A 72,089-nucleotide genomic window follows, 5' to 3' on the forward strand; every position below is an offset into this window, starting at 1 on the left:
TTTCTTTTGTTTTAGATGTGGAATTGATAACTTTCTGGGAATAATGGGAAGATTTAGCCAAAATAATAGATTTTTTATAGGATTTGAGTAGATCAGTATACGTGGACTTTAACGAAGGGTCGTAGTTACGCCTCCATCGGCGCTCAGCCTGTCTAAGTGAGAGTTTATCAGCCTTCAGTTGGTCAGTGAACCAGCGCTGAGCGTCGTGTGGGCGTTTAGCTTTAATGGTTTTAACAGGAGCAACCACGTCGCTGGCAAAAGCCAGCCACTGGTCCAGAGCGACTGCTTGAGAGTTCAAGTCAGAATGAACAGGAGGAAGAGTGGAAGCGAGAGTCGAGTGAAAAAGGGAAATGTCGGCATGCTTCCAATTGCGTGCCGAGAAATTAGAGACTAAAGGAGGGCGGACAGGTACTAAAAGTTTTAAAGAGAAGGAAATAAAGGATTGATCGGCCCAGGTGCAAGGATAAACCAAAGGAGGGGAGATGTCCAGGTTGGTGGTCCAAACCTGGTCCAAAGTGTGGCCCTTGTTGTGAGTAGCAACAGAGATATGTTGTGAAAAATTGAGGCCAAGTAAAAAACCAGAAAATTCAAGTGAAGAGGAGGATTCAGATGGATCTAGTGGCCAATAATTGAAGTCACCAATGATCAGAACCCTGGCGGAATTAATGGCTATTTGCGAAATAAATTCGCCAAACAAAGATGGAAAGGAAGGCGAAGGAGCAGGAGGACGGTAAACTGAAACACAAATAAGAGAGTGAATGGGTGATGAGAGTTTCAATGTAAGAATGTCAGAGTTCAGTATGGGGGTAGTAGCCAGAGAAGTAAGTAGTAGATTGGAGCGGATGATGGCAGCAACTCCACCGCCCGGTCTGTCAGAGATCCTATCCGAATGCAGAATATAGTAGCAAGAGGGTATAGCAGCCAGGATATCGGGGTAGGAATCCGCATGGAGCCAGGTTTCTACAAGGAGCAAGATGTCAATATTGCCACACTTTAGAAGTTGGAATACATCAAGTTGATGTTTTGGGAGAGAACGAGTATTAAGATAGACTACTGAGATAGAGCGGGTACCGGAGGAACAGACCTTAGTAGGTGTGGGAACAACAGAATTGAGAGCGAAGATGGCAGGGGGGAGGGCCCTGGGGATATCAGAGGGGAGGGAGGACAGAATGCCGTATTTCTGAGCAATAGCAGCTATATGAGGAGCAAGGGGGGTGCAGGAGTGTAGGGAGCGAAGTTCATGAGAGGAATAAGTAGTACGACCGGCAGCATGCGTGGCCCCGGGCCTCGATCGGCCGCGGACGGGCGCAGACGGGCTTGACTTGTGCGCGACTTCGGCGCGAAGTCGGCGCTCCCGCTGCGTTCGTCCGCTGCACTTCCGCCAAGCCACCATTTATACAGGGTGGCGTGAACCACTAGACCGCTAACCTGCAGATGAAGACTCAGGGCGGAAGTGGTGTAAATCAAAAGGTGGCGCTCATGAGAATGACCCTCCGCACAAACGGCACAATGCCGGGGCGGAACGGGGTCTGGAGCGGAACAGTCAGGTAAGCAGGTTGCTGTGCACCAAACAATACACAAACACTTAGCACAGATTATAAAATGAAATTTTTTAAAATACAGCTATTAATCAGCTGGCACAATAGTTACAAAGCGTAATTCAAGCGATAGCGCTATCACACCCACGCAGCCTAGCTCGCCGTGTTAGTCTGACCAGGGCAGCCGTTTTCGCGCTAGAAGTAGGAGGGGAGACAGCAGCCACTAGACCGCTAACCTGCAGATGAAGACTCAGGGCGGAAGTGGTGTAAATCAAAAGGTGGCGCTCATGAGAACGACCCTCCGCACAAACGGCACAATGCCGGGGCGGAACGGGGTCTGGAGCGGAACAGTCATGTAAGCAGGTTGCTGTGCACCAAACAATACACAAACACTTAGCACAGATTATAAAATGAAAATTTTTAAAATACAGCTATTAATCAGCTGGCACAATAGTTAAAAAGCATAATTCAAGCGATAGCGCTATCACACCCACGCAGCCTAGCTCGCCGCGTTAGGGTCATCAAACATTGGCTTATTAATTATGCTCCAGAACTTGGAGCTGTGACCCAGGGTTGATGGGTCAAGCAAAGACTCCCAGACATGTGCTTTTATGTCCTTTTTCCGGGATGCCATAGTTGATTTGTATTCAGATCGCAAGATTTTGATATGTGCGGAATCCCTTGTTTTTTTCTTGAGGGCCATTTTCAGGTTCCGGCTAGCTGCCGAACAAGCGTGGTCAAACCATCTTGGCTGGTAAGCAGTTGGGCCCTTTACTGGTACAGATAGTAGTTGGCCGATTCTTTGCACCACGACGGCAAAAGCAGATAAGATGGTTTCAGGTGGTGTGGACTCAGAGACACAAAGATTGAGTTCCTGGTTGCAACTCATTTTAACAGACTTATACAAAGTGTCACTATTTATCATGGACCATTTCAAGCGGCGATTTCCATTGATCAACTTTAAAGCACCCATGTCTTTATGATTTTTCCGTAAATCAAAAAGTCCCACTCCTAGTTCTATTGAGATTGGATTGTGGTCACTAAAGATGCTTTCATGTATTTTGAAGTTTAAGGCTAAATTTGTCAGATCAACAGAGAGAAGAATGTGGTCTATGAAGGAGCCATGCTCAGAACCTTTATAAGTTGGTACTTCAAAGATAAAGGAATCATCTTTCAGGGACATAGCGACACTCAAGTTCAGATCATCAATTAGATTTTTGACATGAGTACCTCGCAGACAGTGAGCAAAATGAAGGCCTGACCTGTTTTCGCACCCCAAGGAGCCCATAGTTGTCACGGCAGGATTTCCACAGATGTGCGCGTTGAAATCACCAGTGATTATTATATTCCGTGGCAGTTTTGCTATTTCACCTTGCAGATAGTTGTGGAGCTTGACGATGTTACACTCTCCTAGTGGTGTTACTGAATTATAAAAATTGACCAAGGTTAGTGCCTTTCTGCCCTTCCTAAGCTCCATAACCTGAATGTTCCTGTTTTCCAGTTGTTTATTTTTAGCCTGACAGATGAGGGAGAGGCTGATGAATGTTGCCAAGCCCCCCTTTGATCTGCCGCTGGGCGATGGGATTGCTGGCACGAAGAAACTCTGGTACCCCTCAATGAAAACATTATTATCTACGAGCCATGTTTCCTGAAAACACAGTATAGCAAAGTTCCTTATGAATTTCACCCACGTGTGGTCCTTTACTTTCGCAACCAGTCCTGCTATGTTCCACGACAAGATTTTTGTAGTATTAAGTACGTCATGGTCAGACAGTGACTCTTGGGTCGTACTAGTGAGCAGATGCAAGTCTTGATTAGGTCAGCTTATTACAACTGCTAATTGATTTCCAGTGCTAGGTAGCAAGATAGGAGCTATAGTGGGAGGAGCGCTGCATAATTCATGAGTAGAGAGAATAGGTGTCGCTTGTAGGGAGAGATTCTCAGGGGGAGTTATTAAAGGCTCTATTGTACTAATGTAGTGTAGTAGTGTTGTGTAGTGTAGTGTTTTAGGGTTTAGGGTAGTGTTGTAGTGTTAGTGTAGTGTTTTAGGGTTTAGGGTAGTGTAGTGTTTAGGGAAGTGAAGTAGTGTGTGTGTAGTGTAGTGTTTTAGGGTAGTGTTTGTGTTGTGTAGTGTTTTAGGGTTTACGGTAGTGTAGTGGTTAAGGGTTTAGTGTATTATAGTAGTATTTGTGTAGTGTTTTAGTGTAGTAGTATTTGTGTAGTGTTTTAGGGTTTAGGGTAGTGTTGTAGTGTTTGTGTAGTGTAGTGTTTTAGTTTAAGGGTAGTATAGTGTTTTAGGTTTTAGTGTAGTTTAGTAGTGTTTGTGTAATATAGTGTTTTAGTGTTTAGTGTAGTGTTCTAGTGTTTTACGGTTTAGAGTAGTGTAGGGGTGGGAGTAGTGTGGGTAGTGTTGTAGTGTAGTAGTGTTTTAGGGTTTAGGGTAGTATAGAGGTGGGAGTACTGTTGGTATAGTAGTGTGGTAGTGTTTTCGGTTAGGGGTAGTGCAGGGGTGGGAGTAGTGTGTTGTGTAGGTGTAGGGATGTCACTTACCTTGCAAACTTTTACTATGAGTATTGCTTTACCACGCATGCCTTTGCTTTGTAATGGCATGCATGGTAATGGCATACTCGTGGTAAAAGGATGCGATGTAATGGCATGCAATGTCATTGACATTGCGTAGTAATACCCGCGTTGTAATGGCAAGCGTGGTATTACTATGCGATGTAATGACATACATCCCTTACCGTCATAAGGAAATTCATCCACATTTTCCACACCTGAAAGCTCTGAACTGGCTGCCTCTTGAGGCAAGAATACGGCTTAAACAAGCGTGCATTACACGCAAGGCTTTATACTCAAACTTCCCTGCATATCTTGCACAGAAACTTGTGGTCTCCGGAGGAATCAGAAACTCTTCAAAAAGGATGCCAAAACCTTCCTTATGGGGAAATTCCTCATTTAAATTCCGCCTTCAAACATTACTGAGTCGCCGATCTATTTCGGATTATTGCCTCCCCTCTGATTACCCAGTCACCCCACCAAGAAACCTGTGATCTTATCTTGAGTAATTTTAATTGTAAACTGTACATATGTGTCCTTCTATCCACTATGTAACCAGCAATGGGGTCTTGTCTGGAGTAATTGTAAATGTATACTGTACATACATGTCTTTATATCCCTTATGTATCCATCACCCTCCCTCCTTATCGATTGTTTACTTTGTGATTCCAAGACTTTTGTACAATTCTATGATTCCTGTAACGCCCTCTGATACCCTAACGGGTCAAGTTTGTGCTCTATAAAATACAACAACAAAAAATCATGCAGGGGCCGAGTCACAGAACTAATCTGAGATAAAATCCTACTCTTACTACTTTTGGTATTCACAGAAAGCATTTAGAAGTAGTAAAGTTTGGACTGCTAACTTTGCTACTACTAAACTGAGATAAAGTCCTAACTTTATGACTTTCGGTATTCACAAAAGGCATTTAGTAGTAGTAAAGTTAGGAGTCCTACCTTTACTACTACTAAATGCCTTCTGTGAATACCAAAAGTAGTAAGTTTAGGATTTTATCTCAGATTAGTTATGTGAATCTGCCCGCCGACTTTCAGACGCTGGCAAGCGCACCCACCCAGCCCCAATACACTAGATCCTTTCTGGGAGCAGGTCACTCCTCACTATGACAGGATGCCTATTGGTCCACCTTCCTCTGCTCGAGCTTGGCTCAGCAGCAGGAGAGCGGAAATGTGGCTCTGGTCAGCAGCTACCATTTTGTGCTGTTTGATTCAAGAAGGCTGGTACCAGGAATACTATGAGCCTAATGGAGGGCTCTTCCAGTGCTTGGAATCATACCTCCCACATCCTTTATGGTGTGGGGGTATGATTCCAACATGTTTGATTACAAACATGGTAGGATTTGTTGTAGCCGTTTTCAAGATGTCATCACGTAATTACGCGGTGCCCCTCTATATAGTACATGGCTGCTTCACTGACAACCCGGGAGAATGGACTCCGTAGGCTGCAGGGGTGTCATGCTCATGCAGGGGCACCCTCTCACTTAAAACCAGGCACCTTGAACTCAGTATTGAAATGCCTGCTAGAGGGGTGACTTATAGATTTTAAGTGCAGCGACCCTTAGATATAGTAAAGCTATATCTTTAGTAAGTAGTGCATGCACCAACGTACACAGGTGGCATTGGCAGGCCTGTAGTTCCATCTTGCATGGTCTCTCATGGGTGGCAAAATGGATGCTTCAGCCCATGGGAGACCTCTGGGGTACCTATGCCCTGGGTACATGGGTACCATACACCAGGGACTGATAAGGGTACCCCAGTATCCAATCTGGGATTGTACCTAGATAGTAACACACCAGTTCAGGGAGAAAGCAGTTAGACTGGGGTCCTGATTAGCAGTATCCCAGTCAGACTAGTAAAAACAGTGTCACATCAAGCAAAAAGTGGGGGTAACCATAAGAAGCAGATACTATTTTCCTACACTTGGGTTTTTGCCTTTCCCCTCATAGCAAGTCAATCCTTGGCAGGAGTTCTAATTTACAGCTGTTCTGGCTATGCCGATATGTTTCAGTCCTTCTTGGATGAATGTCTTTACAAAATATCTCCTAAAATATTCACATTTTTCCAACTTGGGAGACTTGAACATTCATTCGGATAAGGTTGACAATCGTCTCCTTCCTGTCAACAAGTCTACTTAGAACTTGAAGCAGTTTGTGGCCCAATCCACTCGATTAGCAGGTCACTTGCTTGACTCTATCTATTTGAACTGTTGCATTGACATTCCCAATGTTTGGAATAACACCTGGTTAGATAATACAGCAGTATACTTTAGATGGAGATTACAGCGGGGTCCCAAGTGCTGAAGGCTTAATCCTTCTTTACCCCACCGAAGTTGGGCTAATTCCAACATGGAGAAGATTACTCCCATTCTCAACAAAACTGCTCCATCTTTGTCTGGAGCTCTTTTGTAATGAGCCCCAATGTCCCCCAATATAGGCCTAGGTAATTGCACAACCTTTAACCTACATTTGTCCTACCTTGCCCTACATAACTGTTCTGGCGTTGACCATTTACCTAGTTATATGCCGAAAAAATGTTGTGTGTTTTTTTTCGAAAACGAGCCTAATCTATTATGGATGAGGATTCTTAGTATAATATCTTAATCCCCTGCCTAGAACTTGCACAGCAGGATTACCATCTTCTGTATAATAACTCTGTGCAAAAGTCACTGCTATCGTCATCCTTGAACAATAGATTCACAGTACCATTACACATCTAGGTAGAACCCCTGAGGGTACTTTTCGGGTATAAAAGAAACACACCTTCACTGGGCAACCAGAGATGAAGTTTCCACGCTGACACAAGATGCTGATGTCCCTGAATGCAGAAACTCCAGCACGCAGTAGTCTGATATCCCTTGCGGGGAGTCAAACTGGAGACAAGACGGGGTCCAGAACTCATGGTGCCCCCTTACTAGCAGTCATAACAGAAGCATTGAAACAAATACAGAATGAGTACGAGGCAGAAGCTGCCCTGGTTATGGGGTGAAATTGATAGGCACTTTTGCCCAGGTATCAACAATTCTGTTAGCTAACATAAAAGGGGAATTAAAAAAAAAAACAGTTGATGGACAGAATGCAGAACAATGCCATACATTCACCCGAGTACAGAGATGGGAACAGTCCAGCCCGAACTGCCAAGCCAGGTCCTCCCTGGACTGGAAACAAGCACTCTAGGACAGGTTTCGGGCTTTCAGCCCTCATCAGCCAGGATAGCTTGAGTCCAGTGGTATGGAGAGCACAGGACTCACGTCTGAGCATACCTGTCCCACTCTGGGTAGCAAATGCAGAAACAACAGTTGATAGACAGAATGCAGAACAATGTCATACATTCACCCCAGTACAGAGATCTGGGCCTAAATCCATAAATTTTTTGATCACCATGCAATTCCCGTTAGAACTAAGCCATAAGCAAATCAGTTTTGACCCTGTGCCCCATGGGAACAGTCCAGCCCGAACTTCTATGCCAGGTCCTCCCTGGTCTGGAAACAAGTATCCTAGGACCAGTTTTGAGCTTTCAGCCCTCATCACCCAGGATAGCTTGATTCCAGTGGCATGGAGAGCACGGGACTCACGTCTGAGCATACCCATCCCACTCGGGGTAACAAATGCAAAAACAACAGTTGATGGACAGAATGCAGGACAATGTCATACATTCACCCCAGTACAGAGATCTGGGCCTAAATCCATCGTGTTTTTGCTCACCATGCCATTCCAGTTTGAACTCAGCCATATGCAAATCAGACTTTCACCCTGGGCCCCATGCAAACAGTCCAGCCAGAACTACCAAGCCTGGTCGTCCCTGGACTGGAAACAAGCATCCTAGGACCGGTTTCGGGCTTTCAGCCCTCATCAGCCAGGATAGCTTGATTCCAGTCGCATGGAGAGCACGGGACTCACGTCTGAGCATACCCGTCCCACTAGGGATGACATATGCAAAAACAACAGTTGATGGACAGAATGCAGAACAATGTCATACATTCAGCCCAGTACAGAGATCTGGGCCTAAATCCATCGTTCTTTTGCTAACAATGCCATTCCAGTTTGAACTCAGCCACATGCAAATCAGTCTTGACCCTGTGCCCCGTGGGAAAAATCCAGCCCGAACTGCCAAGCCAGGTCCTCCCTGGACTGGAAACAAGCATCCTAGGACCTGTTTCGGGCTTTCAGCCCTCATCAGCCAGGATAGCTTGATTCCAGTGGCATGGAGAGCGCGGGATTTATGTCTAAGCATACCCGTCCCACTCGGGGTGACAAATGCAAAAACAACAGTTGATGGACATTATGCAGAAAAATGTCATACATTTACCCCAGTACAGAGATCTGGGCCTAAATCCATCTTTTTGTTGCTCACCATGCCATTCCAGTTTGAACTCAGCCACATGCAAATCAGTCTTGACCCTGTGCCCCATGGGAACAGTCCAGCCCGAACCTCCAGGCCAGGTCCTCCCTGGACTGGAAACAAGCATCCTAGGGCCGGTTTCGGTCTTACAGCCCTCATTAGCCAGGATAGCTTGATTCCAGTGGCATGGAGAGCACGGGACTCACGTCTAAGCATACCCGTCCCACTTGGGGTGACAAATGCAAAAACAACAGTTGATGTACAGAGTGCAGTACAATGTCATACATTCACCCCAGTAAAGAGATCTGGGCATAAATCCATAGTTTTTTTGCTCACCATGCCATTCCAGTTTGAACTCAACCAAATGCAATTCAGTCTTGACCCTGTGCCCCATGGGAAAAGTCCAGCCCGAACTGCCAAGCCAGGTCCTCCCTGGACTGGAAACAAGCATCCTAGGACCTGTTTCGGGCTTTCAGCCCTCATCAGCCAGGATAGCTTGATTCCAGTGGCATGGAGAACGCGGGATTTATGTCTAAGCATACCCGTCCCACTCGGGGTGACAAATGCAAAAACAACAGTTGATGGACAGAATGCAGAAAAATGTCATACATTTACCCCAGAACAGAGATCTGAGCCTAAGTCCATCGATTCTTTGCTCACCATGCCATTCCAGTTTGAACTCAGTCATATGCAAACTGTCAGGATACGCTCCAGAGGATCCAGTTGTAGTAAAAAAAGAAGGTCCACCTCCTGATATAACCAACACTCCTTTCAAATATGGGGTGTTCGAGAGATCAAGCGAGGGAAAGGATGGGGAAGGGACAGCAGGGAAAAAAGGACCTGAAACAACAAAGGACACAGATATAATTAGAGTTATTAAAATGTCTACTCTAATATATTCTCGCTAATATCCTGTGTATACCTGAAAAGGGCATGAGCGCTGTCAACCTTAATCCTAGGGAGTCTTTCCCAATGTCATTGGATAACCAGTAGACCTGAAACAGAAAACTGATAGCTATAACTACATGTCATTCCATCTGCCATACAATACATAAGCGAAGTCTCACTTCTCATACATACCCCAGGTTCTAACACAACAGCAGTGAATGAAACCAGTGTGCTCAAAAGAAAGATATGTGATGAAAGAATATCCTTGGTATTCTTTATGTTCAACTTCCAGTATGTACACGGTAGTATGTGGTTGACTCACCACTATATTCCGCTACATGAATCCAAGTAGAAATGTTCATATATGCATCAAGGTTCCCAGAACAAGGTTAATACGCTGGAGCACACAGCAAAAAAGTAATTAGGAAAACCTAAGGCAATGTCAGCGTTCGAATATGCACACACGGAAGTATGCGGTTGCCTCACCGCTGTACTCCGCTGTGCGGTCTTGAAATCACAACTCCACTCCAAAGCGCTCCCAACTATCAACCACGGTAATACGTGGCATCGCTCGCAGTATTCCGCAAGGAAGATAAGCGCCGAAATAAGCAACACCCTCAAACAGACTCCCGAGTTGTCCGAGTAACAAAGAAACCTCAGGCTACTCAAGGGCAGTAATTCAGAAGAAAAGCGAGTAGCAGGAACCCAGCCAAATACCATCCAGGAGACCGATGGCCACAGCAGCATCACCAGCCGTCTCTCCCTCAGCCGAGAGAGAACTGGAGCCAAAACAGAATTACGCGTGCTTGCCCAGCACGCATACGGCGTCTATATCTCCTCCCTTCAGGGCATCATGGGAGATGTAGTTTAAAAGGGCACTCGAATGTAGGCGCCGTTACACCCGAACCCTGACACAAACAGTCTTGAACCCGAGCCCCATGGGAACAGTCCAGCCTGAACTGCCAAGCCAGGATCTCCCCGGACTGGAAACAAGCATCCTAGGACCGGATTCAGGCTTTCAGCCCTCATCAGCCAGGATAGCTTGATTCTAGTGGCATGGAGAACACGGGACTCACGTCTGACCAATACCCGTCCCACTTGGGGTGACAAATGCAAAAACAACAGTTGATGGACAGAATGCAGAACAATGCCATACATTCACCCCAGTACAGAGATCTGGGCCTAAATCCATCCTTTTGTTGCTCACCATGCCATTCCAGTTTGAACTCAGCCACATGCAAATCAGTCTTGACCCTGTGCCCCATGGGAACAGTCCAGCCCAAACTGCCAAGCCAGGTCCTCCCTGGACTGGAAACAAGCATCCTAGGACTGGTTTCAGGCTTTCAGCCCTCATCAGCCTGGATAGCTTGATTCCAGTGACATGGAGAGCATGGGACTCACGTCTGAGCATACCCACCCCACTCGGGGTGACAAATTCAAAAACAACAGTTGATAGACAGAATGCAGAACAATATCACCTCTCATTGGGGAATAGTGGAACAGTTCAGCCTGGGGGAGGCCCATACTCCTCCACGGTCTGATAGCCCCCTGACCTGGGTGGAGAAGGTGTCCCTGCCTGCTGGATGGAGCCTTGACCTGGAGGGACCGGCCTTCCCAGGCAAAGGTTATGGATGGACTCACCTCTAACTGGGGGCTACTAGAACTGTTTGCCTTGGTTGGCTTTGGCCAATTCCTGGTGCCCTGACATGTGGGACCAGGCAAAAGTCATAGCTTCACCCACATCGGTTTAATTCTTGGTGCTTGGTATAATGCCTTCCTGGCCTTGGAAGAAAACTCTGCTCCTACCAATGCCTTAGTGACTGTATACCTTCATACATGAGCGCTGACCTCACTCCATCTCTCGCTGGCAATACTTGGAGTTGGTCAGTCCACATGCCTCCTGGTCCAAAGTCAGCCTGCCCTGGCTAGGGAAGATCTTGTGCTCTCCCAGGCTTGCTGCTGCCAACACGGTCATTTGGCTGTGGACTCCAAAGAGAAATATCCATGTTCTTGGATATCAGCCTTGGTTAGACAAGGTGGATTAAGCACCCATGCATTACACCCTCTCAGCCTATCAAAGAAGCTATTTTCATTGACTGTTAAGTCCTCACAAAGTTTGGGCTTCTGGAACCCAGGAGGAGGAAAATGTTGCAAGTAGCTGTGCAGCTGACCCTCCATGCATCTCGTCTCCCAGCTAATGACCTGGTGGCCTGGGCATGCTGCTGACCAGACGGTCTAGGTCAATCAAGGCCACCAGCCAGATAGCCTGTTCAACCTCCAACCAGACTGCCTAGTATAACCACTGACCAGATGGCCCATGTCATCCACTGACCAGAATATTCAGGCACATGGGTGCCACAGACCAAAGTGGACAAGCACATTGAAGACAGCTATCAGGACCCTCTGCCCTATGAGGCCCTGCTTCATGCCAACAACTTGCTTCCTGGCACTCCTACTGGCACCCGCTAGTTGTCTTGCTGACTTGAAAGGAAGGGTGTCCCCAACCGTGCAGTCCGTGGTGCAGGGCCAAGAGGCCATGTATCCCACAGCTTGAGGAGGCAGCTCTACCTCTGGCCCCAGTACACCAACAGGCAGGCAGGTAGAACAGATAATAGCAATAGTAGGCAGTTCAACTAGTGGTCCACAAGGTCTGTTTTAGTCTTTAGCCCCAGCCCATCAACACAGGGCTGGGCAACCACGTACCTGGCAATGATGGATGGTGGCACCATCTGCACTTAAGTTGCCAGATACCCTCTCATGCTTTCAGGAGCCTGGCCCCAGCCTCTGAGTGTTGAGAGTCCCTTGCCTAAAAGGTGGCCATAAGCCATGCTGCCAGGTTGGGCCCCACAGGCCTGGTGGGGAAGCACTGATGGAGAAAAAGCAGGTTATGCCCTGCCATTGGAACAACTTACACAAACACCACTGAGGTGGGTGCATCAAAGCCTAAATAGCCAGGGCTAGCTCCCTTCCACTGAGAGGAGCCAGGGTTTCACTCATAGACCCTGCACCTTCCCATTCCAGGTTGATCTGCCATCCAGGGTGGGCCACTCCTCTGAACCGAAGAGCCTGAAAGGGCCAGAATCATGCGTGGGAAGGCTGAGGCATCAGGGTTCTCTCTCAGGCCCAGCCCAGAGAGGCACTGCAATTGATCACCAGGATCATGCTAAGTTATCTTAGGTTCCATATCAGAGGGCTTTCTGCCACATCAGGCCCCACCTAGACCCACTGGCCAGAGACCGCGTGTCACCAGCCCTCACATTTATCAGTTGTGTCATCATTGGTGGGCAGAAAGCCCACGCATAACCTGCTCTCACCTCAAGTGGCCTGCACATTAGAGGAGGTACCAGGCCCCAAGCCTGGGATTCCATCTGCAAGGCAGGAGAGATTCTAGCTAGCACCCTTGACACTTAGGCTGCTTTGCATTACTGATGCTTCCCCAGGTTTTCTTACGAAAACTTAGACACAGCTTTTACTTCTATTGGTAATTAAATTTGATAATCTTCTCTGTACTCCAACAGGACTGTGCTTGATCCTGATGAGGCAAATTTGAGGATCTCATTAAACAATTCCATCATTAGTAGTGATGGGTGGTGTGTACAAAGGTGAGGGGCTTCATTAAAGCAAGCCTATGTACCACACTAGCTGGCAATTCCTCATTCAAGGGAAACATTACAATCCCCAATTACTATCACCAACGGGATTCAGAGGGATACCAACATCTGTTGGTGAAGGGTAGACACACACTGAGCCATTCAGTGTTTCGCAACAATCAACCCCGGACATTTATGGGCCTCACAGACCTGATTTGCTCAGTCTTGTGTGGATGAACACGGTTTGTCACTCTAAGAAGTTGAGCGGCAACCACTAGCAGTCATGTAAATAGTTTGCATAGAGAAGTCTTGCTCATTATTGGAATTGACTAGATAAAACACTCCACCAACTAAGAAGAGTATGCACCACTGTAAGAAAGTAGGATTTGCTTTTATGGCTACCCCTACTTTTTGCCCGGTGCTATTCTTTTTCTGACTAGTCTGACAGGGATCCTACTAATCAGGACCTCAGTCTCTCTGCTTTCTCCCTTAAATTGTTTTGGTCAGTACTTAGGTACATCCCAGATTGGATACTGAGGTACCCTTATCAGACCATAGTATTTGGTACTAAGGTACCCAGGACATAGGTACCCCAGAGGTCCCCTTGGACTGAAGCATGCATTATGTCACTCATGGGAGACCAATCAAAATGCAACTACAGGCCTGCCATTGCAGCCTGTGTGAACTGGCGCTAGCACCACTTATGAAAAATATAGGTTTCCTGTATCTAGGGGCACTGAACTTAAAACCTACAAGTCACCCCTCTAGCAGGCTTTTTCAATCCTGTAGGCAGGGTGCTTGGTTCTAAGTGTGAGGGTGCCCCTGCATGAGCAGGACACACCTACAGCCTATGGAGTCCTTCGTCATGGATTGGCAGTAAGACAGCCATATACCATATGGAGGGGCACCCTGTAATTATGCGATGACCATCTCAAAACTGGCTCTAATGAATCCTATCATGTTTGGCATCAGTGTGAGAGGTATAATTCCAAGCACTGGAACGGGCCTCTGTTAGGCTCTCAGTGCTCCTGCTGCACAAAATTGCTGCTGCCGACCAGAGACACGATTCTGCCCTCCTGCTGCTGAGCCAAGCTCGAGCAGGGGAAGGCAGAACAATAGGTATACTGTCAATGGGAGGTGTGACCATCTCCCTGACAGTATTTAGTGTATTGGGGCCAGGAGGGTGCACTTGCCAGCACCAGTCAGTCTGCATGAGGGGCCCATGTGGTGCCCTCCTTGCATAGTCCGGTTCAAACCAGCTCTGGAAGCCGTTGGCTCCCGCTCTGGTGTGAAACTATACAAAGGACATGGGAGTATCCTCCCCTTGTCCAAACCCTTCCCTGGGAGGGTCCTCTGAATCGTCCCAACCCTTTCCTTAGGGTACTTAAGGGCTTACCTGGCTGTAGGTCCTTAGATTCATTGTGGGGCAAGATTCAATTCAGACACCATTCCAACTTCTACCATCTGGAGACTCTGGACTTCGCTGGACTTTGTTTGGGCTTGACTTAATCTCCCTTCCAGTCTGTTGCATTGTCTGTGTACCATACAGGAACCTTCCAAGGCCTGTTGGCATCCAAAACACCTAAAGGAATCTACCTTGGAGTGAAGGAGTTACTTCCCTGCATCTGCAGGCACCACAACCAAGCTGACTGATCAGTCGATCCTGAGCTCCCATGGACTACGAAAATGCTCAACAACACAGGTGATGGTTCTTCTCAGCTCTTGAGGCCTTCCCTGCCTTCTCACCAAGTTTGAGGCCATCATCCCTCTTAGGAGCCGCATGAACCCAACCCCTGTGCACCACATTGACTTGCTGTTGCAAAGGCTTGTTTGCTTCCTTCCATCAAGATCTTCGGGCTCCAAGTAGCCCCAACCTCAAGCATCTCCAGTGACCTAAATCTTTGTCCACATCACATCATTTGCACCGTGTCCTGCATCCTTTGGTGAGCTGCTTGAGGTTCTTTTGCGACTCTAGTGCCTCCGGCTTGTGGGTCCTGTTGAGGGTCATCTTTGTTTCTTTTGGGCACCCTTGATTGCTGGGGGCCTGCCCTGACTCCCTTGCTTGTGGTAAGACCCCTGGATCTTGCTGGTCCTGACACTGCACCTTCTTCGACTTCCACGTTGTTTGTAGTTGTCAAGGCTTGCTAGCGCGCCCGACAGACACCGGCCCAATAACTCTCGACATCCGACGTGGGACAGCTCGTGCACTGCTCCTGGTTTTTCTCAGCATTGCCTGGTCCTCACAGCTGCAGAGTCAAGGTCACCGTCAACTCTCCTGCAACTCCTGACATTGGTGGGAAATTGTCATTCAGGTCTGCAAGTCACTCCTAAGTGACATGGACTCTGTCCCCTGTGCTTACAGGTACTCCTCAACTTCAACCCACCTTCCAATTCAACTGGATACTTTCTCCATCTCCAGCCGCAGCATTTTCCTGAATTCCTCCATTGGGTTCGACGGCGGTTTCAGACACCACTTCACACCTATGCACCTGGCTCCCCTGATGTAGGTAACGTGGGCACTAGGGTATCCAAGGGTGGGGTGGCTCTCCAACCTTCTGTCTTCCACAGGATTTCTTCAGGGTCCAGTGGAAAGGGTCCTTAAACTTTAAAATTGCAACCGCGACTTACGCGTTGATTTGTATGGAGAGCTTAATTGTGTTCCCACACTGCATACGATCTCCTTGTGGTTGCTAGTCACTCACCTTGAGTGGTTCCTTGGGTCCCCGGCACTTCTAGGCCCTCTGGACATTGTCTTTAACATGAGTCATGGTTTTTATACCACTTTCTTAGTATGTGGCTTGGTCCCTCCCTGGGGTCCACCTTGTACTTTGAGCTATTTGTGTGATTTCTATCCAAAGTATTGTGTGCATTGTGCATATATCTGGGTAGGAGATATCTGTTTATTTCAGCGAGTGTTATATAATAAATACATTTTTCATAAATACATTGTGTGGTTCTTTTTCACTTAGTCTATACCTATAAAATTGCATTCTGGTAAAACAAGCTGCTTTACACTCCATCTAGACTAAGCCTAAAGGCTGCTCCCCACAGCTACCACTTAGAGAGCTTCGTAAGGTTGCCTAAGACATCCTAAATCACCATAAGGGTTATCTAGACTGGTACAGGGTGTCAACTTACATAAGTGTACATCATATACCAGACCAGCCTCTGACAACCACTGCCAACAGATTTAAGAAAGAGCTATCACTCTGTCAGTCCTTTCCCTTTCCTGGTCTGGTGAGATTTCCTGTGCTGAGTCAAATTAATCTGAAAGCTTCATGAGTGGTAGTGCTGAGGCCCGGCCAGGCCAGGCACAATCACCTCCCACAGAGTGCCTATCTGTCCCTCACTCAAAGCTTTTCACCACAGTGAAAGGGGAGTCCCCCCAGGTGTGTAAAATCCTATCCTGGTCTCTCTGACCCATCGTAGTCTGGGGCCTGCACTCCAGTTCCTTGGGCCCTCTCATCTTACCCTTCGGAGCGCTGACCCTGGACCCAACCAGGGCTTTTCACCCGGCCTTTGGGACTCTGCCCTGGGCTCTTTGTGGCACAGCGGGTTTGAGATTGGAAGCCTGTGCCAGGGTCTTGCAGATTTGATGTGTTTTGTTTATTTCTTTTAAATACAAAACTTAAGCAGTTACATCGGTGGTGGCAATAACTTCAAACACCCCTAATTATACTCTTGCATACCCCTAGGTTCCAGGCTGGATTGTTTACCATGCTTCTCATTAGGCAGATCCATACATTTGTTAGTTGTTTCAAGGCTGGCGGGTTGGGAGTGGAATGTTAATTAGCTGTTGCTTGCCTTCCTGGACAAACAGTCAGCTACATGAGGCGTATATATTATAAATGTACTGAGGCACAAGTCTCAGAGCTCAGCGCACAACGAAAACTAGAAGAATGGAGTCTACGGACAGAAGCACGAAAAACCTTCACGATGAGTTTGACCCCGAAGACTATTTGAAAGCCTTCTATCCTTTTGATCCTAAGGCGCCTTTGAAAGACGACTATTTAAAAATGCTGTTATTAAAGCTGCACGGTATATTCTCTTCAGGTAAGATGCTTTTACCAACTTTGAAATGTAAACCCATGTTCAAAACTGATACATTTTCGCTGTCATTTCTTGCCTGCATTAAGGGAAATAACAATGCAGTGGCCGAGTCATGGAGAGCTGCTCTCCAAATATTACAGACTGCACAATTCAAAAATAGTGAGCAGAGTTTGCCTGTCTCTGTCGCCGACTTGTGCTGTCTAAAGATCTAAATTATATGTATGAACTTCAGACACCTTAAATGCAATAAAATATGCATGCAACTCTGTTCTGATACAGCGCAGGACTTTATGATATGGCCCCATGATGGGTTTTGTGTGAAATATTTCCAAATCGTCAGTCAAAGAAATACTTTAGCCCCCTTCCAAAGGTTATATCTTTTATTATGTATGATCCTCCATACCATTGTCTCCAATGGAGGTCCAAAATTTCCAATACCCTAGCATCAGTTTAAGATAATGTAGAAGTTGGACAGATTTATCAACACTTTACATCGCTGGTATATCTCTAAAAGTTGCAGAAAGTGGTGCAAAGTCTTGATAAAGCATATACTTAATTTTGCTATTTATTTTCTTTAAGGACAACTTTCCAGCACCAAAAACTTTTGCACTAGTAAGTTGTCCTTTAGGTAAGACGAATATAAATGTGTGCTCCTTTGCGCTATTATGGACCGAGGTTTTTTTTCAATGGGTTTTACTAGCGTATTCCAAAGCTAACATCTATATTGCTTCCTTGAAACGAGCTAAAAAGGAGACATTTTTAATTTCTCTAAATATTCACATTCAGTACGTGAAGTGTGAAAAAATAGTCTAAGCGTAGTATTTTATGGGGAAGGGTATCCATCCAGTACAAAACCTATGCTAGACATCACACACACTGTCAGGCTAAATAATTCACAGATGTGTGTGTGGGGCCTGGCAGCCTCTAAGAGCATTAGCCCAGGGGAAGACAGCTACAGTAGGCCATATTTAGAAAGATGACTCTGCGATGCTTTCTCCCTTTCTCTTAAGCAATTCAGCACAGTACTATGGTGTCACAAGTAAAATATACTAGTATGGTACCTGTAACTGTTATATTAGAGCGATACAAGGTAGAAAGGTCAGGAGGCAGCTCTTTGATGAAAAAGCTTTCCCTAAAGGGACACATCTGATCAATGTTTTCACCGTGCCGTATGCAATAATAGTTGTTCGCTAGACTTTGAACATCAAGTTTTGGGCTTTGTGAATATGGGCCATATGTATCAAGGCCAAATGGGTTTGCAAACGCCGAAATTAGCAGAATTTCGGCGTTTGCGAACTCATTTCGCAAAATGGTATGTATGAAAGAATTTGGGTGCAAAATAAGGAATCGCAAAATTTGCCATTCCTTATTTTGCGATTGCATGTAAGAAATCGCAAATTTTGGATACCTTAAATGCAATGTATTAAGCAAAAAAAAATTTCAAAATGCCCTTAAGGAATCGCAAATTACCACCAACTTCTAGTTGGTGGTAAGTTGCGATTTCCTTGAAAAATGCACATTTCCGCATTTTTCAAAGTTCTATGTGACGCACATACATGCCCTTAGAGTATGTATGTGCACCCCATGTGCACCCATGCTTATTTCAGGGGTACAACAGGGTGTCCATTGGACACCCCTGAACCCTTGAAATTATTCTCAATTTGGGATTAGAAAATTGCGAATCGCAAATTGAGAAAAAATTCCCATTCCTTCCTATGGGCCTCCTGGCCCATACTAATGAATGGGAAAGTATTCCTTAATTGTGAATTCGTAATTTGCGAATTCGCAATTAAGGAATATCAAGAAATCGATAAAAAATCGCGTTTTTCTTGATACATACCATTTTGCGATTCTGAAATAGAGATTTCTTAAAAAATGCTCTTACAGAATCGCAAATTGGTTCCTTCATACATATGGCCCTATGAAACTGACCTAAAAGACACAAACTCTAAGGAACAAGCTACGAGCTGGGGTAAAATAAGAGGGTGATGGTTTTAATTACGGCTGTGCAAACATGAGGGTAAAAATACCCGAAACAGCTCACCCACATAGATACCCCTTGATCATCATGACAAATGAATGGAATGGTATGGACTTATAAAAGTCTCATAGCAAGAGCACTTCACGTACTTCTAGAACTACGAAAGGAAAGCTAATCAAAGGTGCGAATATTAAGACAACTATTATAAGCAATAACAGAACATTTAGTTAGCTAGACCAAGGACTGAATAGTACATAGTATTTGACTCCTGTGGTCAGTGCTTAATTTGAGCCAGTGGTTGCTGGTATGTGCTCTAAAACAGCCTTTTCACTTGTGGGACCAATTCAAAGAGGGGTAATTTCACAATAAATAGTTTGACAATTTGGAGCCAATTCACAACTGCATTTTGTGTACTTGAAGAACTACTATGGTACTAAATCACATGCTTACAAATGTCTATGAATTAATCTTTATAGGCAGAATTCTCAAACACAAGTGTGAAGGTCTCTGCACATATAGGTATATATTCTTAATGTAAATGTGGGAGGAGCATAGGAGAGTAGTAGAAAATGGTCAATATCTACTATGAAATGGGAGAAGTAAAGGAGAAATAAGGAGGAGCTCTGGAAAGCACATGTAAATACAAACGTAACCTACAAAAGAATAAGACAATTGCTATTCACCAAAGTTGCACTTACCTCTACCCCAATAGTACTACTGGCAAAACAGGCTCAACTCTACTCCTACCAAGTCTTGGAGTAAAATCACTCACCCTACAGTGGCAATCACTAGTACCATAAGGCTCCCTCACAGAGATCAGAGGAGGGAGGGAATCAACCTCTCAACATGTTAACCCCTTCGCTGCGGGGGGTTTTCCCCCGCAGCGCTGAGGGGGAGGGGGGCGCGCACAGCGCCCGCACGCTCATGACGATCTGAGCTCGTCATGAGGAACTGCGCTCCTGTGCTCATGACGAGCTCAGCTCGTCACAGGTGCATTACCTGCTTTGGAACGCTCGCACAGCAGGGGAATTATCCCCGCATGCGAGCGTTCCACGGCTCATGACGAGCTGAGCTCGTCATGAGCACCGGAGCGCCGCGGCTCATGACGAGCTCAGCTCTTCATGAGCATGGGAGGGGTTAAAGTCACTTGCAAACAGACAACAGGTGGCAAGTGAATTATATTCCATTGCCCCCTTCACTTGGGTATTAGGGGCCTCAATTGAACCCATCTGGCACTTCAGCCATTCTAAACTGTGAAACTGAAGTGAGCCACTTGTACTCACAAGATGCGCGCACAATATTACATGGAACGTTGGGTTCCTACACTGTTTTATCAAATTCGAATCAAAACATGTTTATCCAATTCCAAAGTTGTGTTTATTATCTTTTTAAGTTCATAGTTTAACTGATGTCATCTCAGGAAAACATTCAATTTTCGATCTTCACAAAAAACCCAATGCATTTCGGGCCATGAAAACAAAGGACCCTTCCTCAGGGGTCTGCAAGGAAACATACGGGACCAAATTAGTTACCAGTGCAATGCAGCGAGATATGCATTATCCCTTAACAAGTTCTAACATGCAAAACAACGATGACAAAGTGCAAATGAAAAGAGTAAATTCATCAAAAAATGACTTTCCTCCTGATAGTCTCACTCAAGAAAAACGATAACTAAAATAAACACAAAAGCAAAAACCTAATACGAGCAATTTGAAGCAAAATGATAACCACCATATGTAGCGGTTCATACAAACATAGCGGGTGATGGTAGAAACATTTAAAAAGAACGAGGCATTACACTTACTGGGAGATCGAAAAACCACGCGTCTCTCACGACGCTTCAGCAAACGGGCACTGACCCTTCAGGTGAAGTATTAACCAAACGCCAGTGGAGACCTGTGCACATGACACCCGGTGGTTATCATTTGACCCCTGAGGAAGGGTCCTTTGTTTTCATGACCCGAAATGCATTGGGTTTTTTGTGAAGATCGAAAATTGAATGTTTTCCTGAGATGACATCAGTTAAACTATGAACTTAAAAAGATAATAAACACAACTTTGGAATTGGATAAACATGTTTTGATTCGAATTTGATAAAACAGTGTAGGAACCCAACGTTCCATGTAATATTGTGCGCGCATCTTGTGAGTACAAGTGGCTCACTTCAGTTTCACAGTTTAAAAGGCACGGATTGACGACGTGTGACAGATGCCTGCGCAACCCTGAATGTTTTCTAAAAAAAACGTTTGGTTACAATAGGAAAGATTTGAGTGCACAGGGGTAATACAGATTGGATTCACTTAACTACAGTCAACCCCATACCTGGTTGCACCGCTTTAATCATGCAATTAGACGACATCGCTCAGTTAACCAGCAACAAAGCTGAGACAGTGGCATTCACATCGGTAGCTGCAAAAGACATTTATGGGCTCATTCAGGAGACCAGGTTATTCACCAGCCAAAAAACGACTACTGCACAATTGTTAAAACAACTGGAATATATCAGTAAGAAGGAAATTAATCAAAGGTTGCACGCAACCACTTTAATCCACTACCACAAAAATCAGCGGATCCCGAGAGGGTTAAGAATAGCCCTGAAACCAATGTTATGCAGAAATAGCAAGAAATTTGTGGAGAAATGGTTTGGGTTTTTTGTGAAGATCGAAAATTGAATGTTTTCCTGAGATGACATCAGTTAAACTATGAACTTAAAAAGATAATAAACACAACCTTGGAATTGGATAAACATGTTTTGATTCGAATTTGATAAAACAGTGTAGGAACCCAACGTTCCATGTAATATTGTGCGCGCATCTTGTGAGTACAAGTGGCTCACTTCAGTTTCACAGTTTAAAAGGCACGGATTGACGACGTGTGACAGATGCCTGCGCAACCCTGAATGTTTTCTAAAAAACCGTTTGGTTACAATAGGAAAGATTTGAGTGCACAGGGGTAATACAGATTGACTTCAGCCATTCTGCCAGAGGAGACACCATTTCCATGAAAGACACTACAGGCACTTCATCAATGTGCAATCTGTCTGCTTTTCCATGGCAATTTGTGACTGGGGACTTCAGTGGAGAACGGCTAATTGATTATGTTTAAGTAGCTCACTCTGGGACAGCATGTATCCCAGGGATATGGATTGACGAATTTATTCACTCAAAACGTCACCCCATCATGCAAGGCTATATCAATTGTTTGCAACAATGTGAGATTTAAACAAATATCACATGTTTTTCTTGCAGGTAATGCCGGGTATGCCCTTACCCCCTAAGGCCTGACCCCCTTCTGACGTTCAACCACACAAACTTAGTACGGCATACACATGTATGCAAGCCATCAAGGGACACACTTTTCTCATCCCTAAGTTCTGCTTCCGATACTTTGAGGATAAAAAGAGTGCTCCATTATTCCCAGAAGAAGCACGCAAGATCATTCTACCCGTTGCGGGTTACACAACATTATCATTCAGTAGGCTTAAATGTAAACCTTACCGTTGAACTGCGGCTCCATCTAGGATCCACAGGTAAGCCACAGAACAGAGGTCAGGGTCTGCAGGTGCCTTCTAGTGGCCTCACATTTCACTTGAGCAGCTGGTTTTGTTGCTGCATCACAGTGATTCACCAGTGTTAAATCAGTGGCTAAAGGTGGACTATGCCACCATCCACATATGTCATCCTGAGACCTTTGCTGGTAGTTCAGGCTCCACTGCTTCAATAGCACCATGGCAAATGCTGATTTGCACATGGCTGGCTCCTGATTGACTTGGCACAGTGGGAAAAATGTATGGACTGGATTCCTGGCCAGAGTAATTACCAGTGACTAAAATTAATTCAAGCATTCCAAAATCATGTTTTTGTTTTGCTTCATGCTATGCCCTAAGTGTGATGGGTAGGCCCAGACATGGGTCCAATGGTCAATGTACATAAGACTCAAGCTGCACCCTACTGATGTATCGTCCCAAGTAGGCTGAGAACAATCTGGGATTGCTTATGTTCTAGTTCTGAGTGGACCCACTCTGGCAGAGTTGTTCAGGCTGAGCTGTTCCTACTCCGGATCCTAGACTGAGACAGGATCATGGCTGACTTGCATTTGTTTGGTTCCTGTCTGAGTTGGGTCGGTTGGGATAAAAACAATGATTCAGATTATGGCTCATGGTAATTGCCAGTGTTTGTGATAATTTAAACAAGCATTTGCAATGCATCGGTCTAGCGTTTGGAACCCTATATGTATTTAGCTATGCAGCACATTAGCCTGAGTGCTGAAACTTCTACTGTTCTTTAATATGGAGGGAAAGTAAGCACCAACCTGCATGACACGCTAGGCATGTGAACACATGGAGAGAAATATTGCTTTTTAGCCGGGAAATGGTATAGTCCAAAGCTCTATTTTTAAAATAAAATCAGGGCCTTCGATTGTCATATCACTGAAAATACAAGATTTGAAAAAAAACATTATTATTTACGGGTGCTCATGGAAGACAATTGCTATGGACCAATCTTTGTGTGGGCAGATGGACATGGAGGAGGTAGGTAGTATGGGTAGCAGGCAGTGTGTTCAAAGCTGGACACAGGAGACCATCAGCAAGAGAATGACAGGGCAGGGCCTGCTACTTGAAGAAATTGTGGAAACGGTGCATTGGTGCACTCTTATAGGAGGCACAGTGTGCCCCACTGCAGCAGGTATAGAGGGGCATGGGCTCTGCTGCTGGAAGCAGATACGGTCCTAGTGATTTGGCGGCGCTTAGGGGCAGTGTTGTACAGAGGGATAGTGTGCCCTGCTGAAGTGGGCATATCCTGGCAGTGTTCCCCGCTGCAGAGGAATGCAGGGTACCTTACAGCAGGAGGCACAGATGGGCCGTGTGTCTTTCTGCAGAAGGCACAGATGGACAGTATTCTCTGCTGCAGGAGGCCCAGGTGCACAGCATGCTCTGCTGCCTGTGGCACAGATGGACAGTGTGTCCTGCTGCAGGAGTTACAGATGGACAGTGTGTCCTGCTTTAAGAGGCACAGATAGGCAGTGTGGCATGATGCAAGAGGCACAGATGGGTGGTGTGTCCTACAACAGAAGGCACAGATGGGCAGTGTGGCGTGATGCAGGAGGTATAGATGGGTGGTGTGTCCTACAACAGAAGGCACAGATGGGCAGTGCGGCGTGATGCAGGAGGTATAGATGGGTGGTGTGTCCTACAACAGAAGGCACAGATGGGCAGTGTTACCTGCAACAGAAGGCACAGATGGAGAGTGTGTCCTACAACAGAAGGCACAGATGGGCAGTGTGGCGTGATGCAGGAGGTATAGATGGGTGGCGTGTCCTACAACAGAAGGCACAGATGGGCAGTGTGGCGTGATGCAGGAGGCACAGATGGGTGGTGTGTCCTACAACAGAAGGCGCAGATGGACAGTGTGGCGTGATGCAGGAGGTATAGATGTCTGGTGTGTCCTACAACAGAAGGCACAGATGGGCAGTGTGGCGTGATGCAGGATGTATAGATGGGTGGTGTGTCCTACAACAGAAGGCACAGATGGGCAGTGTGGCGTGATGCAGGAGGTATAGATGGGTGGTGTGTCCTACAACAGAAGGCACAGATGGGCAGTGTTACCTGCAACAGAAGGCACAGATGGAGAGTGTGTCCTACAACAGAAGGCACAGATGGGCAGTGTGGCGTGATGCAGGAGGTATAGATGGGTGGTGTATCCTACAACAGAAGGCACAGATGGGCAGTGTGGCGTGATGCAGGAGGCACAGATGGGTGGTGTGTCCTACAACAGAAGGCGCAGATGGGCAGTGTGGCGTGATGCAGGAGGTATAGATGGGTGGTGTGTCCTACAACAGAAGGCGCAGATGGGCAGTGTGGCGTGATGCAGGAGGTATAGATGGGTGGTGTGTCCTACAACAGAAGGCACAGATGGGCAGTGTGGCGTGATGCAGGAGGCATAGATGGATGGTGTGTCCTACAACAGAAGGCACAGATGGGCAGTTTGGCGTGATGCAGGAGGCACAGATGGGTGGTGTGTCCTACAACAGAAGGGGCCAGATGGGCAGTGTGGCGTGATGCAGGAGGCACAGATGGGTGGTGTGTCCTACAACATAAGGCACAGATGGGCAGTGTTACCTGCAACAGAAGGCACAGATGGAGAGTGTTGCCTTCTGCAGGAGACACATATGGACAGCATGTTTGCTGCAGGAGTCACATATGGGCAATGTGCCCTGCAACAGAAGGCACGGATGAACAGTGTGCCCAGCTGCCTGAGGCACTGATGGGGAGCGTGTCCTGCTGCAGGAGGAACACAGAGTCAGTGCGCTGCACAGGATACAGTGTCTCCTGCTGCTTGGAGGTGTTGGTGGCACTAAGGTGAGCTGCCAGTAGTGTTATAGTGCGTGGAAGGTTCTGGCCGTGGGCTCTGCTTTAGGGATATTGCACTACAGTGTTTGAAGGATTTTAGCTGCTCCCCCTCGCGCTGTGGAAGTAACCCCGTGGCAGCCCTTCCACAACAAAATTACCTTCCGAAGCACCAAAAAAACAAGAGCAAAGCTCAATGGGTTCAGAAGCTGTTGCTGTAGCAAGATCATGACAGGTCCAGGAGGCAAGACAAGAGAAATGGATGAAGTGCTTCTGGGAAAGCGACCCTTTCCAGCTTTATGCCACAGCATGGCGCACACTTTCATATGGCACCACGTGGCTGAAGCACTGAAACGCAAGGAGTTTGAAGCACTTATATTCAGATAGCTGTGCACATATGATCAGTTAAAATTCCATCACTAAAAAAAGCCAGTCAGCCAATGGTTGAAGAGAGATGCCCCACTACCCCATGCTGTTTCCTGTGGTAGGAGGACGCAAAATGTGAATGAAACTTGAGCAAACCAATGGATGGAAAGCACTGACCAAAAACCCATGCATGTATGGATGGATGGAATATGTGCATTGTTTATTAAACAAACATGAGGCTCGCAAGACAACTAAAACTGTGTTTAAGACACAAACATGAAATATGCACGTAAAGATTATCTGTCCTCGTACTTGTTGGACCCGGCCTCATGGCGTGGTCCTACCGCTCCCGCATGGCGGGCCCAGGACAACATCAGCCCTCCACCGGATCTCGGACGGCCCCTTCGGCCCGATCCTGCACGCCCCAACACCACCGGTCTGGCTACCATCCCGGTCCCCCATCACCGGCCTGACCCCAGCGTAGGCCCATCCCGACCTAAGCACGAGGCCGTGCAGGACTCCATCTTGGGCCCACCACGTCACGACCACGTGGCCTCGGTCCCAGCCCGACCCCAGCGAAGCCCCGACATCGAGGCACCAAGATCCACCAAGGTGGTCGAGTGGCCACTCGACAGATCCCGGAGGAAGGGGAGTTTCAATGGCCCTCCAGCCGTCCCCGGACGCCTGGTATCGATCGCCCTCCGGCCTCCCTGGGCGCTGGCTCCACCCCCCTGCTGGGTGTCTGGATACCATCAACCCGGCCCCTCTGGCCCCCAGGCCGCCGCGGCCTACCTTGCTGAACCATCTGAGAGCCTGCTGGCGCTGCCGCGGCCTACCTTGCTGAACCATCTGAAAGCCTGCTGGCGCTGCCGCGGCTCGAACCCCTCGGAACCCCCCAGCTCGAGGATTGAGAGCTGTGCGTAGGGTATCCCTTCCTCTGCCCAGAGCTAGACTGTCCCGCTACCTACCCCCCTTTTCCGAGACTTTACGGATCCTTCGATCCATCTGTATATACTGCCAAGAACCAGCAACCTTTACTACCTATAAAAGCTTAAGAACTTGATCTCTTGCGTGGTGTCCGTTTGTAGTGTTGTGATTACTCGGCTGATCCTCGGAGAGGGCCCTCATTCAGGAGGCCCCTCAGTAATGCTCGGCTACTTCTCGAAGGAGAGGTGGACCTAGGGGCGGTCAGTCAGACCTCTTCTGCCCCCCCCCGGGTCGCCTTTCTAACATTGGTGGCAGCGGTGGGATCCGAGCCCACGCAGATCGTACAGCGAGTGATTCACTCGCTAACAAGAGAAACCCACTGCGACCATGAGCACAGAATTCCAGAAAGAAAAAAATGGAAGACTACAGTCACAAGGAGCTAAAGCAATTCTGCAAGGAGCTAGGCATCGCTACCACTGGCTTAAGCACCAAAGAAGACTTTAAATCGGCCCTGCAGGCCTGGGTGGATGCCGGCGAGGCGCCACCCCTGAGTGAAGATAACCCGGGCCCGAACGGAGGCCCGGAGGCCGAGACGAACCCAGCGGGAGGGAGACCCGCAAACCCAGACACGGGCCTCTCCCACGAAGACGCCCGAGAACGAGAGAGGAACCGGCTCCACGAGTTGGATCTTGCTCGACTCAGACAAGAAGGAGAAATCCAACTGGCAGAAAGGAAGTTAGCCCTCGAGGAGAAAAAACTCATGCTCGAGCACGAGCGCGTCCTCAAAGAAATGGAACTTAAAGCCAAGGCAAACGAGTCTGCCATCGCCGGGGGTAAGACCTCACCCCCGCCGGTGGACACGAAGGTGCACATACCCAAGGATGTTGTCAAAGAGTACTATAAGAACGACGACATCCAACAGTGGTTCAAAGCCTACGAGGTCGCCATGACCGCCCATCGAGTACCCCTCAAGGACTGGGGCGCCGGCCTGTGGGGGAAGTTTATCAACGAAGGGAGGGACGCCCTGCTGGAGCTCCCTGATACCGAGATGACCTCGTACGAGCACATGAAGACCGCCCTCCTCACTCGCTACGGACTCACCCCCGAGATGTACCGGCAGCGATTCAGAGACTGCAAGAAAATCCCCGGAACCACATGGGTGGAGTACGTGAACTATTACAGTAGAGCCTTCGAGGGGTGGATTTGGGGCTGCCAGGTCACCACCTTCCAGCAGTTGATCGACCTCATTCTATGGGAACATCTGTCCAATAACTGCTTCATCGAACTCCGGCAACACCTCCTCGACAGCAAATTTACTGAGCCACGAAAACTCGCTGTCGAGGCGGATAGATGGGTAAGCACCCGAGTTCCCCGGAGTCCACTGGGAGACTATGGCCGGGGATCCCCGGGGAACCACCGACCACGAGGCGGCGGAGTAGGCCAGAGCCGGGGTCGAGACGTCCCCCAGGGGTCCTTCCCCACCTCCACGTCACCATCCCTGGGCCAGAGAGGGGGCCCCCCAGCCAGACCGGGGCCCCGCCCGAACGTTACGTGCCACAGATGCCAGCGACTGGGTCATTATGCGAATGACCCCCTCTGCCCAATGAATCAGCGACCCGGCACCACCGGTCCCCCAACCCGCCAGATCGCAGCCGCTGCCCTGGGTGAAGAAAGGAGTGAGGAGGAGGACGACAACTCCGAGCAAGCCGAGTGGGAGCCCGCCGCCATGACCTTAGCATGCCTGGGTACTCACGACCTGATCCCCCGAGGCCCGATCCCCGGCAACACCCAGAAATACCGCCAGTGGGTCACCATCAATGGACGCCGGACCGAAGTCCTCCGTGACACTGGGGCCAGCGTGACAGCGGTCCGCTGCCATCTGGTGACCCCGGAACAGATCCTTCCTAACGTCCTGTGTCCAGTCCGGTCCGCAGATAACTCAGAGACTTTGTGCCAGATGGCCCGCATCCCCTTCGAGTGGGGGGGAGTGTCGGGCGTGCTGAAAGTGACTGTCCGCGACGATGCCCCCGTGGACTGCCTCCTTGGGAACGACCTAGAAAGTTCCCCCTGGGCCAACGTCGAACGGAGAGAGCACCTGGGGATGCTAGGCCTTCCCGAGTGGGTCTGTGCGACCACCCGCTCCATGACCGCCCGAGCCTCCACCCCAGCGGGGGAAGTTCCCACCGAGGAGCCGGAGTGGCCCGCCCCTCCGCCGCCCGTCGTCCCCGAGGACGCCGACCCCGAACACGGCCCCCAAGGGCCCGACCAAGAAGATCTCACCGAGCTCGACCACCTCCCAGAACTCGCTCAATGGCGCCAAGAATGTGGCCCCACCCGCGAACAGTTCCGGCAGGAACAGAAAACCTGCCCCTCCCTCGAAGGGATTCGACAGCAAGCCGCTACCCAAGCAGCTGGAGACCCCGCGGGGTCCCACTGGATCTATTGGGACAACAACCTTCTCTACAGTGAGCAAAAGATTGCTGAACTAGGGGCCGGCCGGGTACTGGTCGTACCCCTCCGATTCAGAGACTTCCTCCTGAACTTAGCACATGATGTGCCCCTCGCCGGGCACCTGGGGCAGGACAAAACTTACAGCCGCCTGGTGACCCATTTCTTCTGGCCAAAAATGCGCACCGATGTGCTTAACCACTGCAGGACCTGCCCGACCTGTCAAGCCAGCGGGAAGAGCGGGGGGAAAGTCAAAGCCCCGCTCCAGCCATTCCCCGTGGTGACTACCCCCTTTGAGCGAGTGGGGATAGACATCGTAGGGCCCCTGGACCCTCGAACCTCGCAGGGGCACCGCTTCATCCTCGTCCTGGTTGACCATGCTACCCGCTATCCCGAAGCCATTCCCCTCCGAACCATCACAGCCCCCGTGGTGGGCCGAGCCCTCATGAGCATCTTCTCCCGAGTCGGCTTCCCCCGAGAAGTCGTGAGTGATCGAGGCTCCAACTTTATCTCGAAGCATATGCGGTCCCTATGGCAACAGTGCGGGGTCGCCTATAAATTCACCACCCCGTACCATCCCCAAGGAAATGGACTAGTAGAACGATTTAACAGAACATTGAAGGGGATGATCAAGGGCTTAGAAGAACCACTCCGGCGCAAATGGGATGTCCTGCTACCTTGCCTCCTGTTCCCCTACCGAGAGGTACCCCAGAAGTCCCTGGGGATCAGCCCCTTTGAACTCTTGTACGGACACCCGGTCCGAGGCCCCCTCAGCCTGGTCAAGGAAGGCTGGGAGACAGCAGTTCGAGGGGCCCCACCCGATGTCTACCGGTACCTCCGGACCCTCCGCAATCAGACTCGGAAGTTCCGGGAACTTGCCGAGGCCAACCTGGAGGCTAGTCAGGAGGAGATGAAACGCTGGTATGACCAGAACGCCTCGTCCATCGAATTCGAGCCGGGCCAGCAGGTCTGGGTCATGTCCCCGGTCGAACCTTGTGCCCTCCAGGACAAATGGACGGGGCCCTTCATAGTGGTGGAGCGCAAGAGCCCAGTCACCTATCTGGTGGACATGGAGTCCCCCCGGAACCCCCTCCGGGTTCTGCACGCTAACCGGCTCAAGCCACACTTTGCACGCACTGAACTGAGCCTGCTGCTAGCGACCGATGACGGAGCTGAGGACGACTCCGAACCCCTACCAGATCTCCTCAGCACCACCGAGAAAGACGGCTCCATCGAAGGGGTCACGCTCTCCTCTTCCCTGACCCCAGAGCAGCAACAGGACTGCCGGAAGCTGCTGGGGAAGTTTGCGGATCTGTTTTCCCTCACTCCGGGGGTCACCCGGTGGTGTGTCCACGATGTAGACACAGGAGACAGCCCGCCTGTAAAACACCGAGCTTTTCGAGTGCTCGACCGGGTTTGGGCCTGCATCCAATCCGAAGTGGCCAAGATGTTAGCTCTGGGGGTAGTCGAACCCTCCAACAGTCCCTGGGCCAGTCCCGTTGTCCTGGTCCCTAAAGCCGCCCCCCCCGGAGCAGCTCCGGAGCTCCGGTTCTGTGTTGACTACAGGGGACTGAATGCCGTCACCAGGACCGACGCCCATCCCATCCCCAGGGCGGATGAATTGATCGATCGCCATGGGGCCGCCAAATATCTCAGCACCTTCGATCTCACGGCGGGGTATTGGGAGATTGGCCTTACCCCTGGTGCACAGGAGCGATCGGCCTTCTCGACACCAGATGGCCACTATCACTTCAAAGTGATGCCCTTCGGCATGAAGAACGCACCAGCAACCTTCCAGAGACTAGTGAACCAAGTGCTGGCCGGTCTAGAGGAGTACAGCGCCGCCTATCTCGATGACATTGCAGTGTACAGCCTCCACTGGGATGAGCACCTGACCCACCTCTGGACAGTCCTGACGGCCCTTCGGCGGGCCGGACTCACCATCAAAGCCAGTAAGTGCCAGATAGGCCAAGGGTCCGTGACCTATCTGGGACACCAAGTGGGGAGCGGCCAAGTGGCTCCCCTCCAACCAAAGATAGACACCATCCGGGCCTGGGAGCCCCCGGTCACCCAAACCGCCGTCCGCGCCTTCCTGGGGCTCACCGGATATTATCGGCGATTCATAAAGAACTACGGGAGCATTGTGGGGCCCCTCACAGAACTGACCTCAAAGAAACTACCACAGAAGGTGCACTGGACCCCCGAGTGCCAGGCAGCCTTTGAAACTCTGAAGACTGCCATGTGCACCGCCCCTGTGCTCCAGGCCCCCGACTACAGCAGAGAGTTTGTGGTCCAAACCGACACCTCAGAGCACGGCATCGGGGCGGTCCTGTCCCAAGTTAACTCCGAAGGAATCGACCAGCCTGTGGCCTTCATCAGCCGACGCCTACTGGCAAGAGAGCAGCGATGGAGCACCATCGAGAGAGAGGCCTTCGCCGTGGTGTGGGCCCTCAAGAAGCTCCGGCCCTACCTCTTCGGCACCCACTTCCGAGTACAGACCGACCACCAGCCCCTGCGGTGGTTGATGCAGATGCGGGGAGAAAACCCGAAACTGCTGCGCTGGTCCATTTCGCTGCAGGGGATGGACTTCACTGTGGAGCATCGCCCCGGCAACGACCACGCCAATGCTGACGGCCTGTCCCGATTCTTCCGCCTCGGCGAGGAGAATCCCCAAGAAGATGGGTGACTCTCCCCTGCCTTCAGCTGGGGGGGACGCGTGTTGGACCCGGCCTCATGGCGTGGTCCTACCGCTCCCGCATGGCGGGCCCAGGACAACATCAGCCCTCCACCGGATCTCGGACGGCCCCTTCGGCCCGATCCTGCACGCCCCAACACCACCAGTCCCGCTACCATCCCGGTCCCCCATCACCGGCCTGACCCCAGCGTAGGCCCATCCCGACCTAAGCACGAGGCCGTGCCCGACTCCATCTTGGGCCCACCACGTCACGACCACGTGGCCTCGGTCCCAGCCCGACCCCAGCGAAGCCCCGACATCGAGGCACCAAGATCCACCCAGGTGGTCGAGTGGCCACTCGACAGATCCCGGAGGAAGGGGAGTTTCAATGGCCCTGCAGCCGTCCCCGGACGCCTGGTATCGATCGCCCTCCGGCCTCCCTGGGCGCTGGCTCCACCCCCCTGCTGGGTGTCTGGATACCATCAACCCGGCCCCTCTGGCCCCCAGGCGCGAGGGTCCGGACATCAAAGGACCTCCCTCCTATATCTGGGCCAGCCCCGGAGTAGGACGCCAGTTGTATCCTGGACTAGAAGCCCTGCTGACGCTGTCACGGCCGACACCAGACGAACTCATCTCCGGTAACCTGAACCATCTGAGAGCCTGCTGGCGCTGCCGCGGCCTACCTTGCTGAACCGTCTGAGAGCCTGCTGGCGCTGCCGCAGCCTACATTGCTGAACCATCTGAGAGCCTGCTGGCGCTGCCGCGGCCTACCTTGCTGAACCATCTGAGAGCCTGCTGGCGCTGCCGCGGCCTACCTTGCTGAACCATCTGAGATCCTGATGGCGCTGCCGCGGCCTACCTTGCTGAACCATCTGAGAGCCTGCTGGCGCTGCCGCGGCCTACCTTGCTGAACCATCTGAAAGCCTGCTGGCGCTGCCGCGGCTCGAACCCCTCGGAACCCGCCAGCTCGAGGATTGAGAGCTGTGCGTAGGGTATCCCTTCCTCCGCCCAGAGCTAGACTGTCCCGCTACCTACCCCCCTTTTCCGAGACTTTACGGATCCTTCGATCCATCTGTATATACTGCCAAGAACCAGCAACCTTTACTACTTATAAAAGCTTAAGAACTTGATCTCTTGCGTGGTGTCCGTTTGTAGTGTTGTGATTACTCGGCTGTACGATCCTCGGTGAGGGCCCTCATTCAGGAGGCCCCTCAGTAACGCTCGGCTACTTCTCGAAGGAGAGGTGGACCTAGGGGCGGTCAGTCAGACCTCTTCTGCCCCCCCCCGGGGTCGCCTTTCTAACAGTACTGTATGGGGATGATTAAGAAATCTGAAATGATAGCACCAAACACCTCCTACTTCAAAGCAGTTTTCGGGAAATGCAGATGATTCAAACATTCAAGGCTAATCTTCCCTAACTTATTAGTCAGTGTACTGAGGTATATAATTATTGTGGGGAAGGCACAAGAAACTTCGTAGAAACCAGTTCTGAAAGCAAAGGCCGATATGCCACTTTCTCATAATCTGTTGGAAAACTGAACAGCGTCTCTTTATTTGTCCTTCTTGTTATTAACAGACACCTAAAGAATAGCCTGGAAAAACAAGTCATTCAACCCAGCGATGTTGGTGAACCAATTCACAATTTTTTTCTGTCCAGGAGTACTAGCACAGAGACAGAAGAGTGACGACAATGTAACATGGGCCAAATATGAAGATGGTCGCTCACCAGAATCCAGCTCTTTATTGGTGATCTCTGGTACTTAAGAACGTTGTGTACACAAACTCAAGGAACTTGGGGCCTCATTTGTGAGAAATGACGCATCGCTGCGTGAAAGCAGCAATGCGTCACTTCTCAGTGCGCACTCCTTGCGACATTCCTGATGCGTCATATTTAATGTATGACGCATCATGTCGCAAGGAGTTAAAAGTGACGCATTGCTGGAGTGTGTCACAAAAGTGACGCAACTCCAGCAATACGCCCGTTCACATGGGGCAAGACCCATGTGAAAGGGCCTGCGTCAGTCTAACGCCAGCAGATTTTTACGCAACGGTGTCCTAAAAGTGACACAGTGAAATCTCATAGATTTCACGGCGTCACTTCTACGACACTTCCTTGTGTCAATACGCCCCCTTGCATACATTATACCTGGCGCAGGTATAATGTGGCGCAGGGGTTTACAAAGTGACGCTTCTGCCTAGATGCGTAACTTTGTAAATATGGCGCAACAAGGCGCATTTTTTACACCACTGGTGCATCACAAAAAGTGACGCACCGGCGGCGTAAAAGTGACGCACAGCCTCATAAATTAGGCCCCTGGCCTTTAAATCACTATTGCCCCCTAGTGTCTATAAACGTAAAACAAAGCAGTAGCTACAAAGGACAGGCAGCGAGAAAAAGCACACTAAACAGACACAACTTGGTTTAGGGTGACAGACTAGATATCACTGATGTACATTATGAGCATCTTCTGCAGAACCATGAATACCCAAAAGGAGAAATTATTTATGCCACGGAACAAGCCGATCATCAAATCTCCTCAGAAGCCAATATGATCCCGCACTCAAGCAGGCCTTTCTTGGAGGGGGAGCCATGAGCAATTAAAGGGCAGGTGTTTAGGCACGAGGGCGTTAGTCTTGAAGGGCATATGTCTGCCTACTAGGTCAACTAAGTGTTAAAATGTAAGCCTGTTTATAATCTCTGAGGATCGAAAGGAAACCCAGAGTCTGAAACGTGAATGCGACAGACGCGAAAGAAATACATTTATAGGTACAAAACTTGAGGATACAGACGGTCAGAATAAGACATTTTCCAAATTAGATTGTAGTATTCTGCCCCTGCCAGTTGAACATATTGGCAAAGGCAGGCACAGTATCTTTACAAATATATTAACAAAACATTTACAATGTTTTATAACGTATTGCATATTATATCCCTACTCGCAAACAAATAATTTAGACATATGGTTCAATTGATTGGATAGTTACTCGCCCCGGAAGCTATATCTTGTTATTGTATGAGAATTTGAAATAAACGATTTCATGCATTTCAACCATATTTTTTATCCGGAGGTAGATTATCAAGAAATAATCACGTAAAAGGGACTGCAGCATATATGGAGTGAGATTTATATCCGTGCTTACGTCAGTCTCGCGTAGCAAACATTACAGTGTAATTATGGTTACATTTCAACCAGTATGAGCAGTGCTTAATTTGTAAAAACAGAAGTGCTGGTGCTGAAAATTTTGCAAAGGAGGCCACAGTTCATTTCTTCCTCAGGCGAGCCCCACTTTCAACCCTTTCACTGCCTCAGTCTCTATCTTCTAACCTTGATCTGTTGTCTGTACCCTACGTCTTTGCTCTAAGAGTCTATATTCTCACCTCTCTAATTGTTTTCTATCATCTTTGTCACACCTGGTGTGTTACCTTATTCCCTGCATTTTTTCTTCTGTCCTGTCTTCTACATGCTTTAATTCTATCTTCTCTCCTCTTAATGCTCTCTTCTTCACATCATGGCTGCTTTCTCTTTGTATCTGATTTGCTCTCCTTTTCTTCTACTTAGCTCCGTCTTATCTCTCCTGTTGTTTCTTTCTCCTCTTTACTGCTCTCTCTCTCATCTATAACACTGCTGCTGCCTGTGACCCCTGTCATCAGCCTGTACATGTCCCTGCTATTTTGAACTCTGCGTTTTCCTGTTGTCTTTCCTAAAGAAGAGGAAGAGGACATGTGTTTTACTTTCTTACCTACACCGATTGCAAAATCAAAATGTACACCAAATAAAAATTGCATATATCAATCAGTGCAGTATAACTGGGTTATTGGCAGAACAGGTAGATGCTCGAGCACAGCAGGTGATGTCACTACTAGTGCTGCCTGTAATTAGTAGGTCCAGGGATGGCGACGGTATTGGCATCCACTGCTCAGCTTGCTGTGACCCTGCCTGCTAGAGCACAGGCATTGTTCCAAGTCGCAATACTGCCAATGCCGGTAAGTATGGCTGTGGTGCCTACCGGTCTCACGCACGCTCAGCAATTACCATGCTGGGGTGCGTGCACAGATTCTAGGGGTGACGCCATGGCGCACAAAAGTTGTGTCGGGCCACAGCCGCATCGAGCACGTTGAGGATAACAGCAATGCAGGGCTGCAGGATGCGCTACTCTGGCTACACAGCAAGTGGAAAGTCCACACTTACTTTCGTTTATTCTTCCTCAGAGCCCTCACTCCCAAGTTCCAAATGTGCTCTCGCAGCTTCCTTGCCTCAACTCAGTCTTGAACTAGCCCCCAGCTACAATTATCCAATGGGAGGCTTAGGCTCAGGCAGTGGCATGGTGCAGCAGACTCTGGGAATAAAATGCAAGACATAGTTTGTCGATGACTTCTTAGATTTGTGATCGGGGAGATGACATCATCACTAACTTGATGATACACAATCATGCCCGCCTGGACAGGCGTATGCTAGCCTGTCTGTGAACATTTACCAGCCAGAAACCATGCAATGTATGTTATTCTTTTTATTTTGAATTTGAACAATTAATATTGAGACCACCACCTGCAGGGTCAGAAATTGTAGCCCCGGCCCTGTGAAAGAAGTGCAGGTGCTGAGCACCTGAAAGCTCCTGCTCAAATTAAGCACTGAGTATGAGTGATACTTTCTCTAGAGCAAAATCAAGCAATGAAGACGAGGAAAGTCAAAACAAAAGCCACTGCAGCAGAGGGCACCAGGCATTCATAGGGAGGAGGGGGTGAGAGGATTCTGAGAGGCAGACACACATAGCGCTGCAGCTTAGTGAGCCAGGGCGCTATATTATTTCAAGTACTTTGCAGCAAGCTATATAATGTAAAGCACATTTTAGTCACATTAACATGCTCTAGAGGCGCACTGGGACGGAAACTGTTGTCGAAACATTAAACTTAAATTGCGAGCCGAGGTGAGCAATTTGGTTTAAGGCAGGGCCACCAGGCTCCTCACAGGGAGTCCTCCAGGTAGCAACGAATGTCCTTCTTCTGCATTCAAGGCTCAGCTGCACTGTTGTGTGTGCCTGGGCTCACGCGACGGTCCCGGGAATTAAATTACCATGCGGCAGTGAGAGCAGTGCCACTCCCCACAAGTAATTCACGCCCGACCAATGCTGAGCCGAGTCCACCGACAAAGGTGCCTGCTCTGTTCCTGCGGTTGGTGACTGAGGCCCTGCCAGCATCTGTTTTCATAACGGGTCTCTCAGTCGGAAACTCCAGAGCAGGGCTGCACCACACCAGTCAAGGCAAGGTATGCCGCCAAAGGACCGATCTCTTCACTCGTTGATCTTTCCTGGCCCCCTGCTGGTATATCGGCGCCTCTGGGTCACAGCTCCCGGTTTCCACCTTACTATTTTCGGCAGTCCTTTAGCAGTATTAACAGTTAACGGTCCAGCCTCCCATTGCGGAACGAGAACACATCGGTCTTCCGGTGAATTTAGCCCCCCCCATCACGACTTCTTATTTTGTTCATCTATATTCTTTGCTTTTGGGCTTCCATATTGTCCTTTGGGCAAAGAAACTGAAGAGGGATGCCTCCTCCTCCCTGGTCTCTGTGCTCGGCTGTGCATAGAGAGTGAATTGGGGTGGATCCTCTCTCTGCATTTGGGGGCCATCTTGGAATGGACAAACTGACAGTATCCCACATATCTGGTTCAAGAATTCTCCTCTTAACATCATCCATGTGCCACTGATAAAACTTTACCATCGGACAATAGTTCTAGTGCAGCAACAGCGTGGGCAGCTGCAACGTTTCTTCCTATCTATTTAAAGGGCACATTGAGTGCCCTGGCGGACTTTGCCTCATCTACAGCTGCGCAGCAAGTAGTGCCATCTGCACCGTTTAGGCCTTCTTCCGCTGCGCAGCAAGTAGTGCCAGCTGCACCGTTTAGGCCTTTAACAGCTGAGCAGCAAGTAGTGCCAGCTGCACCCTTTAGGCAACATTATCCGTGGGGACAGTTCTGATTGAATTAGGACTCCCGCTGCATTGGCAGCACCATTGACACTATGGTTTCAGGGCATTTGAGTCCCCCTCTGAGATGGCCAGCTGGCCAGGGAGACTGCGAGGTTTGTAGGGCGCCAAGCCCTTGTACGTATATGTGGTGCTAGGAAATGTTTTTTCATGTAGTATGACTCTTGCACCCTGTTCTGAGTACCTCTAAAGGTGGTCTTATGATGACAAGGTTGTTGGGCATATTTAGATTTTGCTCCACCCTATGCTCTTTGCCCCTAAGGTTAGTGATTCTCAGGAGTTTAGGATCCAATAGTAGTCTGTTGAGATCATGGGCGTACAATGCGGTTGGTGCCGAATGTGGTTCTGTTAACAGGCTGGTGTTATGTACAGTATTCACCAGTGGTCACTGGGTGTTCATTTATAATCTGTTCTACTTTGACTAAATTTGCTTTGTGATTGCTCTGAAAGTGGTCAAGTTGGTCCTATCATATGTAAACAATTCCCTTGTAAATATTATCAAGTGCCAGGTGTCATCATGTTTTCCTAGATGAAGGGCCCAACAAATACCCACCTCACTTCCCGGACGGCACATTAGTTCTGATATCTTTACCCAACATCTGGAATATGTGCCCCCTTTATGCCCTTTTACCTCTCATTTACCACCGCTTTCCTAGTAACACCCTTCTCATATCCCCCGACCCTCCTCCGCCTCAGTTGCCCAACATAGCCACCACTCGAGTTAAGGCTGGAATGATTTTTTTTTTATATTGTTTTTATTGCGGTGTCAACATTACATACAAACACAGTACCACATGTAGTACGTAACCATGATATCAGTCCCTTTCCCCCATGAGTCTCATACGGCCGTTGAGCCCACATCCCGGAGGCGTTAATCGATGGGACTACATGGAACATTGCTACTGTGTAAAACTGTGTTATCTGCTGTTGTTAACATATACACCACCGTTATGTAAAACCAACTACAAACAAGAGGCATCTGCCCTTCATAGCTTCACCAGTAACCTACGTTCCCCTACCAGTTGACACACCCTGTAATTACTCGTTAACGTAATAGTGATTTAAGTGGGCCCAGACTCCAAGCGTATGTGACCTTTGCTTGCACCCAGTGCTCTCCCCTCCAATATGACCATTGTGTCGCTCTTCAGTCACCGGCGAGGGTGAAGGGGAGACCAGCCCGCCCGCGTCCTCGTTATCAGTAGCTGTTGCGCCCTGCCTCCTTCTGTATTCCAAGAACAGACCCCAGTAATTTTTGGGCCTGCTATTGGGCGGCAATAGCTCGCTATATTTCTCCGATTGCGTACAGCAGTAAGTCAAGTCTCTCGTCCACTGCTCTATCTTAGGGTAGGGCCCTCTCATCCAGCATATGGCTAGTCTTCTTTTTGCTATCAGCATACCCATGTCCACTATCCTACATTGCTCGCTCTGAAAAACCCAGTAGCGCCAGCGCAGGGGATAGTGTGATGTCTGTCTCTAGTGCGCTGCTCAGTTCCTGAAATACCTTACTCCAGAAGAGTTGTACCTCGGGGCACTCCCACGCCAAGTATAGAAACCCTGCGCTCTGTGTTTTGCATCTCTCACATGTCGCGCAGTCGCGTAGCCCAAAGCTGTGTAACCGCTCCGGTGTGTGGTATACTCTATTTAAGAACTTAAAATGTGCCAGTCTATGCCTACCATTCAGGGAGATGGATCTCGTGCTGCTGCAGCAGTAGCGCCACATGTCATCATCTATAATCATGTCTAAGTCGCGTTGCCAGTCAAGTCGCGCTTTATTGTGCCTGGACTCTCTTTCACCTATGGCTATCTTGTACATAATAGAGACCAGTTTACTCGGGGTATCCGCCTTAATAATGTAAGTGAATTCTAAGAGTTCAGGGTGTTCCTGCAAGTCGTCGCCAACTGTTCCCGCCACGCGTCTCTGACCCTGTGATACTGAAAGCTCTGCAGAATTGTAGGTTGCGACTTCTGAGCCGTCACCTACGGCAATGTCTTAAGAGTGCCGTTAAGAAACCATCATCATCAAAAAATCTTTATTTCGGCTAGATTGCCATAAAAGATAATGCACAGCGGTGATACAAATAAAACAAACAGTTGTATCCCGGACAATTAATCAAATAGACAATTGTTATATAAACCATAGCTTAAATCCTTAATACATATCACCATGCAAGAAGCTATAATAAGTCCATTGAAGCATTAAAAGGGATAAGAAATAATTACATGTTGATGATGTTTAAAATTGTACAGTTAGTCTACAGCCCTGGGGGCACAAAGCTGTATTAAATCCATTGAAACATTAAAATAGTTAAGAGATAATTACATATTGATGATATTAAAATTATACAGTTAATGTACAACCCTGGGTAGCAAGCGTCTTCTCTTCTGCCAGAAGATTTCCAGGTATTTGGCTACCGCAAACTCTATCATGCTTGAAAGGTCCGATTTGAGAACCCTATATGCCTGCAGGCAATGAGTAAAGCCTAAATTTATGCAGGCTGGGACTATCCACTTCCTTCTCGCCTGCCCATAGGTTCGACAGAAAAACAGTATATGCAACTCGGTTTCCTGATCATGGTTGCACCCAGGGCAGTGACTCAGAGGGGGGTCAGTCCACTTGCTAGTGAAGGCTTGGATTGGTAGACTTCCGTACCTCCACTGTAGGTACAGTTTCCTAGTATTAGATGGAAATATAACATCTAGGATTCCCTCCAACTTATAAATATCCTTGATCTTTAGGAAGGAGTCGGTCAGGGTACCTGACTGTGTGCCCTTTCTCTGTGCCACAATTTTGCTTTCTCGGTAAAGTGAGAGTAGCTGTTTCCTTGAACCGTTGAGCAGGCGGTCGCAGGGTCAAACCACAAATCGAGTAGTCACAAACGCATGAACTCGTTTTTATGTGCTGGAACCAGGGGATATTCCCTGCGATCGGATAGTTCACGATTTCCTGGAGCTTAGACCTATACCTTGCCAACTCTGGAGTGGTCCAAACTCTACGCCAGAAGATTAGGGGCCTAACTCCCAGATCTTCATCAAGTGGCCTTAAACCCAAATATAGCCTCATTGGCAAAAGGGGGGTACTAGGGGGGAGAGATAAAAGCTGCCTGATAAATTTGTTCTCCGTTACCACTAGCTCGCGATTACACGTATGGCCCCAGAGTTCACTGCCATACATGACCGCTCCCCTAGCCTGCACTCTGTATATTTCTAGCGGGGGACCAATTGCCTTGATGGTAGATTTGTTTTTATTTATGAGGGTAATAACTCCTCCCACCATTTGGGCCAGTTTGAGTTGTGTTTTTGTTTGGTAATGACGCCAAGACATGTGCTCATTTAGAGTCACCCCTAGATATTCAAAGGTTAAGGACCCTCTCCAACCTATTTCGGCCAATACAAGGGTTAGGGCGAGTTTTTGGGGGAGGATTAAAAATCATATATTTGGTCTTGAGGGCATTAATCTCAAGGCCATGGGTACCACAAAATTCCTCAAAACCCTTAAGGATTTGTTGGATCCCCATAGGTGTCTTTGACAGAAGCAGGGTGTCGTCAGCGAACATGATCGCCGGCACCCTGCCTCCGGCAAGTCTGGGGACATCGCCGTCCTCTACCCCATTTAGGTGAGAGATTACCCCGTTGACGTAGAGGCAGAACAGGGTCGGTGCTAACACACAACCCTGTCTTACTCCCCTGTCAACGGGGAATCTGTGAGATAGAGAACCATGCCGGCCACATCTAACCTGTGCATAGTTGTTTCTGTGCAGGCGGATGATCATATTTAGGAGGTATTGTGGTACCCCCATATTGGACAGAACAGACCAAAGTTTTCTATGGGGAACGAGGTCAAATGCCGCCCGTAGATCTACGAAAACGGTATAGAGGCTGCCACCCTCCATTTTTACCGTTTTCCAGTATAGAAGAGTCAAGCGGACAATTTGATATATAGTGGAGACTTTCTTTCTGAAAGTTAAGAAACATGTCTCCCAGCGTGTGGATACCTAAGGCCTCCAAGGTCATGAGTACCCCTTTATCCCTGCAAGGGGCCAACCAAATGGCCCACGCTGTGGGCATCCGCGGTGAATATAGTAGCGCCCCAGCGTGGTACTGTAATAGGGCTTGCCAGGTGTGTCTAGGTGTATTTAAGGAGTCGAGTAGTCCGGTACGTTGGTCAGTCTCTTCAAAAACAATCGCCGGTAATGGCAGCGGTGCAGCGAAAAGACTTTCCATCCGTATAAATGGCGCCGTCCCATCGTCATGTATCCAGGTATATAAATGTGAATAATACTTTTTGGAGCTATATATTTGATTTTGTGTCTCCACTTTAATCTATGCGCATTAAATTCATTGTTTGCAAAAGCTATAAGATGGCGATGTGATGAATTTTTGCTTTTTTCATTAATTATTTGATCTATTTTGGGAATCATTCCGTACTTGAACGATCAAACACTGACCCTTTCTCTTATGTACCTAACTAATGACCCAGGTCAGGCAGTTTGAGGGTAGACCACGTTGAAACTTTACACAACAGGGACAGAGGCAGTCCCATCCATACGTCCACATTATCTTTGAGCCGGGAAATGGCTTTGCCATAGTTTTCGCGAAAAACCGTCTCTGCGTCTCTGCGTCAGTGTGTATTTGTATCCCCAGATAACAGATAGGGTCAGTGGCCCAATTTAGAGGATGTTCCATCTCAAACCTGTCAGTGGCAGGGGTAATGGGGAAAGCTATGGACTTACTCCATTTCACAGTGAGTCCTGACAGCACGCCGAATCTCACCACTTCCCGCAGGAGTGGCGCCAGGTTCGTCTCCGGTTCTCTAACATAGAGCAGGGTGTCATCTGCATAAGTTGTCATAACCAGTTGGTACGTAGGAAATTGCAGCCCCCTATGCGAGTGGTATTCTCGCATTGCGCATGCTAGTGGTTCGGCAACCAGCGCGTAAAGCGTGGGCGACAGTGGGCAACCCTACCGGGTGCCTCTCCGAATCTGAATGGGTTCAGTGACATGATTCCCTATCTCAATGCGCGCCGCAGGGCCATTGTAGAGTACTGCTATCCCCTTCAAGAACACCGGGCCAAGCCCAAGTCTAGATAGGACTGCTCTCAGAAAAGGCCACTCCACAGAATCGAAGGCCTTCTCCATGTCCAAAAATACTGCTATCGCCTTCGCCTCTGGGCGTGTGTTGGATGGCTCCGAAGACCGTGCGCAAGTTGTAGGTAATGTTCCTTCCCAGCATAAACCCCGCCTGTTCAGGCGCCACCAGCTCCGGGGCCAGCAGAGCAAGTCGTGTCGCTAGCACTTTAGTGTATATTTTGGTGTCGACATTTAGTAGCGACAGCGGCCTGTATGAGCTGCAGTCCTCAGGGGGTTTGTCCGGTTTAGGCACTGCAACAATTAGCGCCTCCCGCATTGTCTCCGGCATACTCCCGGCCTCACACATATCTGCAAACAAGGCTGAAAGGTGTGGGAGCAATACGTCCAAGTATGTCTTATAAAAGCTAACCGTCAACCCGTCCGCCCCGGGTGCGCTACCCGCCGCCATCCCGCCCAGAGCCTCCCTTATCTCATCATCCTCAATGGGGTGCATCAAAAACTCCCTATGTGCATCAGATAAAAACAGGAGTTCTATGTGTTCCAGGTAGTCTAAGATGTCCTCCTCCCTCACCGTCGCCCTGGAACTATATAAATCAGTGTAGTATTCCCTAAATCTATGCGCAATATCAACTTCTCCTGTAAGCACTACTACCTCTTTAGATTTGATTTCAGCTACTGTGATTTTCCGCCGTTGCTGTTTCACCATGTTGGCCAGGATCACTCCCGGTCTGTCCCTTTCTCCATATATTCTAGCTATAGCGTATTTGGCCAGGTCTTTGACTTCCGCATCCGCCTCGGCTTGGTAGTCCTCCAGCAGACGCTTCCCCTCCTCACTGTCAGTATCAGGGTCTCCGTTTAAGTGACGAGCTTCCCACTCCGCCAATTGACGTTCCAGACTGGTCAGCCTCTGTCGGATCGAGCGGAGGATCCCGAAGGGCTTATTCATGGCGACTCCCCTAATGTAAACCATTTGAAAACTATCCACAGATCCAATGTTTGTTTCGAAGAATGTTTCTATCGCTACTTGGAGCTCCTCTTTGAAGACAGGGTCTAATAGGGAATATGGTGGGAATCACCATAAGAAGGGGGGGACAACTTTCCTCGGCGTTATTAGCTCTAGCAATATGGGTGAATGGTAAGAAAGCGTTCGGGGCAGCACCTGACACTTACGTATTTGTGGAAGGAGACCCGTCGCAGCTAGCCAGTAATCAATGTGTGTAGATATGTTGTGGAAGGCTGAGTAGTGTGTGTATCCCCCTTGTGTCGGATATAAACTACGCCACACATCAGCTAGGTCCTCGCTAATCAGTATCTTGTCCAGTTCCCTGGCTGCTTTTGCCTTTTTTGTCTGGGTGGGCCACTCGAGCGATCCGCAGCGGGGCATCTAGTCACATTAAAGTCCCCTCCCCACAGAGTGGTAGTACTTGGTAGACCCCGCGTAACTTCGGCTAGCCTGGAATAAAACTCGGGGCAATCATAGTTTGGACCATATAGATTAAAAACTGTCGCATCCAACCCCCTACCTGACAACTTCGAAATTACGTATCTGCCTTCCGGGTCAGCCTTAAGCATTGTCAGTGTGAAGTCAGATTTCGGGTTCACCCATGTTAAATCCCCTCGCGCATGTGTGGTAAAACCAGCAGCATTAACCTGTCCCCTCAGTCCCCTAGCCAGTAGCTTAGTGTTGCTCACAGGTAAGTGTGTTTCCTGAATCAGGGCTAGATCAATGTGGTGTCTAGACAAGTAATTCAGCACCCTGCGCAACTTGCAATGGTCATTCAGACCCTGTACATTCCACTTTAGTGCTCCTAGTCCACACGTGGCCGCACTCATTCCCATGTCATCAGCTATATCTTGCATAGTTAACGGAAGTCAACCCCTTCTTGTGCATAGTGTTTGGTGTGGAAATAACTGGTAGCGATTCCAGACTGGTTGGCCCCTCTAAACCTGAACAAAACCTCTGACTTACCCATCCCCAACCGCCCACGCATCCCATCCAATTTGAACTCCTCTCGTCAAAGTCACAAATAAAAACACTGTGTACTTCTCCCCCCCGCAGCCCACCCATCCCACCCACAGCGGACCACCCCAAACTAGCCTATAACTTGCCCTGGACCCTGCCACCCCCCAACCAAAGTCCCAAACAAGGTGTTACCACATGTGGGCGAAGGTTGATTCGGACCATTGATACAAGTCCAATTCGCTCTCAGTTTAGTAGCTGCGCTCCGGCCTCGCCAGCTGACAGCTAGCATCTCTGCGTAGCCGGAGTGTCTGTTAAATTCCCGACATCCAGTTGAGTCAATCCTGGTCGTCTAGACCGCCACCTGCTGCTTCATCCCCCAACTCACACTCCGGAGTCCTCCTCCGATCCTTGGCCCAGTCTTTTAGTGCCTTCTGCAGAGCTTTCGGCTCCGTGAAGATGTGTTAAGGCCCATTCTTGTTCACCTTTAGCTTTGCCGGGTAGAGCATTGCATATTCAATCCCCAGATCGCGTAGCTGTCTTTTCATTGGGACAAAGTGTTTCCTCGCCTCCAGGACTTTAGCTGTGAAATCGGGGTACAGTGAAGTAGTGGAGCCCTCGTACGTCAGTGTTTGTTTTTCTCTAGCGACACACAGAGCAGCGTCCCTGTCTCTATAATTCAACAGTTTAGCTATTATTGGAAGTGGAAGAGCTCCCGCTTTCCATACACCTCTACTCCATTCGAAAACCCTCAACTTCCCACGAGATGCACCTCGTCCCCTACCCCAATACAGCCAAGCTCAACCTGTCGTCTGCACACCTCGTTAACTCACACAAACCTTTGAACGCCACCCTTCTTCAACCTGCATCCCCTAGTAACCCTACTATCTACACTATTCTGACCATCTCCTCTCTCAGAAGCAAGCATCCACCTAAACCCTCCCGAGCACCCCCGCATAAATACAATATCCTGATCACTCTTCAGAGCCCAAGTGCCCCGTCACCAAAACAGTCTTGAGAGAGCTGCACTGTCTGCTCCACAATTGCAGATCTGCAGTAAAACACAAACTTCAAATCTCCGATACCATCACCTCTCACAATATTGACATGCTCTTCTTCACAGAGACCTGGTTCAACGATACCTCTCACTCTATGTTTGATCTCCTATTACCCACAGGCTATTCTATATTTAGGAATTACAGAATTGACAACATTGTTATGTTATGTTATGTTATAACAGATTTCTAGAGCGCACTGTCACCAAAGGTTTCCTGGCGCTGATTGGACTGGAGAAGAGGGGAAGATCAGGGAGGGAGGGAAATTTAGTGGGGAAAAAGTAAAGTTTTTAGGGATTTCCTGAAAGAAAGAAGGGAACAAGATGACTTAAGTGCGAGAGGGAGAGAGTTCCATAGCTTGGGGGCTAGACAGGAAAAACTGCGGCCGCCCGATCTCGAGAGTTTAAAGCGAGGAATGACAAGGAGCGAGAGATGAGTGGATCTCAAGGTGCGAGGGGGACAGTAAGGAGTGATGAGAGACTTGAGGAACGCGGGGGCAGGACCAGTGAGAGCCTTAAACACCAGACAGTGAACCTTGAAGGTGATTTTTTCGCTCACTGGAAGCCAGTGAAGGTGACGTAGGAGAGGTTGAGCAGACTGCCATTTAGGGGTTTTAAAGATCAGCCGAGCTGCTTGATTTTGGACGATCTGCAACCTTGACAATAAAGTTTTAGGGAGACCGTAGTAGATGGAATTTGAGAAGTCCAGCCTGGACAGCACCAGGGCTATCAGTACTTGCAGCAAGGCTTCAGGTGAAAGGAGGTGAGCGACTTTCCGAATCCTGTAGAGTTGGAACATACAGGAGGATGTTACTGCGCTCACCTGTGCCTTGAGAGTGAGCCCGGAGTCAATCAAGACTCCGAGACTCTTCACACATCCAGCAGGGGAAGGTGGTGTTCCCAGCTCAATCGGCCAGTACTGAGGGCCCCAGAGCAGGGCACTTCTCCCCGGGAGGAGGAGCTCAGTCTTGCTCGGATTGAGCTTAAGTTGGTTTTGATTCATCCAGAGCTGGATATGTGTCATGACAGCCTGGAAATTAATGGCAGCATCAGGGGAAGAGAGGGGAAAAATAATCTGCAAATCGTCCGCATAATTGAATACGGTGATGTCCCATTTACCCAGGGAGTGAAGGAGGGGTTGGAGATACAAATTAAAAAGGAGAGGGGACAAAGAGGATCCTTGGGGGACTCCGCAAGAAGAAGGAACGCTGGTGGCGCAGAAAGGGCCCAAGCTGACTGCCTGGGACCTTTCCTCGAGGAAGGATTTGACCCAGGATAGGGCGGGCCCACAGATTCCGGCGGATTCGACACGGTGGATTAAGATGTTATGGTCCACCGTGTCGAAAGCCGCCGAAAGATCGAGTAGCACCAATGCCTGGGGTTGTCCTCTGTCCTCGCTGCGTCTGAGATTATCCAATACAGCGAGAATCACGGCCTCGGTCGAGTGAGCTGGTCTAAACCCGGCCTGATTGGATGCCAGGTACCCGGACTCCTCAATGAAGTTTGAGAGGCAAGTCGTGACATGAGCCTCAAGGATTTTGGATAGGAAGGGTAAGAGGGAAATGGGACGGTAATTAGCTAGGACTGCTGGATCGGCGCCAGGCTTTTTTAGAAGAGGCACCAGTGTGGCCTCTTTGAATGACCTGGGGACGGTGCCCGAGTTGAGAGAGGAGTTGAGTAAAGGAAGGATGCAGTGGGGAAGGGTATGGCAGATATCACGAAGCACGGAGGGAGGGCAGCAGTCCCTGGGAGATCCGGATTTCACACGGACAGCCAGTCTGGCGAGAGATTCTGGATTGAGCGCCGGAAGATGAGAGAAAGTGAGTGTGTTGACACGGGGGGGATCGGATGTGACGAGAAGGGGCGAGTGAGGGATAGAGTTCTTGATGGAGGTAATTTTATCGATAAAGAAAAGATTAAGGGCAGTGCAGGATTCCAAGGAAGGGGGTGGAGTCGGGAGTGTCCTGGCGTCTGATGTCAATTCGCCGAGGACTTTAAAGATCTCCTTGGATCTGTTAGGAGCTGTTAGGATCCTGTTGGAAATAAAAGTAGTTTTGGTGGTAATGATAGCGGTTTTGTAGGCTTTGCGTGCGGACACGTAAGCTTCCCTGTCGGGGGCATGGTAGTGGCGCCGCCATCTGTGCTCCAATCGGCGCAGTTCCAGATGCTGTTGCTTTAGAATGGAGTTATACCATTTGTGGGATTTATTGAGATGGGTGCGAGAATAGCAAATGGTGGGTGCACAAATGTCGCTGGCCATCGTTAACCAGTGAGAGATATTGGCGTCCAAGATGTTGATGTCGATGTCTGAGGACTCGGGGGGTAGGGGCTGGGATTTAGCGAGTAGGGAGAGGAAGGCAGGCGAGTCAAGAGACTTCCAATTCCGTGCAGACCCTCCAGGCCGGGAGGGAGGCCTGACCAGGCCCGTTATAAGGATGGAGGACTCAATCAGTAGGTGGTCAGACCAGACACAGGGGGAAATAGTCAGGTCAAGGAGTGATATGCCCTGAGTCCAGATGTGGTCTAGGATGTTGCCCCCGATGTGAGTGGGAGAGGCGACATGCTGCGTCAGGTTGAGGCTGGAAAGTGCCTCAAACAGTTCGGTGGCATGAGAGCCGGCGTCAGCATGGTTGAACCAATAATTGAAGTCGCCGAATATGGCCACACGGGCTGAAGAGGTCATGAGGGCAGTGAGCTGCTCACAAAAGGTGACAGGAAACAGAGGCATCGGGGTAGGGGGGCGATATAAGACAATAAGGGTCAGGGCCCCAGCTACGGTTGGCAGGCTGATTACCAAGTTTTCAGCATCAGGAAGACAAAAGGATGAAGACTTGATGAAAGGGAGGTCTTTCCGAATGACTGCTGCAACCCCACCGCCACGGCGGCCATGCGGTCGGTTGGCATTCAACAGGTAATAATTGGGGGTAAGGCAGCCAAGATATCGGGAAGGGAAAGGTCGGACAGCCAGGTTTCGGTGAGCAACAGGATGTCTGGGTTTTCCGCGGTCAGTAGGAGAAAGATATCGGTGTGATGACATTGGGGGAGGTGTTGCAGTCATCTTTAGAAACTCCCTTCAATTTAAGGCTTCTATCAGCTCCTTCCACACCTTTGAATGCCTTTCTCTTGAGCTTCAATTGCACCACCTCTCACCCCTCAGATTCCATGTCATTTACCGCCCGCCTTGCGGTGGCCCTTCGTTTATGGAGAAACTCACTGACTTCATCAGCGACCAATACTCGCAAAGTGACAATCAGACCTTCGTGGGTGACTTCAATCTCCAATGGGGCTTACCGCATGTCTCTTCTGCGAACTCGCTGGCGACTTTCCTCTGTGCAAACGATCTTCTCCAACACTGCATAGAATCAACACACTCGAAGGGCTCGATCCTGGACCTTGTTATTTCTCAAGCAGGCATGCTTTCTAGCACTACCCCTATTCATGTAGACTGGTCTGACCACCTCCTCATCCCATTCTCTCTTCACCTATCACACACTATAACTCTTGGCCAATTGAAGAGGGATACCTCCTGGTTCCGTGATGCTAAAAATATTGATGTCGGTTCCCTCCGTAAATCAGCTTTGTTATCACTTCCAAGGCTAGACCCGGACCTCGATCCGCGCTATATAAAAATGCATAAATAAATAAATAAATAAACAGCGGAACCAAGCACATTCTGTCTTGAAAGCAGGGAGCCCACCCACATTGTGACTGTCACAGAGCCTCAAAGAGGAAGGGGACGGAGGCATTTGAAGTTCCGTCTAGCTGCTGCTCTCTCCTCAGAACAGGCCAGTGCCGCCTGCGTCACTGCCATTAATGCTTCCCAAAGACCTAAAGGAAGCCGAGCAGCACCGCCACTTTTCTCGTGGGCGGAGGGCATAGAAGCAAGCATACGCAAGTCTCATTTTCATGGCGAGTGAGGGCTTAATGTTACACCTGGCACAAACGGGTGAATAAACAAGCATTTACATGACACGAATAGGGGAGAAGGGGGCAGGGGTCATTGGGAGAGAAAGTAGTCCCTGCTTGTGCCCCAGGGGCACTGTAAAGTACACGCAATGGAAACAAAGATAAGCCCCTTTAAGGGGCTGGTTTTGAAGCGAGGAGAGGTGGTGTAACATTTAAAGCTGCCGGCGTCAGAGCTGGAGAGCAGAGTTCGATCCTCAGCTTGGGCTGTATAAATATTTATTAAAAGAAGGTCGCAGTGAGGCTTAGGTTGTATAAATTAATCATAAATAAACCGAGATTGCAGAAGAGAGTGGGGAAAGACAAATAAAACAAGCATTGTGGAGAGACAAATAAAACAAGCATTGTGGGAAGAGACAAATAAAACAAGCATTGGATATACAATAGTATGGGGCCGTGAGCAGGCATTGGAAGAAATTAGTCTGTGTAGTAAAGGGCCAATAGCCGTGGAAGGACACAAATGATGATATGTCCATCATAAGGAGGGACTAACAAGCCTACAACCAATTGGAAGGCACCATTTAAGGCACCAGCCAATGAAAATGATGGGTGGAGAGTGGGCGGGGCTTATACACACTATCGTGTATACAGCATGTCTCAACGAGATAGCGCAACCACTGCCTAGGCGAGACCTAAAAACCCAGCCATCACAATATTGTTATCCTCAGTGCTATCCCCTTAGTAGAAGGGGTTTGCCCAGAGATGATCTGGTGCTCACTGTGCCATGGGAGTCAAGTTGCACCCTAAATGAGTGTTTTAATTAAATAATATATTAGCGTTGGTCTGTTTCAATTATGAATGTTTTTTCAACATCCATGCATTCGTTTGTATGTCAATCCGGAACCTCATTCAAAATAGGAACTCTATTGTTTGCAATGTTTGTTTATGGTGTTCTACTCTTTATCCTGATAAATGAGGCCCAACTTGATGTTGATCCCCTGAAACATGAGTTGACATATTTTAAATTGGTCATCTGAAATGGAAAGACAGGCAAGGCTGTCAGCTGTCCCTTGCAGGTCACCAACCCTGTCTTTGCAGCTGATCGCAGGGAGTTGCAATTTTGTGACCTGCTGAGTGAATATTAAGGCGGGTCATTGTCCAATTCTATATGATTCCTTATTTTGCAAACTGACCTTTAAGTACATAGATTGGTTGGCAGGATAAAATGCTTGTCAGAAAACAAACGCTGAACAATTTATGACTGATTTTTTAACCAGCATATTAGTTACATTTAGCCCTGTGTTCAACAAAAGCTGCGATTGTTAAAATGTTAAAGGTGTGAGCAACTGTTGTTTTCCAAAAAAGTTTACACCTACCTTGCCGCATTTAAAACAGTAAATGTAAATTGACCGACTTTCTTTGAGGATGGGCCAATGAAAACTGATTTAATCTTCTTCACAAGGACACACAGTGAATGTCCAGTTATCATGCCTTGGCCCAGCAATGTATTCTCTCATGCTACTGAACACACTACAATATCCACATTTGCCCTATCATTGCATGAAAGAGCTCCCTTGAAAAACTTGTTTTTTAGAGTATTTGTTTTTTCTGTTGCCTTTTGCTCTTGTGGTATATTAACTTTAAGTTAGTCAGCAGGTCCATGTTATTGGCTGGAGTTGTTTGAGTGCTATCAATTCTCTTTTCACGCTGCCAGTCTTTAGAGCACAATGTTGATCCATCACTGAATCACCTATTTTAGTTTTCTCTTGCAAATTGTACAAACCGGCATATTTGTAAAATAAAAATCTAAAAGGGTGCAGATGGTATATTCTAATGTCCCACATAAGTAACTTGATTCAAGTTATGCTGATCTATTATATTACCCTTTCTCCAAGGACGTGTGAAAGGAAATCTTATGCTAGATATAGGCTGTGGACCAACCATCTATCAGCATTTATCTTCTTGCGAGGCCTTCACAGAGATCATCGTATCCGACTACTGTACATCTAATCTCCGATACTTTGAGAGAACCCTGAACAATGAACCAGGAACTAAAGACTGGACTCCATTCTTCAAGTTTGTCTGTGAGCTAGAAGGCAACAGGTACAAGCTAAATAATACTGATTTATGTTTTCATTTCAATATTTGTTTATTTATTCATTCAGTACTTGTATCTGTCACTCAAGCGCCTGAATGTTCTCACTTTAAAGTACAATCATGACAAGTGCCTTTCAAACCGTAGAACAGAGTTTGAAGGCATTGTTAAGACTGCTGAACAAGTATATTTCAATGAATAGAATATGAAATGAGCAGAAGTGAATGTAAGAGAAGGAAATAAGTTGGAATGGATAATTCAGTAGGTTCAAGGAAAGAGCAGGGATTGGTAATTCAATAGGCAAATAGAAGGGGTAGCTCCCTCCCGCAGACTAAAAAATATTGGAAATGTGGATCAGAGGTTCAGTGTTACATGGACAAACAGGGATCAGCAACTATAGGTTAGAGTGGGCTTGATTACGGTTGAAGATAGAAAAGGAGCAGAGAGGAAAGAAAAGAAAGAGTTTTTGAAACTACATTTTCAAAGCTTTCATCCACAGACAGTGAATCAGGACCATGTATATGGGGGAATGTGCTGGACACCCAGATTATTTTGACAATACATACAGTTTACCCTAAAACACTAGTTAGAAAGGCCTTCAAAAGTGCATTGTTCTGCTCCCAGAGAAACTCTTTGAACTGCTAAAGAACGGTTACGTATGTTACCATTGGCATGTGTCATTATGTATAGTTCAGTTGGAAACTGGATTCGCAGCACCAAATAGCAGCATTGGAACTTACTGGATCCATTAGTAATAGATGAATCCTTATTCTCCTTTATGGAAACCAAAGAAAATCACAGTTCAGAGTAGATGTAGAGCCTAAAAACCAACCCAAAGAGCACTTAAGAATCTTGCAGAGGTAGTATGACACTACATGTATGGTGATTGCTCTGTTTGTTTGCTTACTTCTAATACAACTAAATCACTATTAATGGGAGTAAACACTAAAGCTATTTTACAGCTGCAGCAGTGAAAGCATAATATATGCCAGCTTCTGACCAACACTTATATAGATTGACAACCAGACAAATTAGAAAATGTATAGGACAAAAGAAGTCCCACATAAACTGCAGTATGATGACTGCCTCCCTGGTCAGTCACTTCAAAGACATGGGTCACATTGCAACTGATCTCAAATAGACCATCTTTGCTAAAATTGAAAACGATCAATGAGGTGCCAACATGAAATGACAGCTCCAGTCCTTTAAGCCCAGGCTTACACAACAGTTTGACACTGTGAACCGCAACTTGAACACCTTAGACAAAAAATGTAATTTGATTGGGTTTCAATTATATGTACATGTCTGTGTCAGTAATTATCCCGACATGGTCAATATAGTATATGGAGACTGCACTGTCCTATTGCAAATATGTTTTACATTTTGCACAAACACTAGTTTGGCACATTTCATTTAATTATTGATCCGATGTAGATTGAACCTTTGTGTGGGTGTACGGTCATCATGGTACTCGAACCATGATGACCTTACACTCACACAAAGTCTTACATTTGTTTTAGTTAAGGTACAGGCCTCCTTTCTTATATATTTTATTACCACTTCCCTGAAGGCCAAACCTTTGCAAAGTCCATATAGGCAGTTTTCTATCCAGCAGCCAGTTTATGAATAGCCTTCAGCTTGAGCATTCCTGCCCCATGACAATTTTTTTTTTTATTGCAACTTTGATGCTCTGATACTCCCTAGATCCACTGTGCATCTGCTTAAGTCAATTTACAAGTCTTTATATTTTATTTAATTTTATTGGGACATATAGGAGTTCATGCCCTTAGAAAGTCCATATAGCCTGACCAATGGCAGATATGGCAGTTCCATTTAGTATGATCTGCTCCTGGTTGATTATTTGCACTCCCTTACGTGCCCCCAGAGGCACCCTACATCAGTTAAGTCAAGGTTACGGCTTCTACCATTGATTCTTTTCATGCACCTCTTGACTGGTTCCTTAGAGTTGGCTGAATCCTTCAACCTACGGCATGTCCATTCATTTGAACCCCTGACCTAGGTGTATCCATGGTCTTCTATATCCTACTGCATGGTGTGAATTTAAACAGATATATATTCCTTCTAACTGGCTGTTTGTGTCAAACCTGATATTTTTGCGTAATGAGAGGGGTACTGTTGGATTTTACTATATGGATATATCCCACACATTCGTGTGCCCATTTTCTATGTCAATATGTTCAGTTTGTGGCAAATGTTTGTATGAATATGGTTTTAATTGATAGGTCATTAGGATCTTCCCAATGAGGTATACTGAGCACTCAACTGTTCAACAACACCTGTAAGGCCAACTCGCTCTAAGAAATCAAGGACATTATTAAGGACTTTTAGTATGTATTGTTAAGTTGCTGGACAAACAATATTATCCGTGAAAAATGTGGACCTCATTTCAACAAATAAGCTTGGATGCTGAGCAGTAACTTGTCAAAAGATTGCCTCAAGTAGTATTTGGTTTTAAACGTTATTTCCATGCATTTTCACATGAATTTTCATGCAACTCTTCTTCATTTTTGCAAAGTAAGCTATGACTAATGGAAGAACAGTTTTCACAAAGACTCATTGTTTATAATTTAGAATATGATTAATTCACAAATTAACTTCATACTCCGGAGTGTTGTAGTTAGATTGCAACTGACGTGTATTACTATTCAGTGATTTGGATTTGTATGTTTGTTCTGTTATCATTGAACTACAAGCATTGCATGTGCCAACAACTCCTCTCACACTGAAAGGATGTGCACATGGTAGAACAGGATGCAACAACAAATGCTTCACAAAGGCATCAGCTCCCACTCCATTCCAGTGCATCAGACTGCAGTTCAGATCAATGCACATGAAAGATCGTAAGGTGATCATACCAGATATCAGTGCAAATCTTAACAGCACACGTCCGCATTGTCAACATCTGCTAACACTGGCAGAAATTCAGGTCAGGAACACTTCAGAATGATAAGAGTGGCAAAACAAGGATGCATTTGTGCGCTTTCGAATGAGTACTGACCCATTTCCAGCAATCCCTATTGCGACCTGCTTCTTCTTCCTGAAAAAGGTCAATCACTCAGAAACATGTGTCCAGGAATTCACAGCAATATAGCACTGATTGCTCCAACAGAGGGTGAAAACTTTCTTAATTGATGGTTATAGAAAATATTGCGAACTGTATTTACCAGAATGCAATGGGGCGCTTTTGCTGAGATGCCACCAGAGTCCTCTCTCCTTCACTACACAGTGCATGAATTCCGGATGCCATATTTTGTATTGCCAGGATACACCAAAAATACTTGGCATTCTTTAGCTGTCAAACAAGTGTTAGTCCATGTTTCTGAAAAACACAGTTCTTGGCCTTTTACCCTACACTGTCTGCCCACATAGTTACACCAAACATGGGCTAAAGCTTTTGAGTACAGGCCATGTTTTGTTTCCCAAACCACTACTGAAAACACTTTTCGGTCAGTAAAAAAGCTTTCTGGATCAGAAACTATAGGAAACCCTCCGCCATTAAACAAAAATCAATGTGAAGATCTTGCCCAATTCTTTACACATAAAATTGAGAAAATCTACCTTGAAATTGCCAACTCTCCTTTGAACAGGCCCTTGCAACCACATTCTACAACCACTAACCCTATACTACCTTCTCCTAGTTTGACTGCTGTCACATCACATTTAGAACTCGTCACGGAGCTCTACACTACCCTCCCCCTTCTAGAATCCTGGCCCCTTCTTAATTTAGACTCCATTATACAAAGTAAAGTCCGGCTCTCCTAATGACCCATTACCAAAGTCAATTCTTAAGCAACTTGATCCTTCCCATATGCAGGTCATCTTGAATGTTTTAAACTCTTCTTTACTTGAGTCCAAAGTTCCCTCACATTGGAAACACGCTATGGTGACTCCTCTTTTAAGGAAACCCACTTCTGACCCTACTATCCCTGCAAATTTCCGACCGATTTCCCTTTTGCCTGTTTTTTCCAAAATCCTTGAAAGGTACATCCATCTTCATCCTTCCCAGTTGATTGAGACTAACAAAATCCTCCACCCTTCTCAATCTGGGTTTATAACCGGGTTCTCCACAGAAACCACTTTGCTGGGGGTTACAGAGAGGCTCTGCCATTATCTGGATGTTGGAGACACCGTCGCGCTCATATTGTTAGACCTCAGCACGGCGTTCAACACCATCTCCCACCCCATACTAGTCAACACGCTGAGATCCTTCGGCATTTGTAGCTCTGCCTTGGACTGGATTGTCTCTTTTCTAGATGACCGTACATTTCAGATTTTTTCTGCTAAGGATAGTTCTAATATCCGTCCATCACCCTATGGGGTACCTCAGGGCTCCATACTGAGCCCCACGCTCTTTAACGTGTATGTCAGGTCTCTAGCTGACATTGCCGAACAGGCCGGTCTGACCCTTTTTACCTATGCTGATGACTCTCAGATCATCTTTTCACTCTCATGGTCTGACCCCTGCGCCACATCCTGCCTTCAGTTGGGTCGCAAGCGAATTGCAACATGGATGAACCAGAACTATCTGAAACTAACCGGTGATAAAACCGAGGTCTTAATACTTGGTAAAGAGAAAGATCTTTGGGTCCCGTTTCACTGGCCTGCCAAGATGGGTGCTCTTCCGCAGCCTTCCAGCCATGTCCGTAACCTGGGCGTTCGCATTTATGACTCTTTGACCATGCATCATCAAGCAGTCAAGGTCACAGCCATTTGTTTTACCATCTTAAAATGGCTTAGGAAGATCCTTTGGATGCTACCTAATCCCACGCAGAAAACAGTGGTCCATGCCCTTAACACCTCACGGCTGGATTACGGGAATGTCCTTTTTCTGGGTGCGAACAAGGCTGTGACCCACAGATTGCAGCTGGTACAGAACTCTGCAGCAAGACTTCTTTGCAGAGTTCCCAGAATTACTCCCATCTCTGGCTATCCCCGTGACCTACATTGGCTCAGGGTTGAAAATCGTATAAAATTCAAAGCCCTGAGCTACATGTTTATGACTACACAGGGTTCAGCACCACAATACCTGCATTCTCTTGTTTGCCCTTATGTCCTTACCCGCCATCTTCATTCCGCTACTCTTGAAAAACTCACGGTGCCCAGGTTCAAACTTGCTAGGTTGGGTGGTTGGTCTTTTTCATATTGTGGCCCGATCCTTTGGAATACTCTCCCTCTCGCTATCCCTAAAAAACCCAATTATACCTGTTTCCGCAGATCTTTGAAGACCTGGGTATTTAATCAGTAACTTCTTTCACCTCCCCTCTTCTGCTTCCAGTTTATTCCAGGCGCCGGGAAACCCTTTTTGAGTAGCTGTTGTGCCATATAAATGCAACAAATAAATAAATAAAAATGCGTGTGTACAATACACACAGGAATGGACTTATAACACCTTGTGCCGGCTCAAGTGACTGAAAGGGGCAAAGATTTTTGAAAGGGAGTTCACTTTCCAGCATGACAAATATTTGCACTGGAAAAATACTAGTTTGAGTTGCTTTGCTCCAATTTGCGTTACAGGGCTATTACATGGTTGGAACTTGGGTGAATTCGCTGATGCACCCGTAGAGTGTGACACAAAGCACAATCTACAGATAGGCAGCCCCGCTTTGCGTGATAAACGAATTTCTCCTTGAACAAGGAGAAATACTTTATTTTTTCCAAACATTCCACACACTGCATATGTGTTGCGCTATATAGCATAATGCAATGTATGGAATGTTTTAGAATTTATATAGGCATAGGAGTTTGTCCTAGAAGCCTAAGCTTCCAGTATAAATACTAATCTAGACAGGTTGCACACGACTCTGAACCTTGGTGCAAGTGTGGTGCATTGCGCCAACGCAGCCTAAAAGAGTGACAGTGCAGAGGATGACAGAAGCAGCAGCCTTTTTTAATACATTTGTCTCTGGGCTGATTTCTTCCCCTTGTGTATTGCAGCAAAACAACTTTGTTGGCTGCTCTGCATTATGTGAAATTTTAAGAAATGTGTCTAGAGTGCCTAATCTATAACTAAGCAATGTGTATATTAACCTATCAAACACGTCCCTCTGCTTTGACAGTAGAACATGTTGTTTGCATGGGCCTGGTGCACTCAATACCTGTCCTACAGCATACCCTTGTGATTACTCATGACAATGCACAATTTACACATCTCTGACACACTTAACACATCTCACAGTCACACCCAAAACTAGTGAACTGTGTTTTTGTACATGTACTTAATTGAGTGCACCTCTATGACTTTTCAAATACGACCCTCAGAAACCAGTGTCAGGATGTGTGTATGACTGAAATACACCAGGCATGCTTGATTAGAGCACATCCATAGTCAATAGTGTTTGTGCATTTCGAATTTTCAATATCCTCCAAATATCTCTTTCTTTCTTTCTTTCTTTCTTTCTTTCTTTCTTTCTTTCTTTCTTTCTTTCTTTCTTTCTTTCTTTCTTTCTTTCTTACTTTCTTACTTTCTTTCATTCTTTCTTTCTTTCTTTCTTTCTTTCTTTCTTTCTTTCTTTCTTTCTTTCTTTCTTTCTCTTATAATATTCATGCCACATAGACACACACTGTCTCTTTTGGTCTATGAGAGCTACATTAATGACACTGGGCAGGGCAGACGAATGGCTATTAGTCCTGGAAACTGGACAGGTCATTTTGTGAGGTGCCAGGTTTGCAGGCCAGTGAAGCAATTCTTTTCACATATGTGATACTATCAGAGATTTTACCAAAGATGTCATTTGTGATTTCAACTGAATGTCATTTTTAAGACATGAGCAATGCTTTCACTTCACAGTAACATAGTTACTTTTCCTGCTAAACGGCATTCTTAGCTAATCCTCAATTCAAGTTGTGTTTTTCAATGAAAATGAATATGAACAAAATCATGGGAAAGAACTAAACATGTTTTTTTCTTCTTATGTTTTTTGACAAGTCCATTTTCATTTCCTTTGCAGTGGCAAGCTTGATGAGAAACGAAAGAAACTAAGAAGTGTAGTCAAACAACTATTGGAATGCGACATCACTAAAAGCAACCCATTCGAGCCAGTTGTGGTGCCTCAGGCTGACTGTGTGGTCAGTTTTGAGAGTCTGGCATGTGCAAGCAAAGATGTGGAGAGCTACCGGCAGATTGTAAAAAATGTCAACTCACTTTTGAAAATAGGCGGGTATCTAATATTAACAGATAGTTTAGGATTAACAAAATACTTGTGCGGCGGCACATGGATTCCAGTACTGAATTTGAATGCTCAATTGATTAGAGAAATTGTAACCGATTCCGGCTTTTTAATCGAGGAACATGAGTTTTTTTCGTTAGATAATTATGTATTTGAACCTGAACGCTGCAACTATAATGCAGTTCTATTTCTACTAGCCCGAAAAGACAGAAATATCTAATTCAAGGGGACGACAGAGCAGGACAGAGGACTAGGATCCCTGTTACATAAACAGCAGACACATTTGCAACAATACGAGTCTTGTTTTTTCTTTTATCCATTGTCTTGTTGGTGTTAAATTGTTAGTAGAGTGGGTAGTTTTGTTCCATCCTTTTATATTTACAATGCCACATATATATGTGTGTACTTTTGACTTTGTGTATTCATAAAATGTAATCAGACTCAAAAGTACGTTGTGCACTATTAAAGAAAGTGCGATACTGAAGTGTTCTAATGAGTGTGTGCGTATTAACTGTTTTCTTTAAGGAACAGCTGTACCGTCAACATCAATTCTTCTACATGCTAAGATTGTACTGGAGTAATCTCAAATGTATTAATGTATTTACTGGATTATTTGTGTTTTTTTCAATTATATGCTCTTGCAAGTAACACGCTAAGTTAGCTTGTCTATGGGATTTAAGCTCACAATTAGAGCATTTTATATTGCTCGTGAAAGTTGTTTTCGATATATTTTTCTTTTGTAGGTGCAGACCAAAGCATTCTTAGCTGGTGAAAGAACAGTGGGGCATATTACCAAGCAATAGCGATAATTATCGCTATTGCTTGGTTAGAGACAAACTTTTACCGCTGAGCTGCGGCGATTTTTATCGCAGATAAACCTTGGTATTACCAAGGTTTATCGCAAATGCGATAAAAAACTGCCGCAATGCATGAATATCGCTGAAAAGTCAGCGATATTCATGCATTATCGAGCTAATGCTCTTAGCCATGTTATCCACCTCCCATTGGATAACATGGCTAAGAACTGCTCAGGGCAGGTGTTAGCTTTTGGAGATATTCGCGCTTAGCGCGAATATCTCCAAAAGTTGGTAATAGGAGATAGCGATGTTAGCGACTGTTTCCAGTCGCTAACATCTTGGCACGCCCACGTTGCATGTCATTAGTGATAAATATCACTGACATGCAAAGTGGGGCCCAAGATGGTCGCTATCTCCTACTAGCTGTCGCTAACTGGTGTTAGCGACAGCTAGGTAATAGGGAGATAATTTTATCTCCGCTTTCTTGGCTTTTAAAGCCAAAAAAGCAGAGATAAACCCCCTTGATAATATGCCCCAGTGTGTTTAGACATAGTGAGGCAAGGATGAACTGCCAAGGTCAATTACATTTAATGAGAAGAACAAGGGAGTGCTACCAGTGGGCGATATCTGTCAAAGGGGGGATTTCAAGGATACTTCAGAAGTGAAGATTGGAAGACGGGAGTGTTGCACCAGGCGCTGGATCTCTTCATGAAAATGGAAATAATGAGGTTGATTAATGTGAGGTCATGTGTTTTTCAACCCTTCTGTGTGTTTCTTATTTTTTTTAAGGTTTCTTCATGTACAGAAAGGGACACCTTCCTGTCCATAAAAAAACCATGGCATTTTGCTTTTTCCATGGCTGCTCCACAAGGCAGCACACATGGAAAAAGCAGAAACGAGGAGAAATAATGCATTTCTCCTTGTTTTGCCAACTTAAGACCAGGATTTTCCTTTTCTTAATTTTGGCACTGCCACCTATGTAAGCCACCCTTGTACATATGGGGCAGCATCAAATACAATGGGTGTTGCAGTGGAACACCAACCTCAACACCCACTGCATGCCCCTTTCACGCTAACCATAGCAGGAACGGGTGCCTTATGTACAAGGCAGTGTTAAGCCCTGTTAAGTGGCTTAACGCCACCTTGTACATAAGGCACAGCCTTTATTGCCACCACAACGTTAGTAAAAGGGATATTGTGGTGGCGATAGGGGCTTGTACATATGTCCCGAAATGTTTTAAAGTTGTACGAGATTTGTTTAGAGGAGATGTACAAATATCTCTCTGGGGCGGCCCCACAGGAAGATACCATAGATCATTATATGGCAATACATGTAGCGTTACATACTTGTGTTTGGCTTGAACAATGGCACAAGATCACAGAGAAAGAAGATGCATTAGCATTTCCACGTTATGGTACATTTAAATTGAGTATGATTGAAAATTTGAGGGTAATATTATATGAAATGAGACCACAACCAAGACCCACACAATTTAAAGTGATTAACACTTGGGAACTGAGAGAGAGGGAAAAATATCAAGGTTGAGTGAAAAAGGCAGTTTGCACTTAGGCGGAAGCATGGTGAGATGCAGAACAGAAGTGTTTGAGGATGGACATGATAGAAGGATTTCAATTATATTCACTATTAGAAGGTGGAGAAGGGACTGGAAAGAAGGACAATAATACTAAGGAAACGGGGGAGAAGGATGAAGATAGTGAAAGTGACACTGGTGATAGTTTTTTAGAGATATTGATGACTGAACAACCACCTCCGTCTATGAAACTCAAACTGGAGAAGGTGAGAAGGAGGTTGTTAGAGGGAATACGGAAATGTCCACTTCACCCGTGAATATGATTTCTAATGTCATAGGCGTTTCTCCTAAGCCGAAAGAACTGAGTGTGTGGGGAACCGTTACAGTAAATCAAAGAAGGATGGGAGGAAACTCAGGGACATGCGTTTTTGAGGCCTCCATGGATTGTGCTATACCTGATGCACTTAGGGTTTCTGTTACGATTGGACCCGTGGTTTCTATATACGAGTCTGCTTCAGTAGGAGACGAGACTCAGAATTCAGGTACCTTTATTCAACCACAAACTCCAAAAAGTTACACCTGAGATACAGAGAGTTGAAGAATTTGCCCAGTTAGTGGTATCTAAATCCCCAGATGAATGCTATGATTTAGAGGTCCGGGAATTGGAAGATTTTCTGAAAGCTCTTAATGCCACATTGAATATGAGTACCGAAATGAGTCAGGGAAACCTACAGTCTACTTTGAAGGAGAATCTAGACGAGACGATTAGTGGGTGTTTTACATTGGATCGAATAGAAACATACCAACAGGATGAACTTTTCCTCATGAGTAAGTATGTGATTAGAAGAGCAAGACAAGCACAAGATAAATTATTTGATTTGGACTAAAAATATGAACTTTATTTGGAACAAACGAAGGCTTTGCAGAAGAGCCATCAACTTGCCTTCAGTGATCAGGACATGGAGCATATGAGAATACCAGGAATGATAATGCATATTAAAGAGTTGATTCACAATATTTGAGTTTGGAGTGCAGTAGAAAAAAGGGAGAGTAAATGGCCTAGAAGGGTGACTCCTGAGAGAGAAGTTGTTGAGACGCCTCCTCCAGGAGGAGGGGAGAAAAGGGAGCTGCAAGCTTTCCTTTATGAGAGGTACCTGGTAGAGTATATGTCTATGTATCTTGGAGTAGGAGTGATCTAGTGGCATTTACAAATTAATTTCCAAAATTAGGAAAGCAGCCTGCGGAGTGGCATAAACAGGTTGAGCGATTTGTGAAAATATCAAAGGTTTTATGGATGGATTTGAACACTATGTTTGATATTGTGGTCAAGAGCGATTTGTGGACAGCATGTAAGATAGCTGTGGAGTGTTCAGAATAAAGAGCCATCAAGGGATGCTGCAACTCATGGTCCTTTGGTTGTGGTGATGAGAAAGTATGAACAGGTATTTACATGGTTGAAGTCTAAGTGCCATCTTAAGATATTGACTGAGTTAAGATTGACTTTCCAACCAAGGAACCGAAAGACACAAAGCATGCTTAATATGAGAGATTGTTGCAGGCTATAACACAGTATAGTGGGATAGATACATTGTAGCAAAAAGATATGGAAAATTTTGTGTCCAGGTTTGAGACCTGAGACTAGTATGATGATACAGCAGCATTTGATATTCTGGAAAATAAGTCTGTTGATGAAATTATGTGGTATGCTAAATACTGTTATGATTAAATTGAAATGAGGTAGAAAAAGTTGAAGGAGAAACTGTGGTGAATACCAAAACTACTATTTAATGGAAATACCCCTCTGATGCAAGTATACCCACAGTTAAATCCTGCAATGCAGGGTGGAGGTGGATTTCAGGCACAAGGTAGAGGAGGAGGTGTTCCTATAGATTTGAGCACTAGGATTGATGTGGCTACATTGAAGAAGTCAAACCTGCTTGATGAGAAACGGAAGAAACTAAGTAGTGTAGTCAAACAAGAATCGAAGAGCGACATCACTAAAAGCAACCCATTCGATCCAGTTGTGGTGCCTCAGGCTGACTGTGTGGTCAGTTTTGAGAGTCTGGCATGTGCAAGCAAAGATGTGGAGAGCTACCGGCAGATTGTACCTATTGTAACAGGTTAATGTTGTTTTAATCAGGTTACAGGGACTGGTACACTTCAGAATAATTCTATGCAAAAGCAGAATGTACCCAGACCGAGATCACATCATTTTACTGGATCACAAGCTCCAGTGAAGCAGATTCCCCAACCTCCAATGCCACAGCAGGCTACAGGTGGTCCTAGATCTTCTACATATAAGGTTCCAAATATGACTCAGAATATAGGACAGAATGTAAATTCATATCAGCAATTTCCCTTGTTTGAAATTAACGGAATCAGAGGAATCGATCAATTCGAGTGATGGTGCATGAAGGTGAAGGAGGATTGCGTACTTCGTGCAGTCTTGGAAGTAGACCAGAGTGGCCCATATGCAGATGGTGAGGTAAATGGGGATGATGTCATGTTTTTGGTCGATACTGGTGCTACTTTTTCTCCTGTAAGAACAGAAGATGTTCCAAACCTACCCTTCTCAGGTAAGACTATCCAAGTTGTAGACGTTGCAAATCTACACATGAGAAATCCAATTTCTGAAGAAGTACCTGTAAGGATAGGGATTTTTGAGGATAATCTCCAATTTGTACTTTGTGATTCCAGTGTTGTGAACTTGTTAGGACGTGCTTTGATGTGCAAATTGCATTGCACTATTTATTGCACCCTGAAAGGAATAGAATTACAGATGCAAGGTAAAAACATTGCCTTTAATTTGACAGCTTTAAATTTGACTGTTGGAATGTATCCAATGATAACCATAGAAAATCTACCTTTGGACCTCAGAGACTTAGTTAGACCCGTGGTTTGGGATTTCACTGGAAAAGACATGTGGCTTATTAGAACATTGGAATCTTAGGAGCTCCATTGTAGACAATGGGGTGCTCTATGCCTCTACAGGCTGGTAAAGGCCCGCAGAGCAACATTCCAATGTTTTACAAAGGCCTCTCGGAGCTTGAGGGGATTTAAATCCCCTTGAGCTTCGAGAGGCCTTTGTTTTATTTGTTAGAACATTCTGCCCTCTAGTGGCAGAATGTTCTAATAGCCTTATAGTCCTTCATAGCAGGGCTATACCGGCGAATAAAGTCCCGGTCCCTTGTTAAAGTCCCTCGCCTTCTGTTCGGGCCTTTAATGCAGGAGCGGGCCTTTAATAGCCGGTACAGCCCACTACAGCGAGCTATAAAGCTATATTAAAGGAGTTGAACCTGTTCAAATTCAGATTAAAACAAATGCAGACTACCCGAGACCTCCACAATACAATGTGATTCCTGAAACAATTGCTTGAATCACTCTGGTAATTGAGACAATGATCCAGCGAGGTATATTGAAAGAAATAATGGACAGTCAATGTAACTCATCCATTAAAGCCTGCAGAAGCCTAGCTGTATGTACTGCATAGTGCTGGACTTTTGAAAAATAAATAATATTATGATTCCTTGTTGTCCTGTGGTACCAAATCCTGCTGTAATTTTTCAAATTTCATACGAGGCTGAGTGGTTTGCTATCACTGATATGTGTCAGGCATTCTTCTCTATACCATTGCATGAAGAAAGCCAGTTTCTTTTTTGCATTTTGTTTTGGCAGTCATGTTTTGGCATGGAGCCAAGTTCAACAAGGGTATACGGAGACTACGTTTATTTTTAATCAGATTCTTTAAAAGAATCTGGAAACTTTGGTTACGCCTCAAAATTCAGTGCTGGGGCATTGCATTGATGATTTGCTGAATGTGTCAAATACAATAGAGACTTTCAAAGTTCACACTATTACTATGTTAAATGACTTGGCTAAGAATGGACATGAGGTGTCCCCAAACAAGTTGCAGTAATGTTTGAAAGGGGTTGTGTATCTTTGTCATCACATTGAGAAAGGTGCAAGAAAGGTATTGCAAGAGAGAATTTTGTCAATCATGCAAATGAATCTACCAACGACTCAAAGGGAAGTAAGAATGTTCTTGGGAATGGTGGGCTACTATCACCAGTGGATGCTTAACTTTTTGCTAGTGGGCTACCCCCTTCTGAGGCTTAAACACAAAGATGTGTCCGATCTGGTTCCTTGGGACACAAATTGTTTGGTGCATTTCTGGAATTAAGAGAAAGCCCCTTTCGCGCTCCGGCGTTAGGAATGCCTGATTACAACAAACTGTTTCGCTCTTTTGCAGTGAACGGAAAGGTTGTGCTCTTTCAGTGTTGATACAGAAACATAGGGTAACTCAAAGGCCAGTGGGCTATTTTTCAGCCACATTAGATCCAGTGGTAACAGCACTGCCTGGTTGTCTTAAAGCAGTGGCGGCGACAGGTGTCCACATCGAAAGGTGCGAGAGTATAGTTGTGGGTCATCCCATAACTGTGTATGTTCCACACTCTGTTTAGATTTTGTTAACCAGGATGAGAACACAGCCATCTCAGGTGGTATGACCAGATATATGGCTGCGTCCAAACTAGGGTGGTGTGGTGAACAAAAGAATGATGGATTTAACCCAGATCCTTATGACTTCGGGTGAATGTTTGCATTGTCCAGCATTCCGTCCATCAATTGTTTCTTTTGCGTATGTCGCCCTAAGTAGGAAGGGTATGCCCAGGCGTGGGTCCCGTGCTCACCACACCACTGGATTCAAGCTAGCCTGGCTGATGAAGGGTGATGCCCTGTAACTGGTCCAAGGATGCTTGTTACCGGTCCAGGGAGGACCTGGCTTGGCAGTTCGGGCTGGACTGTTCCCACAAGGAACAGGGTCAAGACTGATTTGCATAAGGCTGGGTCCAAACTGGGGTGGTGTGGTGAGCAAAGGAATGATGGATTTAACCCAGATCCTTGTGACTGGGGGTGAATGTTTGCAATGTCCGGCATTCGGTCCATCAATTGTTTCTTTTGTGTATGTCGCCCTAAGTGAGAAGGGTATGCCCAGATGTGGGTCCCGTGCTCACCACAGGATTCAAGCTAGCCTGGCTGATGAAGGGTGATGTCCTGAAACTGGTCCCAGGATGCTTGTTTCCAGTCCAGGGAGGGCCTGGCTTGGCAGTTCGGGCAGGACTGTTCCCACAAGGAACAGGGTCAAGACTGATTTACATACGGCTGGGTCCAAAATGGGATGGTGTGGTGAGCAAAAGAATGATGGATTTAAGTCATATCCTTGTGACTGGGGGTGAATGGTTGCATTGTCCAGCATTCCGTCCATCAATTGTTTCTTTTGTGTATGTCGCCCAAAGTGGGAAAGGTATGCCCAGACGTGTGTCCATGCTCATCACACCACTGGATTCAAGCTAGCCTGGCTGATGAAGGGTGATGCCCTGAAACCGGTCCCAGGATGCTTGTTTCCGGTCCAGGGAGGACCTGGCTGGGCAGTTCGGGCTGGACTGTTCCCACAAGTAACAGGGTCAAGACTGATTTGCATATGGCTGGGTCCTAACTGGGCTGGTGTGGTGAGCAAAAGAATGATGGATTTAACCCAGATCCTTGTGACTGGGGGTGAATGGTTGCATTGTCCAGCATTCCATCCATCAATTGTTTCTTTTGCACAGATCATACCGGCGGCAGATAATGTTACGTTGAAAAGATGCTCCCTCTTAACCCTGATACTCTATTGCCTCTCCCAGACATTGAAAATCAAGAAGATAAAGTGGAGCATGACTGTCTTGGTGTCACTGAGCCATGCATCAAGCCTAGTCCTGAGATTCAGAATTAGCCACTGCCCAAATCTGATTACATAATGTTTGTGGATGGCTTGGGCTTACGAGGCTATGAAGGAATTTTGAGAGCTGTTTATGCAGTCTATACTCTTTCAGAAGTGGTGGAAAGCACTTGGTTACAAGGAGTAGTCTTTGCACAAGTGGCCAAACTGATTGCTCTTACAAGAGCATGTTGCATCTCAGATCAGTTGAGAGTGGCTATATTTATATATAGCCAATATGGCTTTGGTGTCGTTCATGATTTCAAACAATTATGGTCCCAGAAGTGATTTATGACCTCCTCAAGATCATTTTTATGAAATGGTGAACAAGTGAGGAAATTATTGGAAGCCTTGGAGTTACCTCCGCAAGTTGTGGTCAAGAAATGTTCTGCACATTGCCAGGGAGAAGATTATATGACTTTTGGCAACAGGTATGGCGATGAATTTGCTAGATATTGTGCCTACACTGCTTGTACATTCAATGGAGAGTATGTCAATGAGGGAGCAGATGAGACCAATTACAACCTTTTGCTTACAGATGCTGACACTTGCGAAGTAGTTAAACTTCTGCAATAGGAAGTGACAGAGTCAGAGCAACAGAGTTGGGTTAATTCAGGTTGTTTTAAGAGGGATGAGGATGACATTTGGGTTTCAATGGATGGCAGACCTGAGTTGCTAAACAGTTTGTTGCATACAATGGCAAGACATTACCACTGCCCAAACATGTGGGGAGAGTTTCTCTGGTGATATTGTTTCGGCAGATATTGGTTTAGCCCAAAGTTCAGGCTGAGGTGGTTTAGCCTAAAGTTCTGGCTGGTGGCAGATGTGTGGTGCCACATATGTGTTGTGTGTGAAAAGAACAATGTAGGGGAAAAGTCCTGCAGTGACTTTGAGTCATATAGGGCAGTCTTATGGTTCTTTTAATATGATGCTGTTGGATTTCGTAAAAATGCCTGTGTGCAATAGGTTGAAATATGTGTTGGTTGTTGTGTATATCTTTTTCACGATGGGTGGGGGCATGTCCTACACACAGTTGTGATTCTCTCACAGTAGCTAAGCAGTTGTTGAGGTAGCTTATTCCGAGGTTTTGATTTCAGACTTCTTTGGAATCTGACCGGGGCCACACTTCAATAGCGAAGTGTAGAAGATGTTATGTGCTGCTAAGGCTTCAGGCTTGGTGGAACATGTCAATGCCAATGGAACATTGAAATTGAGATTTGCCAAAGTGTGTGCTTCCACAACATTTAAATGGCCAGATGCTTTGGCGCTTATGTTGATGAGTTTCTGCAGCACTCCTGATCATAGGACATGATTTTCTCCCCATGAGAATATCATGGAAAGGGCAATGGGATTGCTAGCTGTACCTGCCAATCCATTGGTTAATATCACAAATTACATGATACTGGACTACTTTAAGGGACTCGCTGACTTGATGCATTCTGTGGCTCACCAGGTTGAAGCTGCTACAGCCCTGCCAGATCAAGAGCAGTACCATGACCATGGCCCTGAGTACTGGGTCTTGGAGAAGAAGCACGTATGTAAGTTATGCTTGGAGCCTCGGTGGCATGGACTCTATCAAGTCATTCTAGTGACTGCAACTGCTGTGAAATGTGGAGGTCTCCCTGATTGGATTTTTTCTGCCCATACTTGGAGGGTTCTGTGTCCCCTTGAAGAAATAACAGAGCCTCTCTCAGAAGAGCCGGAGGTGGTCGCAGGACAACATTGAGCAGGTTACTCAAGCTGTAAGGGATCAATCAGCAACTGAAATTGCACTTGATTAGCTGGAGGGGGATCTCAGAGTACTGGATGATGAAACTGGAGGAGTAGAAATAAGTCCAGCCATTGTTGCAGAACCTGATTCAGACCCTGGTGAAGGGCCAAGTGTTAGGGAACCCCGAGGGGCAGTTGAAGAACGTTGGCTAATGTGGCAAGTGAGGGGAGAATAATTCTGCCAATAGAGAGTGGTCTTCTAAGTATCCAAGAAGAAAGAAGATTAATATCTGAGGGAAGGAGATGAAGAGTCTTTACTAAGAAGATCGAAGACGGCAAAGGTACCGAAACACAAATACGCATTTCATGAATGGACATACTTCCTCGCAAATAGCAGGGAGAACGAATTCTGTGAATTCTGGTATTACTGTGAAAATTCAATTGATACTACTGGAACTTAATCTCCATAGTGACCTCATCTTTGAACTTTCATTACATTGACAAAACTGAGTGCATTGAGACATCTTATTTTGGGTGTCATTGAAATTCCCTTTTTGGATACAAGTGAGTTTCCTGGGTTAGTTGAGGACCTGAAAATGTTAATTCTGGGACTGATAGTGAATTAAATTATACTGTATATTATCAAAGACTTTGTATAATTTGTAGGGAACAAAGAAGAGTACATAGGTCAGAGACATAGCTGAAGGAGCGTAAGGTTGTCCCTTAGAAGAACATGGAGTAGGGCTAAGGAAGTCTCAAGAAGACCTTGTATATATCTGGATATTGTTTGGACTTTGGCTTTCCTGTTTGTAAAGGTAGACTCTGCAGCTGCTATATTCCATCCTAGAGTTAGATTCCAATGTAGAAATGGAAGCCAGTACCAATATTAATAATAATACTACTAGGTGTAGACATATCATAACAGGCATATTATTAGCTGTAGTTGTAGTGCTAATAATTGTACTTTCTGGGTTATATTCAGTCACACATAAGACATTAAAAGATAGATCTACTATGGCCCCTACTGCATCATATCCTAGAGATAGAGCTCAGCGATTGAGGTGAGTTGAGGAGTTACACCCGAATGCGTCTAGACGGGATTATACTTCAAATGTTTATTTTTGGTTGCTTTATATATACATACACATAATAAGTGATAGAGATTGCTATGCTTGTACCCAATTACCTGCTTTGGCTTCAGATGGTATAACCTATCACCATATTCCCTTGACATGTGGTATTTCCTATGGTCTTTTGTTCAGTTTATTCTGTGCACAGGTTAGTTTGGACTATTATTTTTCAAACTATGATGTTGTTCTTTCACAAGGTCCATGTTGTTGGAAAATATTATATATCACCAACAACATTAGATACTGCATATGGTTATATATATAATTTGACTTGTATGTCAGAAGTGGGTGAGACATGTTTTAATTTAATTGAGGATAGATGAAGGAAATTGAAGTCACAAACTAAAGAAGATACAAGTTTGAAGGATCATAAGTGGAGTGATGAAGAAAAATAACACCAAGAGAAAGGACATTTGCCAGCTTTGGTGTTAGATTGGCAGCGTATGGGAAAATTGTGTATGCATGTTGATCACAGTTATATTGATCACTTGTTCCTAAATGAGAGTGATTGTGAGCATGTGTTTGAAGCTAAAACTAGGCATTCTCAGTATTTGGAGTTTATTTCATTTGTGGACAGAATGCATATTTTAAACTGCTACAAGAATGGCATTGCACTTGTTATCTAGGCATAGTGTTCTGACGATTAATCATGTCGAACATTTCGAAGAACCTATTTGGGATAAGAAATCAAGGTCTAAAAGAAGTACTAATGCAGCAGAGTGGGAGATGTTTTTGGTGCCATGATTCTGTCTGGAGGGGTAGTTTTGAATGATATAAATTGTCTAGTATTATGGATAAGTTAGCCACCAGTACTTAAAATTCCTTATTGCTTGTAAATAGAGAGATGGAAGCCATAAGGCCTATGGTTTGCAGAATCGACTTGCGTTAGATCTTTTGCTCGCAAAAGAAGACAGACTCTGTCAGTTGCTCAAAGTTCAGCAATGCTCCACTTACATTCCAGATGAAAGTAAAGATTTAGAGAGATATATAAAGAATATATCTGGATTGACAAAGGATTTAAAAGAATTGGAAGCAGTGCACTGATCTTGTTCATAATCTTCAAGGGATTTCAGTATGTGTTGGGTTAAACAAGGGAGACGAGAACAATTACAACCTTTTGCTTACAGATGCTGACACTTGGGAAGAAGCTAAACTTCTGCAATAGGAAGTGACAGAGTCAGAGCAACAGAGTTGGGTTAATTCAGGTTGTTTTAAGAGGGATGAGGATGAAATTTGGGTTTCAATGGATGGCAGACCTGTGTTGCTAAACAGTTTGTTGCATACAATGGCAAGACATTACCACTGCCCAAACATGTAGGGAGAGTTTCTCTGGTGATATTGTTTCGGCAGACATGGTTTAGCCCAAAGTTCAGGCTGAGGTGGTTTAGCCTAAAGTTCCGGCTGATGGCAGATGTGTGGTGCCACAGATGTGTTGTGTGTGAAAAGAACAATGTAGGGGAAAAGAACTGCAGTGACTTTGAGTCATATAGGGCAGTCTTATGGTTCTTTTAATAGGATGCTGTTGGATTTCGTAAAAATGCCTGTGTGCAATAGGTTGAAATATGTGTTGGTTGTTGTGTATATGTTTTTCACGATGGGTGGAGGCATGTCCTACACACAGTTGTGATTCTCTCACAGTAGCTAAGCAGTTGTTGAGGTAGCTTATTCCGAGGTTTTGATTTCAGACTTCTTTGTAATCTGACCGGGGCCCTACTTCAATAGCGAAGTGTAGAAGATGTTATGTGCTGCTGAGGCTTCAGGCTTGGTGGAACATGTCAATGCCAATGGAACATTGAAATTGTGATTTGCCAAAGTGTGTGCTTCCACAATATTTAAATGGCCAGATGCTTTGGCGCTTCTGTTGATGAGTTTCTGCAGCACTCCTGATCATAGAACATGATTTTCTCCCTATGAGAATCTCATGGGAAGGGCAATGAGATTGCTAGCTGTACCTGCCAATCCATTGGTTAATATCACAAATGACATGATACTGGACTACTGTAAGGGACTCGCTGACTTGATGCATTCTGTGGCTCACCAGGTTGAAGCTGCTACAGCCCTGCCAGATCAAGAGCAGTACCATGACCATAGCCCTGAGTACTGAGTCTTGGAGAAGAAGCACGTATGGAAGTTATGCTTGGAGCCTCGGTGGCATGGACTCTATCAAGTCA

General features: G+C 46.6%; 1 protein-coding gene across 1 annotated transcript; it reads left to right on the forward strand.

The window, feature by feature from the left end:
• The first annotated feature begins 16,814 nt into the window (after window positions 1–16,814).
• Window positions 16,815–59,478, forward strand: LOC144819851 (nicotinamide N-methyltransferase-like). Its single transcript, XM_078677583.1, has 3 exons — window positions 16,815–16,984; window positions 51,608–51,815; window positions 58,776–59,478. The coding sequence occupies exons 1-3, from the start codon at window positions 16,831–16,833 to the stop codon at window positions 59,212–59,214; spliced, it is 801 nt and encodes a 266-aa protein (XP_078533709.1). The 5' UTR covers window positions 16,815–16,830; the 3' UTR covers window positions 59,215–59,478.
• Window positions 59,479–72,089: the final 12,611 nt, after the last annotated feature.

This window comes from Lissotriton helveticus, chromosome 2_1 (genome assembly GCF_964261635.1).
Source record: "Lissotriton helveticus chromosome 2_1, aLisHel1.1, whole genome shotgun sequence".
NCBI lineage: Eukaryota > Metazoa > Chordata > Amphibia > Caudata > Salamandridae > Lissotriton > Lissotriton helveticus.

What these genes read in the sequence shown, in the direction of transcription:
- LOC144819851 (XM_078677583.1), top strand. Translation starts at nt 16,831, where the DNA reads ATGGAGTCTACGGACAGAAGCACGAAAAACCTTCACGATGAGTTTGAC. An exon ending in GCACGGTATATTCTCTTCAG is followed by an intron (nt 16,985 to 51,607) that starts GTAAGATGCTTT and finishes CCTTTCTCCAAG; the next exon opens with GACGTGTGAAAGGAAATCTT. An exon ending in TGTGAGCTAGAAGGCAACAG is followed by an intron (nt 51,816 to 58,775) that starts GTACAAGCTAAA and finishes TTTCCTTTGCAG; the next exon opens with TGGCAAGCTTGATGAGAAAC.